Source organism: Silene latifolia, chromosome 7 (assembly GCF_048544455.1).
Source record: "Silene latifolia isolate original U9 population chromosome 7, ASM4854445v1, whole genome shotgun sequence".
Lineage (NCBI taxonomy): Eukaryota > Viridiplantae > Streptophyta > Magnoliopsida > Caryophyllales > Caryophyllaceae > Silene > Silene latifolia.
Window position 1 is genome coordinate 4,286,848 of NC_133532.1, and position 72,089 is coordinate 4,358,936.

At 41.5% G+C, this 72,089-nt stretch overlaps 3 protein-coding genes across 3 annotated transcripts; 1 reads left to right on the forward strand and 2 right to left on the reverse strand.

Annotated features, from left to right (window-relative positions):
* The first annotated feature begins 24,822 nt into the window (after positions 1-24,822).
* On the forward strand, positions 24,823-31,089 carry LOC141591434 (uncharacterized). Its single transcript, XM_074411750.1, has 11 exons — positions 24,823-25,057; positions 25,267-25,351; positions 26,725-26,921; positions 27,001-27,083; positions 29,337-29,382; positions 29,490-29,546; positions 29,669-29,723; positions 29,824-29,924; positions 30,013-30,076; positions 30,165-30,298; positions 30,587-31,089. Exons 1-11 carry the CDS (start codon positions 24,980-24,982, stop codon positions 30,770-30,772), a joined length of 1,086 nt encoding a protein of 361 aa, XP_074267851.1. The 5' UTR covers positions 24,823-24,979; the 3' UTR covers positions 30,773-31,089.
* A 296-nt stretch (positions 31,090-31,385) lies between these two features.
* On the reverse strand, positions 31,386-36,277 carry LOC141591433 (ACT domain-containing protein ACR9-like). Its single transcript, XM_074411749.1, has 6 exons — positions 35,840-36,277; positions 34,707-34,922; positions 34,510-34,615; positions 33,694-34,045; positions 32,186-32,470; positions 31,386-31,775 (listed from the first exon to the last, which is right to left on the reverse strand). Exons 1-6 carry the CDS (start codon positions 35,997-35,999, stop codon positions 31,629-31,631), a joined length of 1,266 nt encoding a protein of 421 aa, XP_074267850.1. The 5' UTR covers positions 36,000-36,277; the 3' UTR covers positions 31,386-31,628.
* A 6,249-nt stretch (positions 36,278-42,526) lies between these two features.
* On the reverse strand, positions 42,527-42,897 carry LOC141591435 (ATP synthase small subunit 6, mitochondrial-like). The gene is made up of 2 exons (XM_074411751.1): positions 42,701-42,897; positions 42,527-42,573 (listed from the first exon to the last, which is right to left on the reverse strand). Exons 1-2 carry the CDS (start codon positions 42,825-42,827, stop codon positions 42,527-42,529), a joined length of 174 nt encoding a protein of 57 aa, XP_074267852.1. The 5' UTR covers positions 42,828-42,897.
* Between the last annotated feature and the right edge of the window lie 29,192 nt (positions 42,898-72,089).

The following is a 72,089-nucleotide window of genomic DNA, read 5'->3' on the forward strand; positions in this document are numbered from 1 at the left end:
TTTCTCCTGTTTTTTCAAACACGCGTCCGAGCTCATTTTAGGAATTAAACCGTTCGATTTCAGCCTCAAATAACAAGCTTTAACACATTTTTCACGATAATCCGAGTTTCGGTGAATGCTGGTTTGTGGCACACCGGCACCCTCACATGTCTTCCGTTGGTGCTCAAATTTTGCGTGGCCGCTTTATCTGACCCGAGGAACTTTATATGTGATTTCCGGAGAATTTTGTTCCGGGACCCCGAAATCCCGAAAAACTGTGTATTTATACACTTCAATTCCAGCCGTTCGGAAGGTCGTACCGGACCCTGTTTCTTTTTCTCCTTGTTTTTCAATCACGCGTCCGAGCTCATTTAAAGAATCAACCTGTTCGATTTGAGACTCAAATAACGAGCTTTAACACATTTTTCACGATAATCCGAGTTTCGTCGAATGCTGGTTTGTGGCACACCGGCACCTCCAAATGTCTTCCGTTGGTGCTCAAACTTTGCGTGGCCGCTTTATCTGACCCGAGGAACTTTCTATGTGATTTCCGGAGAATTTTGTTCCGGGACCCCGGAATCCCGAAAAACCGTGTATTATACACTTCAATTCCAGCCGTTCGGAAGGTCGTACCGGACCCTGCTTCTTTTTCTCCCTAATTTTCAATCACGCGTCCGAGCTCATTTCTGGAATCAACCTGTTCGATTTCAGCCTCAAAAAACGAGCTTTAAAACATTTTTTCACGATAATCCGAGTTTCGGCGAATGCTTGTTTGTGGCACACCGGCACCCACAAATGTATTCCGTTGGTGCTCAAACTTTGCGTGGCCGCTTTATCTGACCCGATGAACTTTCTATGTGATTTCCGGAGAATTTTGTTCGGGACCTGATTCGAAAAACCGTGTATTATACACTTCAATTTCGGCCGTTCGGAAGGTCGGACCCTGTTTCTTTTTCTCCCTATTTTTCAATCACGCATCCGAGCTAATTTCAGAATCAACATTGTTCGATTTCAGGAATCAACCTGTTCGATTTCGGTCTCAAATAACGAGGTTTAACACATTTTTCACGATAATCCGAGTTTGGCGAATCTTTGGTTTTCAGGCACACCAGCACCCCCAAATGTCTTCCGTTGGTGCTCAAACTTTGCGTGGCCGCTTTATCTGACCCGAGGAACTTTTATGTGATTTCCGGAGAATTTTGTTCCGGGACCCCGGAATCCTGAAAAACCGTGTATTATACACTTCAATTCCAACCGTTCGGAAGGTCGTACCGGACCCTGTTTATTTTTCTCCCTGTTTTTCAATCACGCGTCCGAGCTCATTTCAGGAATCAACCTGTTCGATTTCAGCCTCAAATAACGAGCTTTAACACATTTTTCACGATAATCCGAGTTTGGCAAAATCGGTTTTGGCACACCGGCACCCTCACATGTCTTCCGTTGGTGCTCAAATTTTGCGTGGCCACTTTATCTGACCCGAGGAACTTTCTATGTGATTTCCGGAGAATTTTGTTCCGGGACCCCAGAATCCCGAAAAACCGTGTATTATACACTTCAATTTCAGCCGTTCGGAAGGTCCTACCGGACCCTGTTTCTTTTTCTCCCTGTTTTTCAATCACGCGTCCGAGCTCATTTAAGGAATCAACCTGTTCTATTTTAGGAATCAACCTGTTCGATTTCAGCCTTAAATAACGATCTTTAACACATTTTTCACGATAATCCCAGTTTCGGCGATTGCTGGTTTGTGGCACACCGGCACCCCAAATGTCTTCCGTTGGTCCTCAAACTTTGCGTGGCCGCTTTATCTGACCTGAGGAACTTTCTATGTGATTTATGGAGAATTTTGTTCCTGGACACGGAATCAAAACCGTGTCTTATACGATTCTATTTCGATCGTTCGGAAGGTAAATTTAGGACCTTTTTTTTTTTCCTTGTTTTTCAATCACGCGTCCGAGCTCATTTCAAGAATCATCCTGTTCGATTTCAGGAATCAACTTGTTCGATTTCAGCCTTTAATAACGAGCTTTAACACATTTTTCACGATAATCCGAGTTTCGACGTATGCTGGTTTGTGGCACACCAGCACCCCCAAATGTCTTCCGTTGGTGCTCAAACTTTGCGTGGCCGCTTTATCTGACCCGAGGAACTTTCTATGTGATTTCCGGAGAATTTTGTTCCGGAATCCCGAAAAACCGTGTATTATACACTTCAATTTCAGCCTTTCGAAAGGTCGGACCGGACCCTATTTCTTTTTCTCCCTGTTTTTCAATCACGCGTCGGAGCTCATTTAAAGAATCAACCTGTTCGATTTCAGACTCAAATAACGAGCTTTAACACATTTTTCACGATAATCCGAGTTTCGGCGAATGCTGGTTTGTGGCACTCCGGCACCTCCAAATGTCTTCCGTTGGTGCTCTAACATTGCGTGGCCGCTTTATCTGACCCGAGGAATTTTCTATGTGATTTCCAGAGAATTTTGTTCCGGGACCCCGGAATCCTGAAAAACCGTGTATTATACACTTCAATTCAAACCGTTCGGAAGGTCGTACCGGAACTGTTTATTTTTCTCCCTGTTTTTCAATCACGCGTCCGAGCTCATTTAAGGAATCAACCTGTTCGATTTCAGCCTCAAATAACGAGCTTTAACACATTTTTCACGATAATCCCGCCAAGCGATTCTTTGGTTTGTGGCACAAGCAACCCCAAATGTCTTCCGTTGGTGCTCAAACTTTGCGTGACCGCTTTATCTGACCCGCGGAACTTTCTATGTGATTTATTGAGAATTTTGTTCCGGGACCCCGGAATCCTGAAAAACCGTGTATTATACACTTCAATTCCAACCGTTCGGAAGGTCGTACCGGACCCTTTTTATTTTTCTCCCTGTTTTTCAAACACGCGTCCGAGCTCATTTCAGGAATTAACCTGTTCGATTTCAGCCTCAAATAACAAGCTTTAACACATTTTTCACGATAATCCGAGTTTCGGTTAATGCTGGTTTGTGGCACACGGGCACCCTCACATGTCTTCCGTTGGTGCTCAAATTTTGCGTGGCCGCTTTTTCTGACCCGAGGAACTTTATATGTGATTTCCGGAGAATTTTGTTCCGGGACCCCGGAATCCCGAAAACCCGTGTATTATACACTTAAATTCCAGCCGTTCGGAAGGTCGTACCGGACCCTGTTTATTTATCTCCCTGTTTTTCAATCACGCGTCCGAGCTCATTTCTGGAATCAACCTGTTCGATTTCAGCCTCAAATAACGAGGTTTAACACATTTTTCACGATAATCCGAGTTTCGGCGAATGCTGGTTTGTGGGACACCGGCACCCTCAAATGTCTTCCGTTGGTGCTCAAACTTTGCGTGGCCGCTTTATCTGACCCGAGGAACTTTCTATGTGATTTCCGGAGAATTTTGTTCCGGGACCCCGAAATGCCGAAGAACCGTGTATTATACACTTCAATTTCAGCCGTTCGGAAGGTCGTCTAGGACCGTTTCTTTTTCTCTGTTTTGTTTTTCAATCAAGCGTCCGAGCTCATTTAAGGAATCAACCTACTCGATTGCAGGAATCAACCTGTTCTATTTCAGCCTCAAATAACGAGCTTTAACACATTTTTCACGATAATCCGAGTTTCGGCGAATGCTGGTTTGTGGCACACCGGCACCTCCAAATGTCTTCCGTTGGTGCTCAAACTTTGCGTGGCCTCTTTATATGACCCTAGGAACTTTCTATGCATTTCCGGAGAATTTTGTTCCGGGACCCCGAAATGCCGAAAAACCGTGTATTATACACTTCAATTTCAGCCGCTCGGAAGGTCGTACCGGACCCTGTTTCTTTCTCTCCCTGTTTTTCAATCAAGCGTCCGAGCTCATTTAATGAATCAACCTGTTCGATTTCAGCCTCAAATAACGAGCTTTAACACATTTTTCACGATAATCCGAGTTTCGGCAAATGCTAGTTTGTGGCACACCGGCACCTCCAAATGTCTTCCGTTGGTGCTCAAACTTTGCGTGGCCGCTTTATCTGACCCGAGAAACTTTCTATGTGATTTCCGGAGAATTTTGTTTCGGGACCCTGTAATCCCGAAAATCCGTGTATTATACACTTCAATTTGAGCCGTTCGGGAGGTCGTACTTGACCCGGTTTCTTTTTCTCCCGGTTTTTCAATCACGCGTCCGAGGTCATTTCAGGAGTTAACCTATTCGATTCAGTCTCAAATAACGAGCATTAAACGAGCATTAATCCATTTTTCATGATTATCCGATGTTCGACGAATGCTGGTTTATGGCATACCGGCACCCTTAAATGTCTTCCGTTGCTACTCAAATTTTGCGTGGCCGCTTTATCTGACCCGAGGAACTCTCTATGTGATTTTCGGAGAATTTTGTTCCGGGACCCTGGAATCCCGAAAAACCGTGTATTATACACTTCAATTTGAGCCGTTCGGGAGGTCGTACTCGACCCGGTTTCTTTTTCTCCCTGTTTTTCAATCACGCGTCCGAGGTCATTTCAGGAGTTAACTTATTCGATTCAGCCTCAAATAACGAGCATTAATTGAGCATTAATCCATTTTTCACGATTATTCGAGGTGCGACGAATGCTGGTTTATGGCATACCAGCACCACCAAATGTCTTCCGTTGCTACACAAATTTTGCGTGGCCGCTTTATCTGACCCGAGGAACATTCTAAGTGATTTTCGGAGAATTTTGTTCCAGGACCCTCGAATCCCGAAAAACCATGTATTATACACTTCAATTCCAGCCGTTCGGAAGGTCGTACCGGACCATGTTTCTTTTTCTCCCTGTTTTTCAATCACGCGTCCGAGCTCATTTAAGGAATCAACCTATTCGATTTCAGGAATCAACATGTTCGATTTCAGCCTCAAATAACGAGCTTTAACACATTTTTCACGATAATCCGAGTTTCGGCGAATTCTGGTTTGTGGCACACCGGCACCCCCAAATGTCTTCCGTTGGTGCTCAAACTTTGCGTGGCCGCTTTATCTGACCCGATGAACTTTCTATGTGATTTACGGAGAATTTTGTTCCGGGACCCCGGAATCCCGAAAAACCGTGTATTATACACTTCAATTTCAGCCGTTCGAGAGGTCCTACCGGACCCTGTTTTTTTTTCACTGTTTTTCAATCACGCGTCCGAGCTCATTTAAGGAATCAACCTGTTCGATTTCAGCCTCAAATAACGAGCTTTAACACATTTTTCACGATAATCCAGTTTGGCGATTCTTTGGTTTGTAGGCACACCAAGCAACCCCAAATGTCTTCCGTTGGTGCTCAAACTTTGCGTGGCCGCTTTATCTGACCCGCGGAACTTTCTATGTGATTTATTGAGAATTTTGTTCCGGGACCCCGGAATCCTGAAAAACCGTGTATTATACACTTCAATTCCAACCGTTCGGAAGGTCGTACCGGACCCTTTTTATTTTTCTCCCTGTTTTTCAAACACGCGTCCGAGCTCATTTCAGGAATTAACCTGTTCGATTTCAGCCTCAAATAACAAGCTTTAACACATTTTTCACGATAATCCGAGTTTCGGTGAATGCTGGTTTGTGGCACACCGGCACCCTCACATGTCTTCTGTTGGTGCTCAAATTTTGCGTGGCCGCTTTATCTGACCCGAGGAACTTTATATGTGATTTCCGGAGAATTTTGTTCCGGGACCCCGGAATCCCGAAAACCCGTGTATTATACACTTAAATTCCAGCCGTTCGGAAGGTCGTATCGGACCCTGTTTATTTATCTCCCTGTTTTTCAATCACGCGTCCGAGCTCATTTCTGGAATCAACCTGTTCGATTTCAGGAATCAACCTGTTCGATTTCAGCCTCAAATAACGAGGTTTAACACATTTTTCACGATAATCCGAGTTTCGGCGAATGCTGGTTTGTGGCACACCGGCACCCCCAAATGTCTTCTGTTGGTGCTCAAACTTTGCGTGGCCGCTTTATCTGACCCGAGGTACTTTCTATGTGATTTCAGGAGAATTTTGTTCCGGGACCCCGAAATCCCGAAAAACTGTGTATTTATACACTTCAATTCCAGCCGTTCGGAAGGTCGTACCGGACCCTGTTTCTTTTTCTCCTTGTTTTTCAGTCACGCGTCCGAGCTCATTTAAAGAATCAACCTGTTCGATTTCAGACTCAAATAACGAGCTTTAACACATTTTTCACGATAATCCGAGTTTCGTCGAATGCTGGTTTGTGGCACACCGGCACCTCCAAATGTCTTCCGTTGGTGCTCAAACTTTGCGTGGCCGCTTTATCTGACCCGAGGAACTTTCTATGTGATTTCCGGAGAATTTTGTTCCGGGACCCCGGAATCCCGAAAAACCGTGTATTATACACTTCAATTCCACGTTCGGAAGCTCGTCAGGACCCCCGCTTCTTTTCTCCCTAATTTTCAATCACGCGTCCGAGCTCATTTTAGGATTCAACCTGTTCGATTTCGTGAATCAACCTGTTCGATTTGACCTCAAAAACGAGCTTTAAAACATTTTTCACGATAATCGAGTTTGGCGAATGCTTGTTTGTGGCACACCGGCACCCCCAAATGTATTCCGTTGGTGCTCAAACTTTGCGTGGCCGCTTTATCTGACCCGGTGAACTTTCTATGTGATTTCCGGAGAATTTTGTTCGGGACCGGTTCGAAAAACCGTGTATTATACACTTCAATTTCCGTTCGGGAGGTCGTACCGGACCCTGTTTCTTTTTCTCCCTATTTTTCAATCACGCATCCGAGCTAATTTGGGAATCAACTTTGTTCGATTTCAGGAATCAACCTGTTGGATTTCGGTCTCAAATAACGAGGTTTAACACATTTTTCACGATAATCAGGAGTTTGGCGAATCTTTGGTTTTTCAGGCACACCAAAGACCCCAAATGTCTTCCGTTGGTGCTCAAACTTTGCGTGGCCGCTTTATCTCGACCCGAGGAACTTTTATGTGATTTTAGGAGAATTTTGTTAAAGGGACCGGAATCTGAAAAACCGTGTATTATACACTTCAATTCCAACCGTTCGGAAGGTCGTGCGGACCTGTTTATTTTTCTCCTTTTTTTCAATCACGCGTCCGAGCTCATTTCAGGAATCAACTGTTCGATTTCAGCCTCAAATAACGAGCTTTAACACATTTTCACGATAATCCGAGTTTGGCAAATCTTTGGTTTGTGGCACACCGCACCCTCACATGTCTTCCGTTGGTGCTCAAATTTTGCGTGGCCGCTTTATCTGACCCGAGGAACTTTCTATGTGATTTCGGAGAATTTTGTTCCGGGACCCCAGAATCCCGAAAAACCGTGTATTATACACTTCAATTTTGTAGTTCGGAAGGTCCTACCGGACCCTGTTTTTTTCTCCTGTTTTTCAATCACGCGTCCGAGCTCATTTAAGGAATCAACCTGTTCTACTTTAGGAATCAACTTTGTTCGATTTCAAATTTTAAATAACGATCTTTAACACATTTTTCACGATAATCCCGGTTTCGGCGATTCTTTGGTTTGTGGCACACCAAGCACCCCAAATGTCTTCCGTTGGTGCTCAAACTTTGCGTGGCCGCTTTATCCGACTCGAGGAACTTTTTATGTGATTTATGGAGAATTTTGTTCTGGACATCGGAATCCCGAAAACCGTGTCTTATACGATTCTATTTGATCGTTCGGAAGGTAAATGCAGGACACTGTTTCTTTTTTCCCTTGTTTTTCAATCACGCGTCCGAGCTCATTTCAAGAATCATCCTGTTCGATTTCAGGAATCAACTTGTTCGATTTCAGCCTTTAATAACGAGCTTTAACACATTTTTCACGATAATCCGAGTTTCGACGTATGCTGGTTTGTGGCACACCAGCACCCCCAAATGTCTTCCGTTGGTGCTCAAACTTTGCGTGGCCGCTTTATCTGACCCGAGGAACTTTCTATGTGATTTCCGGAGAATTTTGTTCCGGAATCCCAAAAAACCGTGTATTATACACTTCAATTTCAGCCTTTCGAAAGGTCGTACCGGACCCTATTTCTTTTTCTCCCTGTTTTTCAATCACGCGTCGGAGCTCATTTAAAGAATCAACCTGTTCGATTTCAGACTCAAATAACGAGCTTTAACACATTTTTCACGATAATCCGAGTTTCGGCGAATGCTGGTTTGTGGCACTCCGGCACCTCCAAATGTCTTCCGTTGGTGCTCTAACATTGCGTGGCCGCTTTATCTGACCCGAGGAATTTTCTATGTGATTTCCAGTTTTGTTCCGGGACCCCGGAATCCTGAAAAACCGTGTATTATACACTTCAATTCAAACCGTTCGGAAGGTCGACGAGGAATCGTTTATTTTTCTCCCTGTTTTTCAATCACGCGTCCGAGCTCATTTAAGGAATCAACCTGTTCGATTTCAGCCTCAAATAACGAGCTTTAACACATTTTTCACGATAATCCCAGTTTCGGCGATTGCTGGTTTGTGGCACACCGGCAACCCCAAATGTCTTCCGTTGGTGCTCAAACTTTGCGTGGCCGCTTTATCTGACCCGCGGAACTTTCTATGTGATTTATTGAGAATTTTGTTCCGGGACCCCGGAATCCTGAAAAACCGTGTATTATACACTTCAAATCCAACCGTTCGGAAGGTCGTACCGGACCCTTTTTATTTTTCTCCCTGTTTTTCAAACACGCGTCCGAGCTCATTTCAGGAATTAACCTGTTCGATTTCAGCCTCAAATAACAAGCTTTAACACATTTTTCACGATAATCCGAGTTTCGGTGAATGCTTTGGTTTGTGGCACACCGCACCCTCACATGTCTTTGTTGGTGCTCAAATTTTGCGTGGCCGCTTTATCGACCCGAGGAACTTTATATGTGATTTAGGAGAATTTTGTTCGGACCGGAATCCCAAAACCCGTGTATTATACACTTAAATTCCGGCCGTTCGGAAGGTCGTATCGGACCCTGTTTATTTATCTCCTTTTTTTCAATCACGCGTCCGAGCTCATTTTCGGAATCAACTTTGTTCGATTTCAGGAATCAACCTGTTCGATTTCAGCCCAAATAACGAGGTTTAACACATTTTTCACGATAATCCGAGTTTGCGAATCTTGGTTTGTGGCACACCGGCACCCCCAAATGTCTTCTGTTGGTGCTCAAACTTTGCGTGGCCGCTTATATCGACCGAGGTACTTTCTATGTGATTTGGAGAATTTTGTTAGGGACCCGAAATCCCGAAAAACTGTGTATTTATACACTTCAATTCCAGCCGTTCGGAAGGTCGTACCGGACCCTGTTTCTTTTTCTCCTTGTTTTTCAATCACGCGTCCGAGCTCATTTAAAGAATCAACCTGTTCGATTTGAGACTCAAATAACGAGCTTTAACACATTTTTCACGATAATCCGAGTTTCGTCGAATGTTGGTTTGTGGCACACCTAAGCACCTCCAAATGTCTTCCGTTGGTGCTCAAACTTTGCGTGGCCGCTTTATCGGACCCGAAGAACTTTCTATGTGATTTAGGAGAATTTTGTTCGGGACCCGGAATCCGAAAAACCGTGTATTATACACTTCAATTCCAGCCGTTCGGAAGGTCGTACCGGACCCTGCTTCTTTTTCTCCCTAATTTTCAATCACGCGTCCGAGCTCATTTCTGGAATCAACCTGTTCGATTTCAGGAATCAACCTGTTCGATTTCAGCCTCAAAAAACGAGCTTTAAAACATTTTTCACGATAATCCGAGTTTCGGCGAATGCTTGTTTGTGGCACACCGGCACCCCCAAATGTATTCCGTTGGTGCTCAAACTTTGCGTGGCCGCTTTATCTGACCCGATGAACTTTCTATGTGATTTCCGGAGAATTTTGTTCCGGGACCCCGGATTCCCGAAAAACCGTGTATTATACACTTCAATTTCAGCCGTTCGGAAGGTCGTACCGGACCCTGTTTCTTTTTCTCCCTATTTTTCAATCACGCATCCGAGCTAATTTCAGGAATCAACCTGTTCGATTTCAGGAATCAACCTGTTCGATTTCGGTCTCAAATAACGAGGTTTAACACATTTTTCACGATAATCCGAGTTTCGGCGAATGCTGGTTTGTGGCACACCAGCACCCCCAAATGTCTTCCGTTGGTGCTCAAACTTTGCGTGGCCGCTTTATCTGACCCGAGGAACTTTTATGTGATTTCCGGAGAATTTTGTTCCGGGACCCCGGAATCCTGAAAAACCGTGTATTATACACTTCAATTCCAACCGTTCGGAAGGTCGTACCGGACCCTGTTTATTTTTCTCCCTGTTTTTCAATCACGCGTCCGAGCTCATTTCAGGAATCAACCTGTTCGATTTCAGCCTCAAATAACAAGCTTTAACACATTTTTCACGATAATCCGAGTTTCGGCAAATACTGGTTTGTGGCACACCGGCACCCTCACATGTCTTCCGTTGGTGCTCAAATTTTGCGTGGCCGCTTTATCTGACCCGAGGAACTTTCTATGTGATTTCCGGAGAATTTTGTTCCGGGACCCCAGAATCCCGAAAAACCGTGTATTATACACTTCAATTTCAGCCGTTCGGAAGGTCCTACCGGACCCTGTTTCTTTTTCTCCCTGTTTTTCAATCACGCGTCCGAGCTCATTTAAGGAATCAACCTGTTCTATTTTAGGAATCAACCTGTTCGATTTCAGCCTTAAATAACGATCTTTAACACATTTTTCACGATAATCCCAGTTTCGGCGATTGCTGGTTTGTGGCACACCGGCACCCCAAATGTCTTCCGTTGGTGCTCAAACTTTGCGTGGCCGCTTTATCTGACCTGAGGAACTTTCTATGTGATTTATGGAGAATTTTGTTCCTGGACATCGGAATCCCGAAAAACCGTGTCTTATACAGTTCTATTTCAGTCGTTCGGAAGGTCGTACCGGACACTGTTTCTTTTTTCCCTTGTTTTTCAATCACGCGTCCGAGCTCATTTCAAGAATCATCCTGTTCGATTTCAGGAATCAACTTGTTCGATTTCAGCCTTTAATAACGAGCTTTAACACATTTTTCACGATAATCCGAGTTTCGACGTATCTTTGGTTTTCAGGCACACCAGACACCCCAAATGTCTTCCGTTGGTGCTCAAACTTTGCGTGGCCGCTTTATCGACCCGAGGAACTTTCTATGTGATTTTCGGAGAATTTTGTTAGGAATCCCGAAAACCGTGTATTATACACTTCAATTTGACCTTTCGAAAGGTAAATCTAGGACCTATTTCTTTTTCTCCCCTGTTTTTCAATCACGCGTCGGAGCTCATTTAAAGAATCAACCTGTTCGATTTCAGACTCAAATAACGAGCTTTAACACATTTTCACGATAATCCGAGTTTGGCGAATCTTTGGTTTGTGGCACTCGGCACCTCCAAATGTCTTCCGTTGGTGCTCTAACATTGCGTGGCCGCTTTATCTGACCCGAGGAATTTTCTATGTGATTTCAGGAGAATTTTGTTAGGGACCGGAATCCTGAAAAACCGTGTATTATACACTTCAATTCAAACCGTTCGGAAGGTCGTACCGGACCCTGTTTATTTTTCTCCCTGTTTTTCAATCACGCGTCCGAGCTCATTTGAGGAATCAACATGTTCGATTTCAGCCTCAAATAACAAGCTTTAACACATTTTTCACGATAATCCGAGTTTCGGCGAATGCTGGTTTGTGGCACACCGGCACCCTCACATGTCTTCCGTTGGTGCTCAAATTTTGCGTGGCCGCTTTATCTGACCCGAGTAACTTTATATGTGATTTCCGGAGAATTTTATTCCGTGACCCCGGAATCCCGAAAAACCGTGTATTATACACTTAAATTCCAGCCGTTCGGAAGGTCGTACCGGACCCTGTTTATTTATCTTTATGTTTTTCAATCACGCGTCCGAGCTCATTTCTGCAATCAACCTGTTCGATTTCACGAATCAACCTGTTCGATTTCAGCCTCAAATAACGAGGTTTAACACATTTTTCACGATAATCCGAGTTTCGGCGAATGCTGGTTTGTGGCACACCGGCACCCCCAAATGTCTTCTGTTGGTGCTCAAACTTTGCGTGTACGCTTTATCCGACCGAGGTACTTTCTATGTGATTTCGGAGAATTTTGTTCCGGACCCCGAAATCCCGAAAAACCGTGTATTATACACTTCAATTTCGGCCGTTCGGAAGGTAAACAGGACCTGTTTCTTTTTCTCCTTGTTTTTCAATCACGCGTCCGAGCTCATTTAAAGAATCAACCTGTTCGATTTCAGACTCAAATAACGAGCTTTAACACATTTTTCACGATAATCCGAGTTTCGGCGAATGCTGGTTTGTGGCACACCGGCACCCCCAAATGTCTTCCGTTGCTACTCAAATTTTGCGTGGGCGCTTTATCTGACCCGAGGAACTTTCTATGTGATTTTCGGAGAATTTGGTTCTGGGACCCTGGAATCCCGAAAAAACGTGTATTATATACACTTCAATTTGAGCCGTTCGGGAGGTCGTACTGGACCCGGTTTCTTTTTCTCCCGGTTTTTCAATCACGCGTCCGAGGTCATTTCAGGAGTTAACCTATTCGATTCAGCCTCAAATAACGAGCATTAAACGAGCATTAATCAATTTTTCATGATTATCCGATGTTCGACAAATGCTGGTTTATGCCATAACGGCACTCCCAACTGTCTTCCGTTGCTACTCAAATTTTGTGTGGCCGCTTTATCTTACCCGAGGACCTTTCTATGTGATTTTCAGAGAATTTTATTCCGGGACCCTGGAATCCCGAAAAACCGTGTATTATACACTTCAATTTGAGCCGTTCGGGAGGTCGTACTCGACCCGGTTTCTTTTTCTCCCGGTTTTTCAATCACGCGTCCGAGGTCATTTCAGGAGTTAACCTATTCGATTCATCCTCAAATAACAAGCATTAAACGAGCCTTAATCCATTTTTCACGAATATCCGAGGTTCGACAAATGCTGGTTTATGACCGGCACCCCCAAATGTCTTCCGTTGCTACTGAAATTTTGCATGGCCGCTTTATCTGACCCGAGGAACTTTCTATGTGATTTCCGGAGAATTTTGTTCCGGGGCCCTGGAATCCCGAAAAACCGTGTATTATATACACTTCAATTTGAGCCGTGCGGGAGGTCGTATCGGACCCGGTTTCTTTTTCTCCCGGTTTTTCAATCTCGCGTCCGAGGTCATTTCAGGATTTAACCTATTCGATTCAGCCTCAAATAACGAACATTAAACGAGCATTAATCCATTTTTCACAATTATCCGAGGTTCGACGAATGCTGGTTTATTGCATACCGGCACCCCCAAATGTCTTCCGTTGCTCCTCAAATTTTGCGTAGCCGCTTTATCTGACCCGAGGAACTTTCAATGTGATTTCCGGAGAATTTTGTTCCGGGACCCTAGAATCCCGAAAAACCGTGTATTATACACTTCTATTTCAGCCGTTCGGAAGGTCGTACCGGATCCTGTTTCTTTTTCTCCCTGTTTTTCAATCACGCGTCTGAGCTTATTTAAGGAATCAACCTATTCGATTTCAGAAATCAACCTGTTCGATTTGAGCCTCAAATAACGAGCTTTAACACATTTTTCACGATAATCCGAGTTTCGGCGAATTCTGGTTTGTGGCACACCGGCACCCCCAAATTTCTTCCGTTGGTGCTCAAACTTTGCGTGGCCTCTTTATCTAATCCTCGGAACTTTCTATGTGATTTACGGAGAATTTTGTTCCGGGACCCCAGAATCCCGAAAAACCGTGTATTATACACTTCAATTTCACCCGTTCGGAAGGTCCTACCGGACCCTGTTTCTTTTACTCCCTGTTTTTCAATCACGGGTCCGAGCTCATTTAAGGAATCAACCTATTCGATTTCAAGAATCAACTTGTTCGATTTCAGCCTCAAATAACGAGCTTTAACACATTTTTCACGATAATCCGAGTTTCGGCGAATGCTGGTTTGTGGCACACCGGCACCCCCAAATGTCTTCTGTTGGTGCTCAAACTTTGCGTGGCCGCTTTATCTGACCTGAGGAACTTTCTATGTGATTTATGGAGAATTTTGTTCCTGGCATCGGAATCCCGAAAAACCGTGTATTATACAGTTCTATTTCAGCCGTTCGGAAGGTCGTACCGGACACTGTTTCTTTTTTCCCTTGTTTTTCAATCACGCGTCCGAGCTAATTTCAGGAATCAACCTGTTCGATTTCAGGAATCAACTTGTTCGAATTCAGCCTCAAAAAACGAGCTTTAACACATTTTTCACGATAATCCGAGTTTTGCAGTATCTTTGGTTTGTCAGGCACACCAAGCACTCCCAAATGTCTTCCGTTGGTGCTCAAACTTTGCGTGGCCGCTTTATCTGACCCGAGGAACTTTCTATGTCATTTCTGGAGAATTTTGTTCGGGGACCCCGGAATCCCGAAAAACCGTGTATTATACACTTCAACTTCAGCCGTTCGGAAGGTCGTACCGGACCCTGTTTCTTTTTATCCCTGTTTTTCAATCGCGCATCCGATCTCATTTCAGGAATCAACCTGTTCGATTTCAGGAATCAACCTGTTCGATTTCAGCCTCAAATAACGAGCTTTAACACATTTTTCACGATAATCCGACTTTCGGCGAATTCTGGTTTGTGGCACACCGGCACACCCAAATGTCTTCCGTTGGTGCTCAAACTTTGCGTGGCCGCTTTATCTGACCCGAGGAACATTCTATGTGATTTTCGGAGAATTTTGTTCCGGGACCCTCGAATCCCGAAAAACCGTGTATTATACACTTCAATTTCAGCCGTTCGGAAGGTCGTACCGGATCCTGTTTCTTTTTGTCCCTGTTTTTCAATCACGCGTCCGAGCTCATTTAAGGAATCAACCTATTCGATTTCAAGAAATCAACCTGTTCGATTTCAGCCTCAAATAACGAGATTTAACACATTTTTCACGATAATCCGAGTTTCGGCGAATTCTGGTTTGTGGCACACCGGCACCCCCAAATGTCTTCCGTTGGTGCTCAAACTTTGCGTGGCCTCTTTATCGGACCCAATGAACTTTCTATGTGATTTACGGAGAATTTTGTTCCGGGACCCCGGAATCCAGAAAAACCGTGTATTATATATACACTTCAATTTCAGCCGTTCGGAAGGTCCTACCGGACCCTATTTCTTTTTCTCCCTGTTTTTCAATCACGCGTCTGAGCTTATTTAAGGAATCAACCTGTTCGATTTCAGGAATCAACCTGTTCCATTTCAGCCTCAAATAATGAGTTTTAACACATTTTTCACGATAATCCGAGTTTCGACGAATGCTGTTTTGTGGCACACTGACACCCCAAAATGTCTTCCGTTGGTGCTCAAACTTTGCGTGGCAGCTTTATCTGACCCGAGGAACATTCTATGTGATTTTCGGAAAATTTTGTTCTGGGACCCTCGAATCCCGAAAAACCGTGTATTATACACTTCAATTTCAGTCGTTTGGAAGGTCGTACCGGATCCTGTTTCTTTTTCTCCCTGTTTTTCAATCACGCGTCCGAGCTCATTTCAGGAATCAACCTGTTCAATTTCAGGAATAAACTTGTTCGGTTTCAGTCTTTAATAACGAGCTTTAACACATTTTTCACGATAATCCGAGTTTCGACGTATATCTTTGGTTTTCAGGCACACCAAAGACCCCCAAATGTCTTCCGTTGGTGCTCAAACTTTGCGTGGCCGCTTTATCTGACCCGATGAACTTTTATGTGATTTCCGGAGAATTTTGTTCCGGAATTCCGAAAAACCGTGTATTATACACTTCAATTTCAGCCTTTCGAAAAGTCGTACCGGACCCTATTTCTTTTTCTCCCTGTTTTTCAATCACGCGTCCGAGCTCATTTAAAGAATCAACCTGTTAGATTTCAGAATCAAATAACGAGCTTTAACACATTTTTCACGATAATCCGAGTTTCGGCGAATGATGGTTTGTGGCACTCCGGCACCTCCAAATGTCTTCCGTTGGTGCTCAAACTTTGCGTGGCCGCTATATCTGACCCGAAGAATTTTCTATGTGATTTCCGGAGAATTTTGTTCAGGGACCCCGGAATCCTGAAAAACCGTGTATTATACACTTCAATTTCAACCGTTCGGAAGGTCGTCTTAGGACCGTTTATTTTCTCCCTGTTTTTCAATCACGCGTCCGAGCTCATTTCAGGAATCAACCTGTTCGATTTCAGCCTCAAATAACAAGCTTTAACACATTTTTCAGGATAATCCGAGTTTCGGCGAATGCTGGTTTTTGGCACACCGGCACCCTCACATGTCTTCCGTTGGTGCTCAAATTTTGCGTGGCCACTTTATCTGACCCGAGGAACTTTATATGTGATTTCCGGAGAATTTTGTTCCGGAACCCAGGAATCCCGAAAAACCGTGTATTATACACTTAAATTCCAGTGTTCGGAAGGTCGGACGGACTGTTTATTTATCTCCTGTTTTTCAATCACGCGTCCGAGCACATTTCTGGAATCAACCTGTTCGATTTCAGGAATCAACTGCGTTTCGATTTCAAACCTCAAATAACGAGGTTTAACACATTTTTCACGATAATCCGAGTTTCGCGAATCTTTGGTTTCAGGCACACCGGCACCCCCAAATGTTTTCTGTTGGTGCTCAAACTTTGCGTGGCCGCTTTATCTGACCCGAGGTACTTTCTATGTGATTTCAGGAGAATTTTGTTCCGGGACCCCGAAATTCCGAAAAACCTTGTATTATACACTTCAATTTCAGCCGTTCGGAAGGTCGTACCGGACCCTGTTTCTTTTTCTCCTTGTTTTACAATCACGCGTCCGAGCTCATTTAAAGAATCAACCTGTTCGATTTCAGACTCAAATAACGAGCTTTAACACATTTTTCACGATAATCCGAGTTTTTGCGAATCTTTGGTTTGTGGCACACCTAAGCACCCCAAATGTCTTCCTTTGCTACTCAAATTTTGCGTGGGCGCTTTATCTGACCCGAGAAACTTTCTATGTGATTTTCGGAGAATTTTGTTCCGGGACCCTGGAATCCCGAAAAACCGTGTATTATATACACTTCAATTTGAGCCGTTCGGGAGGTCGTACCGGACCCGGTTTCTTTTTCTCCCGGTTTTTCAATCACGCGTCCGAGGTCATTTCAAGAGTTAACCTATTCGATTCAGCCTCAAATAACGAGCATTAAACGAGCATTAATCATTTTTTCATGATTATCCGATGTTCGACAAATGCTGGTTTATGCCATAACGGCACTCTCAACTGTCTTCCGTTGCTACTCAAATTTTGCGTGGCCGCTTTATCTGACCCGAGGAACTTTCTATGTGATTTTCGGAGAATTTTATTCCGGGACCCTGGAATCCCGAAAAACCGTGTATTATACACTTCAATTTGAGCCGTTCGGGAGGTCGTACTCGACCCAGTTTCTTTTTCTCCCGGTTTTTCAATCACGCGTCCGAGGTCATTTCAGGAGTTAACCTATTCGATTCATCCTCAATTAACAAGCATTAAACGAGCCTTAATCCATTTTTCACGAATATCCGAGGATCGACAAATGCTGGTTTATGACCGGCACCCCCAAATGTCTTCTGTTGCTACAGAAATTTTGCATATCCGCTTTATCTGACCCGAGGAACTTTCTATGTGATTTCCGGAGAATTTTGTTCCGGGACCCCGGAATCCCGAAAAACCGTGTATTATATATACACTTCAATTTGAGCCGTACGGGAGGTCGTATCGGACCCGGTTTCTTTTTCTCCCGGTTTTTCAATCTCGCGTCCGAGGTCATTTCAGGAGTTAACCTATTCGATTCAGCCTCAAATAACGAGCATTAAACGAGCATTAATCCATTTTTCACAATTATCCGAGGTTCGACGAATGCTGGTTTATTGCATACCGGCTCCCCCAAATGTCTTCCGTTGCTACTCAAATTTTGCGTAGCCGCTTTATCTGGCCCGAGGAACTTTCACTGTGATTTTTGGAGAATTTTGTTCCGGGACCCTCGAATCCCGAAAAACCGTGTATTATACACTTCAATTTCAGCCGTTTGGAAGGTCGAACCGGATCCTGTTTCTTTTTCTCCCTAATTTCAATCACGCGTCCGAGCTCATTTAAGGAATCAACCTATTCGATTTCAGGAATCAACCTATTCGATTTCAGCCTCAAATAACGAGCTTTAACACATTTTTCACGATAATCCGAGTTTCGGCGAATTCTGGTTTGTGGCACACCGGCACCCCCAAATGTCTTCCGTTGGTGCTCAAACTTTGCGTGGCCGCTTTATCGGACCCGATGAACTTTCTATGTCATTTACGGAGAATTTTTTTCGGGGACCCCGGAATCCAGAAAAACCGTGTATTATACACTTCAATTTTTAGTTGGAAGGTCCTACCAGGACCCGTTTCTTTTTCTCCTCGTTTTTCAATCACGCGTCCGAGCTCATTTCAGGAATCAACCTGTTCGATTTCGTGAATCAACTGTTCCATTTCAAACCTCAAATAATGAGTTTTAACACATTTTTCACGATAATCCGAGTTTCGACGAATGCTGGTTTGTGGCACACTGACACCCCCAAATGTCTTCCGTTGGTGCTCAAACTTTGCGTGGCAGCTTTATCTGACCCGAGGAACATTCTATGTTATTTTCGGAAAATTTTGTTCCGGGACCCTCGAATCCCGAAAAACCGTGTATTATACACTTCAATTTCAGCCGTTTGGAAGGTCGAACCGGATCCTGTTTCTTTTTCTCGCTGTTTTTCAAACACGCTTCCGAGCTCATTTAAGGAATCAACCTATTCGATTTCATGAATCAACATGTTCGATTTCAGCCTGAAATAACGAGCTTTAACACATTTTTCACGATAATCCGAGTTTCGGCGAATACTGGTTTGTGGCACACCGGCACCTCCAAATGTCTTCCGTTGGTACTCAAACTTTGCGTGGCCGCTTTATCTGAACCGAGGAACATTCTATGTGATTTTCGGAGAATTTTGTTCCGGGACCCTCGAATCCCGAAAAGCCGTGTATTGTACACTTCAATTTCAGCCGTTCGGACGGTCCTACCGGACCCTGTTTCTTTTTCTCCCTGTTTTTCAATCACGTGTCCGAGCTTATTTAAGGAATCAATCTGTTCGATTTTAGGAATCAACCTGTTCGATTTCAGCCTCAAATAACGATCTTTCACACATTTTTCACGATAATTCCAGTTTTGGCGATTGCTGGTTTGTGGCACACCGGCACCCCCAAATGTCTTCCGTTGGTGCTCAAACTTTGCGTGGCCGCTTTATCTGACCTGGGGAACTTTCTATGTTATTTATGGAGAATTTTATTCCGGGACCCCGGAATCCCGAAAAACCGTGTATTATACACTTCAATTTGTGCCTGTTAAGGTCGTAAATCGATAGGATTGTTTCTTTTTCTCCTTGTTTTTCAATCACGCATCCGAGCTCATTTCAGGAATCAACCTGTTCGATTTCAGGAATTAACCCGTTCGATTTCAGGAATCAATCTGTTCGATTTCAGCCTCAAATAACGAGCTTTAACACATTTTTCACGATAATCTGAGTTTCGGCGGATGCTGGTTTGTGGCACACTGGCACTCCCAAATGTCTTCCGTTGGTGCTCAAACTTTGCGTGGCCGCTTTATTTGACCCGAGGAACTTTCTATGTCATTTCTGGAGAATTTTGTTCGGGGACCCCGGAATCCCGAAAAACCGTGTATTTACACTTCAATTTCAGCCGTTCGGAAGGTCGTACCGTACCCTGTTTCTTTTTATCCCTGTTTTTCAATCGCGCGTCCGTGCTCATTTCAGGAATCAACCTGTTCAATTTCAGGAATCAACCTGTTCGATTTCAGCCTCAAATAACGAGCTTTAACACATTTTTCACGATAATCCGAGTTTTGGCGAATCTTTGGTTTGTCAGGGCACACCGGCACCCCCAAATGTCTTCCGTTGGTGCTCAAACTTTGCGTGGCGCTTTATCGACTCGAGGAACTTTCTATGTGATTTACGGAGTATTTTGTTCCGGGAGCACGGAATCCTAAAAACCGTGTATTATACACTTCAATTTGACCGTTCGGAAGGTAAATGCAGGACCTCATTTCTTTTTCTCCCTGTTTTTCAATCACGTGGCCGAGCTCATTACAGGAATCAACCTATTCGATTTTAGGAATCAACATGTTCGATTTTAGCCTAAAATAACGAGCTTTAACACATTTTTCACGATAATCCGAGTTTCGCGAATCTTTGGTTCAGGCACACCGGCACCCCCAAATGTCTTCTGTTGGTGCTCAAACTTTGCATGGCCGCTTTATCTGACCCGAGGAACTTTCTATGTGATTTACGGAGAATTTTGTTCCGGGACCCCGGAATATCGAAAAACCGTGTATATAACATTTCAATTTCAGCTGTTCGGAATGTCGTACCGGACCCTGTTTCTTTTTCTCCCTGTTTTTAAATCACGCGTCCGAGCTCATTTCAGGAGTTAACCTATTCCATTCAGGCTCAAATAACGAGAATTAAACGAGCATTAATCCATTTTTCACAATTATCCGAGGTTCGACGAATGCTGGTTTATTGCATACCGGTACCCCCAAATGTCTTCCGTTGCTATTTAAATTTAGCATGGCCGCTTTATCTGACCCGAGGAACTCTCTATGTGATTTTCAGAGAATTTTGTTCCGGGACCCTGAAATCCCAAAAAACCGTGTATTATACACTTCAATTTGAGTCGTTCAGGAGGTCGTACTCGACTCGGTTTCTTTTTCTCCCGATTTCCCAATCACCCGTCCGAGGTCATTTCAGGAGTTAACCTATTCGATTCATCCTCAAATAACAAGCATTAAACGAGCTTTAATCTATTTTTCACGATTATCCGAGGTTCGACAAATGCTGGTTTATGGCATACCGACACCCCCAAATGTCTTTCGTTGCTACTGAAATTTTGCATGGCCGCATTATCTGACCCGAGGAACCCTGGAATCCCGCAAAACCGTGTATTATACACTTCAATTTGAGTTGTTCGGGAGGTCGTATCGGACCCGATTTCTTTTTTCCCGGTTTTTCATTCTCGCGTCCGAGGTCATTTCAGGAGTTAACCTATTCGATTCAGCCTCAAATAAGGAGCATTAAACGAGCATTAATCCATTTTTCACGATTATCCGAGGTTCGACGAATGCTGGTTTTTGGCATACCGGCACCCCCAAATGTCTTCCGTTGCTACTCAAATTTTGCGTAGTCGCTTTATCTGACCCGAGACACTTTCTATGTGATTTCCGGAGAATTTTGTTCCGGGACCCTGGAATCCCGAGAAACCGTGTATTATACACTTCAATTTGAGCCGTTCGGGAGGTCGTACCGGACCCGATTTTTTTTTCACCCGGTTTTTCAATCACGCGTCCGAGGTCATTTCAGGAGTTAACCTATTCGATTCTGCCTCAAATAACGAGCATTAAACGAGCATTAATCCATTTTTCACAATTATCCGAGGTTCGACGTATGCTGGTTTATTGCATACCGGCACCCCCAAATGTCTTCCGTTGCTATTCAAATTTAGCATGGCCGCTTTATCTGACCCGAGGAACTTTCTACGTGTTTTCTGGAGAATTTTGTTCCGGGACCCTGGAATCCCGAAAAACTGTGTATTATACACTTCAATTTGAGCCGTTCGGGAGGTCGTACCGGACCCGGTTTCTTTTTCTCCCGATTTTTCAATCACGCGTCCGAGGTCATTTCAGGAGTTAATCTATTCGATTAAGCCTCAAATATTGAGCATTAAACAAGCATTAATCCATTTTTCACGATTATCCGAGGTTCGACGAATGCTGGTTTATGGCATTCCGGCACCCCCAAATGTCTTCCGTTGCTACTCACATTTTGCGTGGCAGCTTTATCTGACCCGAGAAACTCTCTATGTGATTTTCGGAGAATTTTGTTCCGGGACCCTTAAATCCCAAAAAACCGTGTATTATACACTTCAATTTGAGCCGTTCGGGAGGTCATACTCGACCCGGTTTCTTTTTCTCCCGGTTTCCCAATCACGCGTCCGAGGTCATTTCAGGAGTTAACCTATTCGATTCATCCTCAAATAACAAGCATTAAACGAGCCTTAATCTATTTTTCACGATTATCCGAGGTTCGACAAATGCTGATTTATGGTATACCAGCACCCCCAAATGTCTTCCGTTGCTACGGAAATTTTGCATGGCCGCTTTATCTGACCCGAGGAACTTTCTATGTGATTTCCGGAGAATTTTGTTCCGGGACCCTAGAATCCCGAAAAACCGTGTATTATACACTTCAATTTGAGCCGTTCGGGAGGTCGTCCCGGACCCGGTTTCTTTTTCTCCCGGTTTTCAATCACGCGTCCAAGGTCATTTCAGGAGTTAATCAATTCGATTCAGCCTCAAATAACAAGCATTAAATGAGCAGTAATCCATTTTTTACGATTATCCGAGGTTCGACAAATGCTGGTTTATCGCATACCGGCACCCCCAAATGTCTTCCTTTTCTTCTCAATTTGTTTTGCCGCTTTATTTGAACCAAGGAACTTTCTGTGTGATTTATAGAGAATTTTGTTCGAGACCACGGAATCCGAAAGCAAGTGTATTATACACTTGATTTGTAGCGTTCGGAGGTCGTTCGGACCGGTTTCTTTTTCTCCCGGTTTTTCAATCACGCATCCGAGGTCATTTCAGGAGTTAACCTATTCGATTGACCTCAAATAACGGCATTAACGAGCATTAATCCATTTTCACGATTATCAAGTTCGACGAATTTGGTTAATGGCATCAAGACTTAAACACTCCCAAACGTCTTCCGTTGCTACTCAAATTTTGCGTAGCCGCTTTATCTAACCCGAGGAACTTTCTATGTGATTTTCGGAGAATATTGTTCCGGGACCCTGGAATCCCGAGAAACCGTGTATTATACACTTCAATTTGAGCCGTTCGGGAGGTCGTACCGGACCCGGTTTCTTTTTCCCCCGGTTTTTCAATCACGCGTCCGAGGTCATTTCAGGAGTTAACCTATTCGATTCAGCCTCAAATAACGAGCATTAAACGAGCATTAATCCATATTTCACGATTATCGGAGGTGCGACGACTGCTCGTTTATGGCATACTGCCACCCCCAAATGTCTTCTGTTGCTACTCAAATTTTGCGTAGCCGCTTTATAATACACGGTTTTTCGGGATTCCAGGGTCTTGGAACACAATTCTCCAAAAATCACACAGAAAATTCCTCGGGTAAGATAAAGCGGCCACACAAAATTTGAGGAGAAATGAAGCACATTTGGGGGTGCCGGTAGGCGATAAACCAGCGTTCGTCGAACCTCAGATAATTGTGAAAAATGGATAAATACTCGTTATTTGAGGCCGTAATCCAATAGGTTAAATCCTGAAATGACCTCGGACACGTTATAGAATAACGGGGAGAAAAAAGAAATATGGTCCGGTACGAGCTCCTGGAACAGCTCAATATGTAGTGTATAATACACGGTTTTTCGGGATTCCGGGGTCTTGAAAAAAAAAATCTCCAAAAATCACACAGAGAGTTCCTCGGGTAAGATAAAGCGACCACACAAAATTTGAGGAGAAACGGAGGACATTTGGGGCTGTCGGTAGGCGATAAACCAGCATTCGTCGAAACTCGGATAATCGTGAAAAATGTATAAATACTCGTTATTTGAGGCTGTAATCCAATAGGTTAAATCCTGAAATGACCTCGGACACGTTATAGAATAACAGGGAGAAAAAAAAACATGGTCCGGTACGACCTCCCGAACGGCTTAATTTGAAGTGTAATACACGGTTTTTCGGGATTCAAGGGTCTCGGAACAAAATTCTTTAGAAATCACACAGAAAGTTCTCGGGTAAGATAAAGCGGCCACACAAAATTTGAGGCGAAACGGAGGACATTTGGGGGTGCCGGTATGCGATAAACCAGCATTCGTCGAACCTCCGATAATCGTGAAAAATGGATTAATACTCGTTATTTGAGGCTGAAAATCGAATAAGTTAATTCCTGAAATGACTTCGGAAACTTGATAGAAAAACCTGGAGAAAAACAAATAGGGTCCGTTACGACCTCCCGAACGGCTTAATTTGAAGTGTATAATACACGGTTTTTCGGGATTCCAGGGTCTCGGAACAAAATTCTCTATAAATCACACAGAAAGTTCCTTGGTTCAAATAAAGCGGCAAAACAAATTGAGAAGAAAAGGAAGACATTTGGGGGTGCCGGTATGCGATAAACCAGCATTTGTCGAACCTCGGATAATCGTAAAAAATGGATTAATACTCGTTATTTGAGGCTGTAATCCAATAGGTTAAATCCTGAAATGACCTCGGACACGTTATAGAATAAGAGGGAGAAAAAGAAACATAATCTTTTTATCTTCATCATCATCAATTAATTTACTTCTAAAGTTGGTCGGTGTAAGTGTTAACTGTTAAAGGCCCTCTTCTCTAAAACAAATAGTTCGTGGTTCAATTCATAACTCTTGCTAATGAAAAGGTCAAACTTTATTGGGGGATCACAAAAAAAATCATTAATTTGCTTCCTTGTTACGCCATAAGTCATCATTTGGTGATGCCCTATCATTATCTTTTTATTTAATTATCTTACTGAATATCATCATTTTATAATTGCAACAAACAAATCCTAATTTATCGCATAAACTAATGTTATTAATTAGTTATGACAATTTTTCTAACGTAGGCTTTAGATGCACACATTAATGTTAATACACAAATTTTCATTTGTGACGATTAATTGTTATAAGCTTATGACGGTTCAAATAAAATTACATGGAAGATGGATCTTCTTAGGCAATTTATTTTTGTCCTATCTACCGATTACCCACAGCCCATATGCTGATACTTCACAAACTTGTACGGAATAGTATTAATCTGGAAATATCAACATTTTTCTGCAATTATTGTGCATAATTATTGCGTATAATCTCGATCATACATTCATACAATTCAAATTATTGTAATTCGAATGATTTATGATTAGAAATGGACCAGAATTCTGAATCTCGAAGGATTGCTTATCTCACCGCTCTCTCTCAAGAAATTCACAAGAAGCTTCTTCGAGTTAGTTTTGATTTTTCTTCATTAATTTTGATTTTACTGAATAATTTTGATTTTTTTTTCATTTTTTTTGTGGATTATGTTGTGCATGAATTACTGCGAAGTAACTTGACAGTAATTACTGTTTTTAAGCATTTGATCCTTGTTAATTGCGTGATTAAGTAACTAATTATTGATATTAATTGATAATTGTATGCTATGATTATGGCCAGGCAGAATCTTCTCCGTCTCAGTTGCGTAATTTGTTGCAAGAATTATTCGCGGATGTTGCTTTGGAGGTTGATGATCGCGCGAAAGGTACGGTTTTCGCTCGGTTCGATTTCGGATGCATTTTCTAGCAGTTCAGTAATTTTTGGCTATGATTGAGTTAGATTATTGTAAAAGAGATAACGTTGATGTTAATTGTGTTGCTATCTGATGATTCGCTTGAATGATGATGGTGAACGTTTGTTTCGGTATTGGATACTTTTATGGAATCGACATTTTATATCGTCAACCAAAATTAAGCCAATGGTTGGAGTCCATGATTGGGTTTATATTCTAACAAACTGTGCACAATCTGCTAGGTTATGGTGGTGTGAAATTAGGTAATGGTGTAAATTGTAGTTAAGCTAGTTTCGCATGTAACTCATATGCTCATGTTTAGGTAATGGTGGTATAATTTCGGATGCATTCAAGTATTCAACAACCGACGACATTACCCCAGTGCCTCAAGGGTTGCGTCAAATTGTGGGCTAGGAGGGCCGGGGATGTACACAACCTTACCCTAGTGTTAGTAACACAAAGAGGCTGTTACGAATGACCCGGAAGGAAAATTGCTTTGATAAAGATATCAAATGACTATCACTCCACGATAAAAATAAGAGTAGCCACTAGCCAGTTTAGTAAACCATTTTGCTATATACCATCAAATCCAAAAACTAAAGAATGATGAGTCTATGGCTCCATTGGAAATTTCAGATGCATTCTTTAATGGAAAATTATTATAGTTGCGTCATTTGAATAAAGTGGTAGGAGTAGTTAGAATTGAGAACTTGGTAGTTGTGAGTTGCTTTGACATTCTATCCACCATGCAACAACTGATATGAAAACTAGAGAGATGAGGCACATAAGATTTTTGAAAACTGAATACACCTAGAGGTTTCAAACCGCAAACCACTTTATACGAACTATTGGGATGGTGGAAGCTTAGAGACATAAATATTGTAAATTACGCCTTTTTCGCATATCTGCTTTGTCCATTTACTTTTTCTACTCGGTGTGGCTATTTTTTCACTCTTGGGTATCTGGTTGATTCTATGTGTTCTAGTGAAATCTGGTTTTTGACTTTTGTCATGTAGAGGCTGGTGTAACTTGAATTTCAGTGATAAGTTCTCGGTAGGATTAAGACTAATGAAGTAATGTATCAGATAATGTGTCTATTTTGCTGCCTTAGCTTGCTCAATTGTGGTTTAGACTTTTAGTATCTCAACTATATTTCTACTGTCAACTTTTGACAAGTTTTTGTATTCATTTGCATGTTTTGTTTGAGCCTGTTATATGTATATTGGACTACATGAGTGTGAAACCTTTAGTCAGAGCCAGATGTTAAGAGTTTCATATATGTTCCCTCGATGATGTATAGTTTACAGTTCTACATTCTAATTTTTTTATATTGGAACTGAAAACAGATGTGATTCTCAGCAGGGTTTCTGATGCAATATCTCCCGTAGAAAAGGGACGAGAAAATCGCCTATGCTTCTACGATGTACTCTCAGAACATTTTATCCAGGTGCCAGAAGATGGTCAACCCATTCTTGATCTGATTGTGAAACTGTGGAGCCAGTCATTTGCGGTTCACATATTTGCGTTGTTGTTCCACAAATGGGTATGTGAATTTGTTGGTGGTGCTTTTCGTTTCTGTAAACCCATCAATTGTTAAGCATCATCTATGTTTGATTCTGTAGATGTTCGAAGTAAAAGTTGAAGACTCTGAGAAGCTTCTTCGTTATTGTTCTGCTTTTGTCCGGGGTTCTGCAAATGTTTTTTGGTATGCGATCTTCCATGACCTAACTTACAGAAACAGATCAATAAAATGTAGCATAAATCTGAATTTTAGCTTAGCAAAGTTTCAAGATACACCAGGTGCACCACGTACACCCTAACCTTAACTAGATGCAGCTGTATATGCAGCTTGAAAATGTTGTATGTGTAAATGTACACCTGGTGGTTTGCAACACTTTTCAGCTGCATAGCATTCTACACCTTCACTGCATACTATCATTGGCTTTTGAGCTGTACTTTTACACTCCCTGATCTCTAGATGCCACATAAGAAAGTTGAATGATTCCATTAGCTACTTTCTCTGTGATAAAATGGCAATCAATCTCGATGTGTCTTGTCCTTGCATGTGGCACAGAATTAGCTGCTATGGTATAACAGCCTGATTATCACATTTTAGAGTTGTTGAAGCAAGTTTTGTGAACCATGATCCTCAAGTACAGACACAAGCTAGGGTATCTCAGAAGTCACAGGAGAGTGAACTAGGAGCACACAGAACCCAGTGGTAGACCTCCTTGAATAAGGACCGGAAACCCAATCCGAATCACAATAGGCTGTTAGCCTTGCTTTGGAGTCATTAGCAAATAGGATGCCTCCTGCTGCACCCTTGAGGTACCACCCTTTTAGCTGTTTGTAGATGATCAGATGTAAGTGCCTGCATGAATTGGCTTAGAAGCTGGATAAAAAATGATATATCTGCCTTGTTATTGTGGGGTATATTAACTTCCCAATCAACCTTTTGTATACATTTAGATTAGGTAAGCTTGGCCCTTTGTTAGTATCTAGCTTGCAGTGAATGTCCAAAGGTAATTTGAGACGTCTGTTTATTAATTTGAATGCTTTCAACATGTCAACACTATATTTTCTTTGGGATACAACCACCCCTTGTCTGTCTTTGTCACCTCAATCCCCAAGAAGTAGGACACCTCCCCCAAGTCTTTCATGTGGTACAAAGAGTTGAGCATAGCATTCAACTTCTCTATTTCTGTCATGCTATTCACAGCTATTTCTGTGTGACTTGAATGTTTTCTTGTTGTGCTTCCTCTTGCACCATGATTAACATAGCATCATCCACTGTTGGTAGTGGTAACATGAGGAGGATGAAACTTCTCTGGGGTCCAAAGGTCGAGTCCAGTCCACCAATTAAGTCTTGCTTCTTCTTTGTATTTCTGCATGGTCTCCATAAAGCTTACAAACTCTAGTCGTTGATTATTTCAACTCGTCCCAGTCCTGAGTTGGGTGTAGTAGTCAGTAACAGATTTTCTGTTTTGCTTAAGTTCATAAGTTTCCTTGTCGAGTTTGTATATTCTTGCTCCATTATTCACAAGGTACCTGCTTCTCAAGATCCTCCAAATATCCTTTGCACATGGAGTATACATTATGGCCATCTTAATAGGTTCATTCACATTCTGAACTATTCAGGAAATCACCAAGTTAATAGCAGTCTCCATGCTTCTATTTTGACTTGATTTGTTTTGGGTCTTTCCACTACAGTACTACACCCGTCGTGAACCTACTTTTCTCCTTGTAGAGAGCCAGTTCCATTTCGAATTTGATAGCATGAACATTGTATGAAAAGTTGCAGTAAATAGGATGCTTTTATTTAGGTGAATATTGTTGCTCATTGGCGGCTGCCATCTTTCTCGATAATTGTGTATTGGCTTTTACATTGGTCTCTTTATATATAGTCGGTCACCACGGTTACCCTAGATGAGTTGTACTGAGGACAACGTACATTTATACAGATACAACATTTTCCAGCTGCATATTGCCATATACACACAGCATAATTCCAATTACCCTTGGTCCATTTCTTTCACTCTGCTGCCAACTTTCTGATTTGCTGAGCAGGATGTTACAGCTCCTTGCACAGCATTCTGCATCTTCACTGCATCTTGGGCTTGTCCTTCTTTACTATCATTGGCTTTTGGGCTGTTTTTCTTCTCATTGGTTTGGGTCATTGGGTGTATGATGACGTGGTAGACCTGGTGTACCTAAGAATTTCTCAATAACTTATTAGTCTTCTGGGGTATTGGCTGGGCCAGTGCCAGCTAACTTTTCAAGTCATCATTTGTGTCAGCCAGATACTAGCGGTGATAAGAGGAACTTTGAAGATGATGGTGTTCAATCACTTAAGATATCAACAAATAAAAATTGAATTTTTCCTTTTCTCGTTTGTAAAGAGATTACCCAATATGATGATTTGCTTATCCATAACGGTGAAATGAATTTTGATATCCAGGATTGATGTGCAGACCAACACAAAACAGTTTCAGTCCATATTTTACGTAAGTTCCTATCTTTGGTCGTAGTAGTTTTGTTGTTGTAACTTATCCATGGACTCCAGGCAGCCTCGGGAATCCTAACAAATTCCTTATATTCCTTGCACATTCAGTATCTTCTTGAGAATGTTGCATTGGACCAGTCACGCTTGACAAAACTTAATATACAGGTGGGATGATGACATACTTTGTTTTTTGTTTTTCTGGTATACTTTCTATTGACTAATTTCTGTCGACAGTTTGGATGGTTAAATTACGGACTTCTTGATTATTATCTTTCCTGCAATTTCAGGCTCAGCGGGACCTGTTTCTTCTATTGTCAAGATTTATGTTCTTTTACAATGCAGGTACTTTTTTAACTGATGATGCTCCTTTGCTCTTTTTTTCCCCTTCCTCTGTAAGGCTCATCAGCTTGGCTATTGATGTTTTGATGTTTCCTCCTCACAGTTGACCAGCTTGAAGGTTTCCTTAACCATTTCCCGGCTTTTCCAACTTCTTTCTTGGTTGGTGGCCCAGCGGATATCTTTGTGACCGAGCTCGCCGATCAGGTAGGTTGAGAAAATGATCATGTTTTTTGAGCTTGAAACTCGCTGAATTCTAAAATCGGTTGCACTTACCAGTTTTTTGTTTGCTCAGCTTCAAAAATTGAAGGTGGAGCCTGTTCTGCTGCACTATTTGTCTCAAATCAAGATTCTCCAAGGTGCATTACCTATTTACCTCGATGTCTTAACACTCGATGCGATTTTTAAAGCGTTAGGGAAGGCTGAGTTTACTGTGCTTTAATGTAGGTCTGGAGCTTAGGATGACTACTAGTACTCGGCTAAAGAGTTGCTTGTACAGCTTTACTCCTCCCGGAGGTCCAATGTATCCTACCAGGACTGTTCGCCATGCAGCTTGGGATGCTTTGGATTCACTCTTCCCGGTAAGTAATTAGGCTTCCCTTAGTTTAAACTGCGAACTACATTAGTTATCTGGAGCAACTTGGTTCCTTAACTCTTCTAAAGTAAAACAAAATAACGGTCGAGTACATAGAACATAAATACGACTGTGACAATAGGAAGCATTTGGTTTTAGGAACTTCCTGTCGCTCATGTTGCCGTTTCGAGTTTGGGAAGTTTGTTACTGTCTGTCATTGTGCTCGTTTGGAGCATTGCCGTCTCAAGTCTATTTAACCTTTCTGAGTTTCTGTATAATTATTTTTGGTCTACAGATTGGGCAGTACCCTCGGCATTTCATTAGTCTATTCTTTCGACTGTTATATCCATGGTACTGGCCATCTTCCTGTTGGCATTTTCTAGTCTCGTGCATAAAAGCCATGTTTTACTCCCTGGTGGGATTGATCGTCTCAAGTTGGGAGAAGCTCAGAAGACCCAGGATGTCTGAGAAAGATCTGTAGTCTTTTGTAAGGATTGTGAGGAACTATTGAGTTTGTCTTCTCCAATAACCGTAAATTTTGTATAAGACAGTTTCACGTGTGAGGTCCTAAACTCAAAACATTTGTATTCGTCCTGAGCGATAATGAGTTAGTCTCATGGGTTAAACTGTTTCGTGTAAGTTCTTGCTCTCCGATTGTATCAGAATTTTGTCATGTGTATTAAATTAAATAGCTGTATAATGTGGTTCTCGAAATCCAAGTCCTCCCTTTTGTATGTATCGAATCTTGTAATGAAATTGAAGCAGAGTTAATTATCAATGCATAGAAATTTAATGAAACTGAAACAAGTTTATACATGCTCTGAAATTCTGTTCTAAAGCATACTGGCCTAATTGGCAAGGTTTTGGCAAGATTACTGAATTAGCCCGAACCAGGAGTCCCGTCACAATTGACTCAGAAGGTGTATCCGTGTATATAAAGAGCTTCCGAGACCTAGCCTAAAGTTAAACCACTCACGAGTCCCAACACAGATGTCAGTTAGCTTATTTATAACCCGAGTTCCTAGCCAATCGCTATCACAATATGCCATTACGGCTCCTTTTACCCCGGGGGGGAAGGAAACGGAAAAAAGAAATGGCAGCCAAAGAATAACACACTAATATAAGCAAATATTACACACATGGACCAAGGCCAGACAGCTTACGCTGCGACCTGGAACTCCGGAAAGAATCCTAGCTACTCTACTCGGAATTGAAAATAGATTGCTTATACAACTAAACCAATGTACTGTACATCAGAATCAACCTGGAATGTCGATAGAATGCTGAACCCGTCTTCAGTTCCAGAACGACTATCTCGAAAATGAATAGGCTTACAGTTACCAACCCATCAACATTCTCCTTACTCTGTCTACAATCTGACTTCTAACTTCAATTTTATGAAGTTGGTACTCACATTTTTCATCTAGAAGAAACCGGTAGACCTCCCATTCTCGGTCTGACGCTGAGTACCGCCCTATTTCAGCCTGCATACATTATAATGACAAGTTTAGTTCAGCTTTCGAGAGACACATAATTCAACCAATTCATATTGTTCCCATTTGACTTTAGCTGTCCAGCAATATCTAACTATTACTTTCTCATTCTATATACTAGCTACAACTTCTTAAAAACGAAGATAAGTGTAATTTACTTTGAATCTTTAATATAATGGATAGAGTCCAAAATTAATGAGAACAATGTTACTCCGACTCAGCATATTATCTCATTACCCGTAGGGCACTTCATTTTAAGCAAAAAAACATGTGAATTTTATATAGCCGACTCTTAACACTTTATAGTAGGTTGTGTCGGATACTTCTAAACAAGTTTAAGTAAAACATAGGATGGATGAGAACAATACAAAAGCCAAAGTAGCATATAATCATATAATTACCGAGAAAACACAAATGCCGAGCTTCTTAAGAGCAAGAGTGCAATCATAGAATACTCGAGGTCTTCCTCGTCCGGATAACTCAACTGGATTAGCTACCAATAGTTCAGTATCTGGTCCACGGTTAGCTATAAGTACACGCAATGGATGAAGCATCTCCATTTTCAGACAGGAACATATCGAGTATTCTTTTTCAGGATCCACGATCTTTTTCCCATCCTTCTGCTGGATAAATAGGTCTAGGTCACGATGCCCTTTTGTAACCAGAGAAAATCGACCATAAGAAATCTGGATGCAGGATAACAAACCCATAAAAGTGTGAGACATTTGTTACAAGAATCAGATTAGCTGAAAGGGGAATTAAACAGCAACAGCTATTCAGCAATCAAATTAGCATCTAGGCATGGAAGCATAACTCAAGGCACGGCTTTGGAGAGAGAACCTTACAGGTGCCGATAATTTTAAATATATTCAACTCACTACCAGTTAACACAGTAACATTCTTTGCCAGGGTTATGCTGAAATTTTCCAAGTCCTCATTATATGAAAGCTATAGATTTTGAATACTTTTAAACACTAAATTTGGACAAAATGCAGAAAAAAATAATTAAAAAAAATCAGTTTACACATCTCAGGATCCCATTTCAATGTAGAAGGATCCGCCCTTGCATTTTGCAATATTGTGGTTAAGCAGAACCCCCTTGATAGGCCAGACTAAAGTAGTAAACTGTGACCAACAAAATACCCTCCCGAATCTACACCCATAACCTTGCCTAGTCAGTGTTTGACCAGGCACGTCAGTACGTCACACACACGAACAAGGACACGTAAAAAACAGGAAGCCATGCGGGTAAGGTTGATTTAGAAAGGAACCAAATTTCAAGCCATGAGATTCTTTTAAAAAGAATGTGACTCGACTCTTACAGCCCAAGACTATCCTTAGCTCCTACAAAGCTACAAGTAAGAATTTCCAATTTAAGGCTAAATTTAACATCTGTGATGGCCGATGAGTATCACTCATAACTACAGATTTAAAGGGGGCGACAAAAAAATCAATTCCTTAACGCCAAAAAAAGAAAACCAAGTTTAAGTAGGAGAAGTCACAAATATCACTAACCAGCAAACAATAGTTCACACAAATCGGCTAGCGTAATAGTTGTATTAAGTATTTAAAGAGAGGTAAAAATGATCTTAAATTTTCATTCAACAAAAAATGCGTGACGGACAAGATCACATTGCATGTATTTTTGTCTCTAATCTCTTCTATATTAGCTAGAGTAAATGAGAGACCATATGTAAGGGTTAAGAGTGGAGAAAAAAATAAACAACTACTCCGTATATAAACGTTAGAAAAGACTGAAAGGAATTTTGAATCAATAAGACATCTGATCCCTTTCAACATCTCAACTGAGAAACAACTATATAATTGTCAGAAAGGACTAAAAGGAATTTTAATCACTCATTGATCAATAATGGTTGTGCTCTGCAGATAAAAGATAAGAAGGCGATACCTTTACATCATGATCATTTACAGTTCTCATAATATCGTAGAGAAGACCTTTGTGGTCAAGGCAATGTATCTGAAGCAGGGTATGACTTGGACTCAACGAGTTGTCCACGTTGACAACAGCCTTTTTCAATTTTGTCAATTCTGGGCTCAGAGCTTGCATATGACTCTCTTTCTTTGAGTATTCGGATGCAAACAATTCTTGAGCAACAGCTGGAGATATAGACGAGGTACCCTGACGAGTTTCATAGTGGGAGTCTGCCATCTGAATTTCACAGCTTATACACGATTCGCCTAAAACACTACGTAGTTGTTCATAAGTTTCTCCATGTCTTTGCTTTGTGTGGAGAAGATTCCTAGCACGACAAGAACAAAAAATATTCAGAACAATCCCATAGTGAGAGATCCATATCATGACACTCATGCCTTGCAGACGAAAGACATGTGCAGTCCTAGAAGTCCCAATGTACCACGCATGCTATAATACGATACGATGCAACGCAAATGAGTACTATAGTTCCTTCATATCTAGAGCTGAAAAAGTTTTCTTGAACCAATAACTAGATAGAAGAAAACAAAAAACATCGACTCCATAAAGCACGAAAGACAAAGGAAACATGTTCAAACTTATCAGTTACCATTCCTTAACTATCAAAACAGATGACAAAAGCCATGCACTATAACTCTGTAAGAGAACAATATGCTTAAAATGACGAGATGAAAAGTTTCCAGCCTCGATAAAAGCATGAACTAAATAAATGACTCATGGAATATGCTCAATGGGATCATTTACCCTAAAATCAACGGAATAGGCACTCACAGGTTATCTGTAATGAAGAAAAGGTCCAGAACCCTGCCATCTGGAGTCGTCGTCACTTTCACCCTCTCAATTGTGAGCTCGAGCTCAGAAAGAACCTGGGTAACATCTGAATAGAAGAAAGTACAGCTGCATCATTATTGTGAATTGAAAAATCCAATCTAAAAACAAGGACCATAATGTATATGAATTATCATTACCATGTAATAACCCTCGTCTATCAAGACAGTCAAACTTCAGCAAGTAGAGAGGGGAGGACTTGCGAGGTGCAGGTGGAGCATAGTAATATGACAATGAGCATGACGGACAGAATGAGACAAGACGTTCTTTCAAATTCACCCATAAAACTGTGCGAGTACTGGAATGAGGAACCACCCACAACACTATGTAACACCATTTCCCATCAGTCGACACATCTGTAACAAAAGTAATTGTCGACCTCAGATATTTACACATTGCCTTGTATAATTAATCGCACTAGCTAAAAAACCTAATAAACAATTAAGACATTCCTCAACAACAACAACATCAGAGCCTTAATCCCAAAATGATTTGGGGTCGGCTGACATGAATATCCTTTAGACATTCCTCAAAGCCAAACAAATATACCCAATTAACATGATCAGCCAATTATACTCCAAATTACTAAAATGGGACGAGGATTACTCATTTACTTACTTCATAATCCGTAACCATAAGTACACCATTGTCAAAGAACTACTACCCATGCGTACCGCGAGCTTAAGTTATCGAATGGCTACTCCATTACCTATAACTAACAGCTACAAATCATCTTCCGGTACCCAAGTGCTCAACAAACTAATAATTAACACTAATCAATCAATGACTCTTTTGTTAAAACTATGAATCCTCCATTGTTATGAGGTAACTCACATCTTTAATTACGTAAAGCTAGCTCATTAACAATGTTTACAAGTTCCATTAAAGCTAGTTTCTAAAACATTCCAAACAAAAGCCATAAAATAGCCAAATTACAGAATAAAACCGTCCTAAGGCATTAGACGGTGCTTTTATTGGTTAAATACTATAAGACGGTCTTACACAATAATTATCGCATAATTCTTTGATCAAGTGACTTCATATAATTCGCGAACAACCTAAACCACCCAATAAAATACAATTTGAAACAACAAAATAAATCCAGATCTCTCTAGACACATACAACATTACCCCGGTGCCTCAAGGACTCCCGCGAATTGGGAGGCAAGGAGAGTCTCAAAGTCAAAGATACCTCGTATTAGCAACACAAAGAGGCTGTTTCCGTAACAAACAAAATTCAAACAAAAATCACAAATTGTAAAAAAATTACTACCTCCTTTAGAAATATAGAGACCAAAGTCAAGAATAGTCCGACAAATATCAACACCAAGACCAACTTTATCAGGACAATTAACGGTAATAACCCGCGGTTCACCTTCTTTTTTCCCTTTCTCAATCAAAACGGCGTCGTCTCCGTCATTCGGCACGCCCATCTTTTACCTTACCGGTGAATTATTACCGGTATTCAGGTAAAATTAATTACTGCCGGGAAAAAATGAGGAGAGAGAATATTTGGAGGGATAATTAAACGAGGTAAAAAAAGAGGTTGGGTTTATTTGGTTTTTGTAGGGTAAATCCACGTCAGCGGGAGGTTGCTACGTGGCGGTTGATGGTTGATGGTTGGTGATTGGGTTTGGTGTTGTTATTTAGAGAGGGAGAAGGGATATGCGTGCATCTGATGTGAGAGGGATCTGACTCATTTAGTGTTGGGAAGTTGGATCTTTCCTGTCTTTTTACTTAAAATCTCGAGAGAATTCGACCAGATATTCTTGGATACAAATTTGGTGGTCTCTCAGGATATCTACTGATTTATGACGTCTTACAACCAATTTATGGTATTAGAAAGAAGAGGGGTTATAAAACATTACAAGATTATTAGGCCCTGATTTTTTTGGACTTAACATTACTGAACTTTTCTGAATTAAACTTAAAATCTGAATTTTTCTAAACTGGACTTATAAAATCTGAACTGAACTTATAGATACTTAACTTTTTTAAACTGAACTTATAAGAGCTGAATTTTTCTAAATTGAACTCAAGCTGAGCTTCTAGAAAATTGGGTATGAATTGCTTAACTTTTCTGAACTGAATTAAAGATCTGAACTGAACTTATAGGATCTTAACTGAATTTAAAGATTCTGAACTTTTCTAAACTAAACTTATAAGATCTGAACTGAACTTAAAGAGAGTGACTCTAAGTCCAAAAAAATAGGGCATTACTATCACAACTTCACAAGCAAGACATGCTGATTTCGGATAGATCTCCCTTGAGACGGTCGCACGTAAGACGAGAAAATGGCAATATTTTTTAGTCGAAAGTAACCATTTAATAATAAAATATTGTAACTAAAATTGTTACTTTTAAACATATAAAATTGATGGTAATATTTTATCAGAAAATATTTACATAAAATTGTCACAATTTTATCCATCTTATTTCAAACGAAAAAGGTTCAAACTGAATTAATTAATTTGCGAAAGCTTTGAATCCCTCCCACATTTCTCTCTACAATTTTGACTGCTTTTCAAAAAAATACTCCCTCTATTCCGGTCAATAGTTTACACTTTTCATTTATGAATGTCTCTAGTTTAGATTTCTAGTTTGGGTATGTTACTCTCTACTTTATCTTTTAATAATATTAAAAATAGTACCCTCTTTTTATACCTTGATCTTTGTGTATAAAGCATATGTAAACAATAGACAATGGAATATTCCTGAGTTACCTACATACATACATTGACAGTTGACACTACAAAAGTTTTGAAAAACAGATGGACAAAGAGTAATGCATACTCCTTGATCCTTATCTATATAATGGAAGTGGAAGTGGCATGGAGAAACCGAATGCATATAATTCTTACCAAATCAACAAATGAACAAGAATTATTGCATAGCATTATGACAATCCTAGTCATCTCTCTTAAATTAATTTAAAACTTAGTTCACATTTCGTAATTGACGATATCTTGATTCTTGATAGGTATACAACTATACACTATCTGCACAACGACTAAAAAAATAGGAAACAAAGAAAAAATCCACAGTTAATGAATGATTCCCGCAAATATGTTCTCGTAAACAAAGAAAAAATCCACAGTTAATGAATGATTCCCGCAAATATGTTCTCGTACATCTGACAAAACAAAAAAAATTGTGTAAAACGGATCCAAATCATAAGAAAATCACATCCATGTGACGATGTTACTTACTATGTTAGTGTAGTCGTCAAAAACATGTTTATTTCCCAAAATTTATTAAAATAAAATCGAAGAGGAATCCGAAACAGGATTAAATACCCATCATATTCTCAAGATTACAAGAATACACCACAAAGGGGAATAAAATCAGATCCAATATTCTGAAAAGAAGACATTGACTAGAGGAGTTAATGTCACAAGAGCATATACGCTAACCCGGAACAAAGTTATTTGGTGTACGCCTGTACGGCTGTAATGTTCATTCCTAAAAAAGTGGTTAAAAGTTCGATTTCTGAACTATACCCCATATGGCCATATACAAGACTGTACAACATATACAAGACTGTACAAGCTGTTGATATGGGAAATGGAATATTCTTGATGAACTCCAAAGGACATGGAAAAAAAACGTATTTATAGGTAAACGGTCTTAATCAAACTTCAACAATATCACAATACAAGACAACAAAAACAATGACATTACATGAAGCCATGAACAAGCAAAACTGGACCCTAGACAATGATGTCTACTAACTCAAAAAAGATAGGCACGGACAATTATCGGCCAAGAGCAAGTGATAGTAAATGAGTAGAGCGTAAAATGCCCACGTTGCGTAGTACTTTAGCAGGTCAATAAGCCTAGATCATACTTAATCAAGTGGGTACAAATGACGGAACTCAGCAACATTACCCCAATCCCGCCATCAATCTATCAACTGATAATTTCCATAGCAGTGGCTTGGCTCAATTGGTTGAGCCATGGAATAACAATTCACAAAACTGGAGTCTAGATACTAAAAACAGTGACCAACTATATGTAAATGACTTGTGAACTACTCCGTATAATATACTCACAGGCTTCACAAGTGTTATCCAGAAACCGCCCTAAGTGGCCTTAACCCTTAGTTCGGATACAAAAAGATGAGAGGGATGGGAAATCCAATTTATTAACCAAACAAGAGAATTTATCCACTCCCTTTCATTCCTCTCCCTTTATCCAAATAAAGAGTACGAGTTTGCCGCTCAAAAAAAAAAAACACACATTGTATCATACTCCAATTACTCCCTCTCGGCTAAACATAAATAAACGCCTTAATAAATACTCTAATTGGCATCATGTAAGCTACAGATTCCAACCATTATCCTAAAAAAATGCCCTTCCGAAACATACGTCCAGATAATTGGTGCATCCTACAATGTCTCTTTCTTGGCCAAAAGTGAACCTATACCTTGACAAAACATTGGTTTACGTATTTAATGGTAACCCAGTATTCAAAATAGGGAGAAGATGCTTTATAACTAGCATAGCAAAACTATGTTGAGAATTGAGTTGCGCCAAACACACAATTGGGATTAAGATGTCCGTAGAGAAAACCGGAAGAGAGTAAACCATGGTCTAACACTAGACCTAATAGCAATCAAGAGAGTACAGGCCATCTTAGTTGCCATTATTTACAAATTTGCAAATAATTTGATTTCAGAATGCATTAACACAGGCATTAACACAACACTGGTGCATACAATGATACAATCAAGAAGTCACCAAAGCATTAAAACTTGGAAGCGTAAGTCAAACTGAGTAGACAAACCACGGTATTTCATGAGCAAAAGAACACAAAACCTATGCTCTTTTAAGTTCTGAAGGTAAATCTGTAAGTATCATCGGTTTTTGTTATTCATCAGCTTAAAAGTAATGTCTTGCATCGAACCGCAAAACAGGTCAGGACCTCTACACCTCTAATGCCTGAACACCAATAAAAAAATGTTTAAATGTAATGACGATATAGTTTAATCGAAAAATGAATAGTAAAATATTAAACGAACAGAGCACGAAGAATATGTTTAAAAGAAGGGAAGAGGCGTGTACGAAGTATGATTCGGAGTCGGACACTTGATGCTAATACGAGTATCAAACACAATGAAAGGAAAAGAATTGAACGAAAGCCTTCAAATGAAGTGTCCATAAGTATGGACCGTACGGTAGAACAAAAAAACCAACTAAAAGACATTGTTGGTCAAGACTATGCTTTGAAAAAAAAAAAATTCTCTGATATGACACGCTGAAGGACTTCAGATCAAGCAAAACCACATTCCAGGAAAGTGTTGCTACATATACAACTAATTACAGATTTCTCAAACAATTAACAAAAAGAAGAAAAAAAAACAGATGATAATCCCCATCATACTAAAAGAATAAGAGATCTCCCACATTTTCCCGCCTAAATGAATTTGGCTATAATTGGACTTTCATTATATCACATCTGTAATTGGTCTTTTATTATATCATATCTGTAATTAGGCTTTCATTATATTATATCTACAACTGGATTATGTTGGACTTTCCCTTTTCCACCGATTAATGCAAAACGTTACAACAACAACAACATCAGAGCCTTAATCCCAAAATGATTTGGGGTCGGTTGACATGAATCATCCTTTAGAACCATTCATAGGTGAACGCACACCTCAAAAAGCGAATAGAAAAGGGAAAATGAAAAACAAAAGGGGAAGCGAAAATGTAATGGAAAGTCAGGTGAAACTTACGAGTTTTAAAATCGAATTTGATTTCTTTTATAAAACTTAAAATTTAAATCGAGAGAAAAGATTAAAACGATCTTGAAAACCGAAATAGAATTAAGGAAATGCAAAACGTTAATAATAATAAATTTTACAATTAAATTTCAAATTGAGTTAAATATTAGTTGTATAATTGTTATTTTCTTTAATATTCCTATCTAAATAATGCGCGAATGCGCTGGATCTATACTAGTATACAACTAATTACGGATTTCTCAAACAATTAACAAAAAGAAGAGGAAAAACAGATGATAATACAAATAGTCTACACCTCGATAGTTATTTGCACAGATTTGATCCCTCTCAAGAACATGAATACAAGTTACCCTGATCTTATTTTTGGATGAAGGGGTCAAACTCAAAGTGTAGACTAAAGGAAAGGGTGGAGGACTGGGGGAATCCTCCCTTGTTCGATTAGCAAATTGGGTTAGGGGGATTCGGAGGGATATGAAAATGGAGGGAACAATTCCCTTTTCCAAGCCATATTGAAGTACTTCCAAGTTCCAAACAAAGGACTAATGACAGTCATTTGTTAAAGATTTGATGAAAATGGCCCCTACCCTACACCCTCTTCCTCCCTCCTCAATGTATATCCAGAGTTCCAGACAAAGGACAAGCTCCAGTCGTTTGTCAAAGTTGGTTCGGTTCGTCTTCAGTTTACACAGCGAAACGTTTTGGCTATTAGGTGTCAAACCCACAGCGAGACGTCTCGCTTTGGCTAGTGCCTCACCGAGCCTTACGCAAAGAGCGCTGAGGCGCAATTTTCAAACAACGGGTGCCATTTAGTCACCTAGGTAATGTTGTACTCCCTCAGTCACTCAATCCAAACACCTCAATCCCACCATTTTTTATGAGACATTTTGAAAATATCGGGTTTTTGAATTTGAAAGGAAAGGCTGAAAGCGTAGTTGGGGTAAGCTAAACATGTTGATTTGTTGAAAAAGACGAACAAACTATTTCAAATCCTACAAGGCATTATCATCTTTCATTGAACAACTAACTCTTTCATTAGCTTGAAGTGGCAAGGATAAAAACAGTTCTCATCACCCATCAACTTGATACATGGATTAATAATTACATTAACTGCCATTTTAGCCTTCATAATGTATGCAACCAGGTCCAAATAGTCATAAACAACAAACATGAAACATTGGCGAGGAAGTAATACACCCAACTGTGGAGAGAAACAACTATAAAGTGACTAGTGTGACAGCCAGTTGAAGCACACCCTTTTAGACAACGATTATGATTTGTTTTATACTGTACATCTGGTAGGAGAAAATGAACCACCATCAAATAAAAAGGTACGAATGCCCTAACACTACAGACACAGTTTCTCATTGCTGATTACAAATACACCGCCACAAGAAATACAACTAAATCTCAACTTTCTTAACAGTTACCACAGCATTAAAATTTGTCTACCCTAACACTATAGACGCCTAAACGGTACTCTGATTCATATTTTTCCCTTGAAGCTGCCCAAGCCTGAAAACACCAACAATTTGTGCAGGCAGTGACAAATTTCTCACGGATGCCATTTCCCCTCCTACCATTTCTAATCATTGAATTCTAGTATACTTCCAGTTTTCGCTCTTCTGGACTATACCCAGCCCTTTACCCCGTTGCAGGTGAGTAGAAGACACATCCACATGCACAGTAAAATTTATCGAACGGAAGAGCAATAAATGTCTAGTCAGCACAGAACGTCCAGCAACAAAAACAAATCCCCTAGCAGCCGCATTCACAAAACTAACCATTTACACTCCCAAATCATGTGCACAATCATAAACAACTATTCAACCAACGCTAAACCAGCTTGTTTATTACTCTCCCCATTCCAATCAATTCTATACCAACAAACAAAATCTTACACCTCCGGTATCCAATCATCTAATCCATTTGAATTGATAAACAATTTTTTATAAATTCAGTAAACTGAAAACACATTCTCCAAAAAGAAAAGAAATCACTCCAAGTGAAATCAAATCTTTGTAATTCCTATCATCATACATACAATATACATCAATAATGAACACTAATTCTCATGCGTGACGGTCTCACAATATCACTACATTCGACAATCTCACACAAGACTTACTCGACAATCAAAATACAATCCGTATAATCAACAGTAAACGATCAAAATAAAAATCTAGGGTTTACATTAACAAATTAACAGAAATTACCTTTTATGCCTCTGTGCAAACGGCGAATTCTTCTCATCCTCCTCTATTAAACAAAATCATCACAAAAATTAATATCTTCATCGTTATCGTAATCGTAAAATTAGCATAAAATTAAACAATCAGCGAAATTTAAGGAAATGGTGATTAATAATGGATTAATAAGTAATTACCAGTTAAACCGAGGGATAATTTGGTGATGATGGTGCCAGTAATGGCGAAACCAACAAGGAAAGGCCAATTACGATTCCACTCTCTCTTGAAGAACACCGGCCATGGATCGAACTTTCTCCACCCCATTTTTGTTTTTCTTTCTCTCTTCTTTTTGTTTTACGAGTATTTGTTTCAGTTTATCGGTCCTGGCCTTGTGGGAGTTGGAAGTAGTTGAGTTTATTGGATAGTCGATCGAGTCGGTGGTTAAAATTTGGATGAATGTTTGAGAGAGTTAAATTCGGGTTTGGTTAATACTACTGATAAGTGCTGCACATGTTGGGTTATCCGGTCAAAAGCAGACGAGGCGAATAAGTAGCATTTTGTGTGGAAACGGGTTGAGAGTTGATGGTGAGTGATGCACAGTTGTTCATTGGGAATGACAACAATTATGAAAAAAATTATTAAATAATTCTCCCTTCCCAATACTAATTTTGTCCACATATTTTGAAAATCAACCCTAAACCTCATTATTTTTTTTATTCGGTCACAATTATTCCCTTCATCTTCTCTCTTCTTCTTCTTCTCTTCCTGTTGCACACAACAAAAACGCCTAACCTATTCACGATTCAACCAAAGGTCAAAACATTATCATAATAATGCCAAATTCTCCTCAAACTCTCCTGCTTTTCTCACTAGTTCATCTTCTCTCTCTCTCAAATTCTCCTTCTTCATACAAATCATCCAAAATAAAAAAAAATATAAACATAAATGTTCTTATTTTTATACAAATCAACCAAGATGGTGGGGAAGAAAATAATAGCAAAAAGGCAACTACCTAAGAAGAATACTAGAAGGACAAATCTAGACGGTGATGTCGGAGGAGGTATTCTCATTTTCATAGATTTTTTTTTCATTTTCTTTTGTTATGGTAATCGTTTTTTGTTTAATAATGGACACATGCAAGTGATCCATGTGGGTATATAATGGACACATGCTAGTAATCCATGATGGTTTCATTTTGTTTGTTTGTTTGTTTTTGTTTTGTTGGATTAGAATTGGTTTATTTATGTGGGAGTAGGTATTTTCATTTTTCATTTGATTTTAGATCTTCTACTTTAGCCTGAGACATTGAGAATGATTTTTTATTTGAAGGTACAAATTTTTGGTTCATCCTTTTTGGATTTGGTGTTTTATTCTTTATGAATGTTAATGATTTTATCAATTTTTGAACATATTTTAAAATGGTGACATTTCATTGATAGTATGGTAACATATGTCCATCTCGTATGTGAGCAAAATGGTAACATGGTAATATGTGTATAAAATGATAACATAGCATGATACAAATGGTGACATATCTGCAACATACTACGAAAATATCATATAATATAATGGTGAAATGTGAGAGTGTGTATATAATTGATGGGGCATATTACGCACCGTGACCAAGTCAACATCCGAGCAAGGTCGAGAGACATCCACAAGTAGTGTCAACGACTCCGGGCGGCTAGCCGATGATCAATCGGCTTTGTCACATCGGGTCTCGATGACAACTTTGCCGGGGCGGGACACCTATCCAGCGTACTCATATCCAAGACCCTCGGCGGTGAGTCAACTTTGTCCGCCACGGCCGGTCCCTCGGCCGGTAGGGTAGTCGGTCTTTCCACTGCTAGCCACTTGGCCACTGGCCGCTCGTGACAAAAGGTGAAAGTCTGCATAAATACTCCTCAACCTTCAGGTGAGGAAAGGATCCAATAACTAAAACCTAAATACACTATTCATCCGTAATATCTCCCTTATCTCTCTACAATACATATATCTAGCCAAGTAAACGAGCAATCCTTTAAGTTTCGAACCCGATTTGAGCGTCGGAGTGAGTACGGCTTGGCACACGGCCAAGCCTCCGCTAGTTCGTTCATTGTTGCGAGGAGAGGCGAGAGGGACGATAGAAGCAAGAAGGATTCAACTCGAGACATTATTCTACAAGCCGCAGGTGGTAACAAATATCCGCTTCGGAATTACACCGGAACAATTGGCGCCGTGTAGGAAAAGACACTAGAAGCTAGTCACATTCATTCCCAAACACAAAAAAAAAACAAAAACCCACCCAAAAAGCTAAAAATGTCAAAGCAATGGAAGACGCAAATGGGTGGCCAAGCGAAACCGCGTTCTACCAAGATGACGCTTTCAACAGTGAGGTCGTGCGACCCTCACCGAGTAACTTGAGGGCCAGAGTTCGGGATGCCGTAATACGGACACGCCGCTGCCCCAACCAGGAGTCATAATCACGGGCACGTGGTTGACGTAGCGAGATTAAAATGCTCCGACCTAACCGCAGTACGCCCGCTCACACTCGTCACAGACAAGAGCGGCGGAAACCGTCCCAGGAAACCGGGTACCCAAAACGTGACTCAAGAAATTTGAACGGAGCACTTTAGGAGAAGCAGACCACGAGACGCGGGGAGCCAAGTGGGCGCGGTAGACCTAAGTCCTTCCGCTCCGCTGGGAGGTGCCAGCGTCCCCTCGCCGCACGAACGAGGCATACCCCAAAGGAGCAGAGGAGTCCGACTCGTTAGAGTTGGAGAAGAAGTCATAGTCGAAGAAGGAGCCCCTCTCACACGGGGAGAGATAGAGGACGAGGAGCCGTCGCCACGTATCGTTCGACACGTGGTCGCTGACGCCCTCAACGCCACGTCCCAGAAGTCCGGTCAACTAAGCTCAAGGTGCCACCTCTACGTCATGGGACAAAGGAGACGGTGATCCGGCCGACCACGCCCGAGGCTTTCGAGTCTTACGTGTCGGTATGGGAGCAGCCTGACGAGGTCCAGTGCCGAATCTTCCAACAACTTTGCATGGGATGGCTCAAAAGGCGGATCAAAGGCTTCCCTGACGGCTCGGTGTACTATTACGCCGACCTAAGGGACGCCTTCCTAGCCCGATACTCTTAATAAGAGGAGGGCCGTGGAGACATCGGACCTCCTAACTATCAAGCAGGAGGGGGCGAGTCTCTACGAAGCTATGTGAAGAGGTTCGACGGAAAGGTCCGACAAATTCGAGAGATCAATCCGAACTAGCAGCCTTCGCGCTGATGAAGGGCCTCCCCGAGGAGATTTAAAAATGAGCTCGTGAAGTGCGGAGGACTAGGGTCGGGCCGCCGCGGGGAAGTTGGGCCGAGGAGCCGTGAGGTGGAAGATTACCAGCGACAGGAAGGCCCCGGAGGCGAGCACTCGGAAAAGAAGAGCGCCGGAGAATAACCGGACGGGAATGACGCCATGACAACAACGGGTCACGGTCCCGATGAGAAGACGCAAGTGAATAATAGGTCACGGAAGGGGTCAAGTCCGACAGAAACAAAGCTCACAGCTAGGAGCACGGGAGGAGCTCGAACGTGCTACAAGAAACGGTACGATGATCACACCCCCCTAGTCGTGTCGGCGGCTGAGGTCTTCGCGTTGAGCAAGAACGAGGCGAGAAATGGGAAAGACCCAGGCCGAGGAGTTGCGGTGACACGAGCGATCTTGTAAGTACCACGGCCACCGGACACTTAACCAGCGATTGCCCGACACCTAAAGGATGCCTATGAAGAGCTAACGGATGGGGAGCCTCGGCAAATATGTTGCCGAGGCTAAAACTGACAGCGGCGGGACCAATACAAGACGCCTACGGCGGGTAGGGGTAGTGATGTCGTCATCGGGGGACAACGAGCGAAACGGTCCGCTACGAGCACTTTCGCCTGACCGGGATGAACTTTATCCGTGCATCGACTTTGTGCCCAACACAAGAATCCCGCTTCCCAAAGATCCCCCATACATGACCATGGACAAAGGGACTACGATGGGGTCGTGGCTCTTCATAAATACCTACTTGGTCAAACCGCTGAACATGCCTAACCACCAGTGAAGGGGTGCACGATTGACACGGCGCCTACACGAATGTTATGAACAGAGAATGCTTTCGGCCTCGTCCGAGGATTGAAGATTTGAGCCTGACCAACCCGTTAATACGACTTTTTTCAGAGGCCTACTGGTACCGTCGGTCGGTTCCAAGTGAGGTTCGTAGGGAGATGCGACGAGAATGTTATGTATAAGGGTCATAGTCATCGACGGCACGCCGACTACGATGTACTCGTATAGGCCGGATCACTTTGGGCGAAATCGACGCCGTAATATCCATCCTGGCACGATATCGATATATGTCTCTGACTGGGGGAAGCATATAAGCTCGTCTCGAAAGAAGGAGGAAGACCGGTTTATGGGAGGTTTACGCTAATGGCCCTCCACACGAATAGCTCAAGGCCGACGCGTCGTTATCATCGGCCCAAACGGGACGTATTCGGAAGGCACGCCAAGCTACCTCGTTTTGTTTCCAGTAAAGACTCCAAATACGAGCGGTGATCCGAATCGAGCTAGCTAAAACCGCCGGAGCGCGCGTATCATGGTAAAGACAGATTCAAGCTCCCGTGACCAACCAGGTTAGAGGAGAGTGCGAAGCCTTCAGGACTACGAGACAATAAGGTATCTAATAAGGGCGAGAGCTGCCGTCGTAGCTAGGAATCGTTCGGAGCACAAAGACACCCTGTATCCTGAGCGACCGACCATCAAGATGGTCGGCGAGCGAGACCTAGGAGGTAGAGATTGATCCGGGGCCGCACCGTGAATCTTTCGGTAAGGTCAACTCGAACCAGGATTCGCAGCCGGCTCCTCGGACTGAGGAAGAACAAAGATAAGCGCCGCATACTCACGCAATGTAGATGCCAGCGTGAATCGAGGTGATTGTTCACAAGTCAACGCACCCCACCGCCGCCTACCAAGGTAGAATGAGAACTCCTCGGTCGAGAAGCACGAGGCCATCAAAGCCGAAGTAGATAAATTACTAGCTACAGTTTTATCATGCTCAGTACTTACCCCCGAGTGGTTGCCAATGTTGTAATGGTGAAGAAATCATCGGGCATGGAGAATGTGTAGACTTTACCCGACCTTAATAAAGCATGCCCTAAAGATTGTTATCCCTTGCCTCGAATAGATAGCTTAATCGACGCCACGGCGAGGCTACGCCCATGCGAGCTTGTTGGACCGCCTTACGGTATCACCAAGTGTTTATGGCGGAAGACGTGCAAATGCGCATTTATCACGCGACGGCACGTACATGTACAAAATGATGCCGTTTGGTTTGAAGAACGTCGAACAACGTACACGGGTGAGTGGACAAAGTGTTTCAACATCAAAAGGACGAAACATTGAGGCATACGTCGACGATGCTATTGTAAAAGCAAGTCAGATAATGAAGCATCGCCGATTTACACGAGACATTTTGGTACTAAGGAAATACGAGATGAAGCTCGACGATGAAATGCAACCGGTGTCGGCGGGAAAATTCTAGGAGTACTTGTCGGGCGCGGAAATCTTGATGCCAATCCGGACAAAGTCGAGCAATCTGAACCCTGCGGGAACCGAGAATCGGAAAGAGGTTATGATGGCAGCCAGGGAGAATGGCTCTCGCCGTTTAAATCTCTCGGTCGGCGATAACGCACCCCATTCTTGAAAGTGTTTGAAAGGAAATAAAGACTTGTGGGGGAGGAACCGAGCACGGCTTTGAAAGTGACTAAAAGCTCACCTTCGGACTCTCCCAACTTTGTCCCGGCCGATCGGGGAGACGCTATACCTATCATGTGGTTACCTCGGCCACGGTCGGTGCGTGATCATCGGGGAAGAAAGGCAACAACACCCCGATCTACTTTGTCGGCCATTTGCGTTGCCGTGAGAGAAATTGTCACTAATCGAAAAGCGACCTTCGCCGTCAGTCGTCGCCACAAGGAAATTAAAGCCTTACTTCGACGCACACCCCGTGACGGTCCTAACCGATCAGCCATTGGAGAAATCCTTGAAAAAATTCGAACAATCCGCGAGGCTCATCAAATGGGCGGTGGAACTCTCCGGTTTCGGCATTCAAGTACAAACCAAGGCCTTCGATAAAGGGCAGGCGCTCGCAGATTTCCTGGCCGAATGCACGTATCAGGAAGAGCCAAACCCTGGCATATGGGAGGTCTACACCGACGGCTCCTCCACGACGAATAGCTCCGGAGCCGGCATCCTTATCATCGACCCAAACGGGACGAGTTTTGAGTACGCCTTGAAATTCACCTTCTCGGCCTCGAACAATGAGTCCGAATACGAGGCGGTGATAACCGGAGTCGAGCTAGCTAGAGGTCGCTGGAGCAGAACACATTGTGTTAAAAGCGACTCGCTATTGGTTACCAACCAAATCGAGAGGAGTATGAGGCTCGGGACGACGGAATGGTAAGGTACCTGAGAGGGTAAAGCCGCGTAGCAAAATTGAAATCCTTCCAAATCCAGTGCGTTCAGAGATCGAGAATAGCAAGACGCTCTCTCGCGCTTGGCCCTACGACCATCAGAATGTCGGCGAGGAGCCGTCTTGGTAGACATCGAGCGCGAAAAGCATCGAGACCGTCGGCATGGTGGGTAACATAGAGACCGAGACAACGTGGATGACTCAGGTGTGGGATACGAACACGGTGTGAATTACGGAGGGCGCAACCCCTCGACGAAATAAAAAGGATCGCCGCCGGAGTACACAGTCGAAGAGGTATGCAGAGGTCAGTAATAAGACCACTCTTGAAGTGTGTCGGCCGTAGGCAGGTGATCCCAGCCAGTGCGCGAAGGCATGTGGACATCGCATGGGCGAGAACACTGGCCCACAAAGCTCTCGGCGAGAGTATGACCGACCATGCTTCAAGATTCCGAGACGAAGACCAAGAAGTGCACGAATCGTCGGATGCATGCCCGGTGATACACGCTCCCTCCAGAGACCTACAACCGGTGCTTAGTCCCCTCCCCTTCGCACAATGGGGGATGGACATGCTAGGGCCATTCCCAACGGCCTCCGGAGGAAGGAAGTTCTTAATCGTCGCCGTTGACTACTTCACCAAATGGGTTGAGGCCGTAGCAGTACCAGCGAAGACCACAACAGCCGTCAGAAAGGTAATCTGGGAAAACGTTATAACTCGCTTCGGATTACCCCAAGTCATGGTATTCGACCACGGCCGAGAGTTTTGGAGCGACCTGATAATGAACTGGTTAGAAGAGCTTGGCATCAAGTTTGCGTACTCCTCCGTCTGCCACCCACAGAGCAACGGTCAGGCGGAGGCAGCTAACAAAACAATCCTCAACGGTTTGAAGAAGACAGTTGAAGACCTTAAGGGAAGGTGGGCCGACGAACTACCCGGCGTCCTGTGGTCCCTTCGAACCACGGAGAAAGAAGCAACGGGATACACCCCCTTCCACCTAGTCTACGGCTCCGAAGCGGTCTTGCCGATCGAAGCGACGGTGCCGACATTCAGAACGGCCACTTTCGACCCAGTTGAAAACGAGGAGGGCTTAAGAGCTTCCCTAGACCTGGTCGAAGAGAGCCGAGACACGGCACGCCTCAACTTGTCCGTATATCAGAACCGGATGAAGAGAGCCTACAACCGAAGAGTCCACAAAAGGGACTTAAAAATAGGAGACCTAGTCCTAAGGAAGTCCGCTGCCACCAACAAAGGAAATATTCATGGCAAACTGACGGCCAACTGGGAGGGTCCCTACAAAGTGGTCGAAGAGATGAGGCCGGGTACATACCGGCTGACAAACATGGGAGGTGTGCCTTTGATGAGCCATTGGAACACCGATAACTTGAGAAAATACTTTGTATAGCGGCGGAGGTGTCCAAACACATTGTGGACACCCCAACGCACGATCATAACAAACAAATGAATCGCCCAAGTTCTCCATCAAAGTGTCCGCCCCCTCCACAACTTGCCACTAGACGGAAACTCGAAGGGAAGAAACGCTATCGAAGCCGCAACCCCGATTACCTCGGCCAAAACCGAGAGCGACGGGGAACACGTCGGCCGATACGCTAAAAAGAAACGTATACTCAGTGCAATTGAGACGCTAATCTAGCGGTCAATATGCCTACACAGATTCTTAACGCTATCGGCCGCAACCCCGATTACCTCGGCCAAAACCGAGAGCGACGGGGAACACGTCGGCCGATACGCTAAAAAAAAAACGTATACTCGGTGCAATTGAGACGCCAATCTAGCGGTCAATATGCCTACACGATTCTTAACGCTATCGGCCGCAACCCCGATTACCTCGGCAAAACCGAGAGCGACGGGGAACACGTCGGCCGATACGCTAAAAAGAAACGATACTCGGTGCAATTGAGACGCCAATCTAGCGGTCAATATGCTTACATTAGCTATTTAACGCTATCGGCCGCAACCCCGATTACCTCGGCCAAAACCGAGAGCGACGGGAACACGTCGGCCGATACGCTAAAAAGAAACGATACTCGGTGCAATTGAGACGCCAATCTAGCGGTCAATATGCCTACACGATTCTATTTAACGCTATCGGCCGCAACCCCGGTTACCTCGGCCAAAACCGAGAGCGACGGGGAACACGTCGGCCGATACGCTAAAAAGAAACGTATACTCAGTGCAATTGAGACGCCAATCTAGCGGTCAATATGCCTACACAGTTACGAACGCTATCGAAGCCGCAACCCCGATTACCTCGGCCAAAACCGAGAGCGACGGGGAACACGTCGGCCGATACGCTAAAAAGAAACGTATACTCAGTGCAATTGAGACGCCAATCTAGCGGTCAGTATGCCTACACAGTTACGAATGTAAAAACGAAGACACTTAGTTGATGACACAAGGAGACAAGTAAAGGATCATGATCAGAGTCCCGGCCAAGCCGAGGACCGAATAGATAAAAACTTTATTAACAATGATTGCAAGGAGAGTACAAACGACGGCCGTCCCCATAAGGATAGCCTACTCTACCTACCAGAGCTTTACAAAAAAGCAAGGAAACAGAAAAACAAAAGGGTACAGACTTGGAATTTGAAGCGCCAAAAGGATGGCAGGGAGAGAAGGCTCAATAATTGGCCCCCGAACAGCTAAAGCTATCCGAGACGCCGGGTGAGTCCGGTGACGACCGCCCGTCTCCCTATGCCGGATGCCCCCCGCCGTCAGTAGCGACAGCACCCTCGGTGACCGGCTTTGGGGAAGGCTGAGCATCTTCAAGCAACTTCAGCCTCTCATCCTCCTTCACTTTCGCATCATAGGCCGCCTTGGCCTCGCCCACCCGAGCCGCTTCACGCCTCGCCTTCTCTGTAGCCGCTGCCTCCTCAGCATCAGCCATTTCGTCCAAAAGGGTATCAAATTTATCCCACGGGAAAGAGCCCTCGGGGACGAGCCTCCTTATCGCCTCCCTGACCGCCTTCTCGGCCTGGTCCCGGAACTGGACGCACATTTTAGGGAGGAGATCATCTTGAAGCATTTCAACATCCTTCTCTTTCTGAGCAAGGATAGCCTGCGTGTCCCTGAGCACCTCCGCTTGCTTCTGGAACCGATCCTCCCACTCGTCCCTCTTGGCAACCACAGCGTCGTAGGCACCCTTGTACCTGTCCCGTTCCTCCATCAACTTGGCCGTGGCGCCATCAGCATCCTCAACTTTGGCCCTCTCGGCCCTCAGCAGCTTCTCAGCTTCCTCCGCACGCTTCTCAGCAGCATGAAGATCCAGCTTAGCCTTCCCGGCTTCCCCCCTCGCAGCAGAAAGATCAAGCTTGAGCTTTGCAATCAGCGGCCCAGATTGGGCCGTAGCTTTTTCTTGCTCTATGATGAGGGAGGCGGCTAGACGGCTCCATCTCCCCAACCTCTTGTATATTTTCTCACCCTCCGCCACGAGCTCGGCAGGAGTAACCTTCTGGGGTGAGGAGTCCACGATGACATTTTGGTCACCCGCTTTCTCAATCGCCTTCTCAGGCTGCTTCCCTGCTTGCCGTTCAGTAAGGACGGCGGCTTCCGACGACGGAACTGCAAAACAATTACAGAGAGCATCCATGTCACCTTGCATTGACACGTCAGAAAGCCTGTCATCAGGAATGCCCAACGAGCCGGCTAAATCCGAACCACAAGTTAAATCCGTACCAGTTCGAACCCTCTTAGTTGGAGGGCTGTGGAAGCAGGCTCCTCCACGGCAGCGGTGGAAGCAGACGGTGGGTCTTTCCTCTTCTTCGGAGAAGGGACCTTAGCAACGGTCACCTCCCCCTCAGAAATGTTGATCACCTCCACACGATCCTTTTCGACCACTGGGGTCGAAGAGGGAGTTGCCATTGATACAGCCGCCGACTTGGGCGCCGCCTTCTTTGATCTTCTCGGCACGTTGCCGAGAACCCGTGCTTGAGCCGTCTCTTGATCCAACGCCCTCGTCTGTTTTTCCATGACTTCGTTAGGAGACAGTCGGCGATCACGCACTTCAGCCGTAGGATGACGGATGAGAACCTTCCCGTCCTTATCAAGCCCCAGCCTCTCCAAGTCCTTCTCTGACAGATCCTGACCAAACCGATCTGCAAGGAATCAAACAAGAGTTACATGAAAGAAGTAAGAAAACTCCAAACAGGAACATAACAAGCAGAGGTGGGTCTCACACCGACCCTACTCACCACGGCTGAGGGCCGGTATGAGGCCGACGCGGCAGAGCATCTCGTCCTGAAGAATAATCTGAGTCGGGGGCAGCCATCCCTCCTCAGCGTCAAATAGCTGCATTGCCCGCTTCTCATCCGCAGTAAGGGGGACAAAAGAAGCGTCCATCTTAACCTTGCTACCCCGGGAGACGTGTTTCTCATACTCTTCCCGGGTCTCACACCGTAAGTGAACGGGGCTCTGAAAAGACCGAGGCAGTGGGTAGTCCTCCGGCACTTGGACGTACACCCACCGCTCCTGCCAGTCTTTGCAGGAAGTAAGCTTGTTTATGGAGACATATCCTGGCTCCGTCTGCACGCTGTACCACCCCACCTTTCGGGCGAATGACGGCCGAAGACTATGAAGTCGGCGGAATAAATTGACAGTAGGGACCTCCCCTTTAAAGAGACAGAGCCACACAAAGCCGATTATCGTCCTCATGGCCAACGGATGCAGTTGGGCCACGGCAAGATTCATAGCTTTGATGATGGCCACAACGTGTTCGTTCAAGGGAAACCGGAGCCCGTACTCCAAATGCCTGATGTACACACCGATATGACCCGGGGGAGGACATCAGACCGCCTGACCCTCCCCAGGGAAAACAATTTTATACCCCTCACCAAGGAAGAAGTGATCTCCGAAAAGAGTCTCTCCGGAGCTGCTTGCGAATTTATTTGTCCAGACACGGTCGAGGCCAGTCGTGCAGGCCTCACCATGATCCGGAATAATCATCCTCCCACCATCGACGGGAGCCCCCTTACCATGATCCGGAGTAGTAGTCCTCCCACCATCACCGGGAGCCCCCTCATCATCATCAGCATCATCCTCATCCTCCAACTCCTCCAGGAGGGGCAGATCAGCTACGGGAGAAGGAGACCTAGGGCCACCAAACCTTAGCGGGATGGCCTCTAGTATCCCCTCCTCGTCAGGACGCGACGGGGAACCCCCCGGCGCAGAAGTGCTAGTCCCGGCATCAGCAGCAGACATGTTCACAACAAATTACTAACAAGATAAGAGAAGAGTTCGTTTGTTTACCTTAAAAGAAAAAACACTCGCCGGATCAAAGATTCTGAAGATTGGAAGAAAAGGAAGCCCTTGAAAGTTTAGAAAGATGAAGATTTGAGGAAAAATTTGAGAAAATGAAATTAGTGACCAAAATCACGGAAAAACTGCCCTATTTATAGGGAAAAGCCCATAAAGAAGGGCCAATCAGAGCACAGCCCATGAAGCGACAGCCAATCAGCGAGCAGACACGTGTCGAGCATGCAACCACGGAATGTCAATCGTCGCAACAGTTAAACGTCAATCAACGCAACAGTGACCAAGCGTCTTCAACACGCCCATTCACATCTCCTCGACTATTCATCTTCCTCAACAAATTCCTAGGTATCTAGTCTCCGCCGGCCACCTGATCAACCAAGCTAGGAAGCACCGGCCGGGGGCAATCAAAATCAACCGGCACTCTCAGCCTTGGTCTCGGCCAGCGTCATGTTCTTTTCCACATCGGATGCCCTTTACGCATCCATATGGAGGGGGGATATGGCATACGGTACGGCCTAACAAGAGCCACGCCGATGCACAAGAAGAAGCCGATACAGAAAATTTGTTAAAATTACTTGCACAGAATATACGCTCAAAAGTACATCGGAGCCCATACCACGGCATAGACTACGCTGGGGGCAAATTGATGGGGCATATTCTGCACCATTGACCAAGTCAACATACTGAGCAAGGTCAGAGACATCCACAGCAGGTCAACGACTCAGACGGCCTAGCCGATTCAATCCATCGGCCTGTCACCCGGGTCTCGGCATGACAACCTGCCAGCCGGGACACCTATCCGCGTACTCATATCCAAGACCCCTCGGCGGTGAGTCAACTTTGTCCGCCGGCCGGCCATAGGTCCCTCGGCCGAGGGGTAGATCAGTCTTTCCACCTGCTAGCCACTTGGCCACTTGGCCAGTACGTGACAAAAGGTGAAAGTCTATAAATACTTCTCAACCTTCATTGAGGAAAGGATCCAACAACTAAAACCTAAATACACTATTCATCTGGTAATATCTCCCTTATCTCTCTACAATACATATCTAGCCAAGTAACACAGCTTAATCCTTTAAGTTTACTGACTTGAGCGTCGGAGTGAGTACGCTTGGCACACAGCCAAGCCCTCAGTTCGTTCATTGTTGCAGGAGAGGCCGAGAGGGACGATAGAAGCAAGAAGGGTTCAACTCGAGACATTATTCTACAAGCCACGGGTGGTAACAAATATCTGCTCTGGAATTACACCCGGAACAACAATGTTACCATTGTAGTTAGAATTTGTTACTGTTTTACAATATGAATTACAATAGGTAACCATATTAGTCAAAGTGTAACCATATAAGGCGATTAATGTAATGATTTTAGATATGTTTTGATTAGATTTGATTAAAATAGTATATTTATTGTTTTGATTTTTTCGATTTTATTGTTTATTGTTTTGATTTTTGTTTTATTAATTGTATATTTAATTGTTTATTCTTTGGATTCTGGATGGTTTTTTGACACAAAATGGTTTGACCATTTGATTGTTTATTTTTTTTATTTTTGTTGTTTCCAATATAATGGTACATGCAACTGATAGTGTTTTTTTTTTTTTTTTTTTTTTTTTTTAATGTAGTTTTTTGGTTATTGGTTTAATAATTGTATATTTATTCTTGTATAATTGAAATGGTCACAAGTTTTGTCAAAATAGGCACAACTTATGTATTAGGCAAATGTGTTATTTGTAACCAGTTTAGGATTCAAAGTTGTTCACAGATTAGTCGGTAATGTTTATGACTTAAGTAAATATGTGAGCATCTGATTTAACATATGATATTTCGTATAGATCCGGGTCCGAAATTGGATGACAACAAGAAGGAATCTTTCGGTGGTTGCCCATATGCATAGAAGCCTGACATGGGAGTTAAAAGGCCATCAAGAGGGTTATGTTGAGCCTCTGTCAAGTGAGATGACAAGTGTTGCGGGTTAACTAATTGGGCTTATTGGAAAATTACTTTTGGACAATTGTTCTCAATATTTGACATTATGTATCATTTTATGGAATGGTGACATTTTGTTGAAGAATGTCAACTAATTGGGCATTCGTAATAGTATTCGAATTTGTATGCATGATGACGTATTGAAAACTAATTCTATATGGTAACATATTTTTCAAGAATGACAACATGACTTATAAATTTTAATGTTATAAGAAATGGAAAGAATGTTAGTTGTCTTCGGAATGTCACAAGAAATGGAAAGAATGATCTATAAAGTTCAACATGACTGATTTGCTTACATAAAATGGAAACATGTCAGTTGTTTACATATTGATCTATTATGTTACGTATTTTGAAATTAACATATATTAAGCAAAAATGAAGACAATAGAATTAGATATGAAAACATGTTAACCAAATTGTATATGGTATCATATTGTGCAAGAATGAAGATATTATTTAATCTTATATAATGCAACCTGTAATTCCCCTTTGTATAATAGAAAACTGCAATGCCAGTTGACATGTTTATCCATTATGTTACCATTTAAGATATGCTAACAAATTGTACAATAATGGTTGTTTACATTTATAAATATGGTAACATATTATTCAAAAATGTGAACATAGTGGACATTTATATTGGTAATTACAAATATAGTGTTATCACGTTGAAAAAAATTTACATATTCATTTCTTAGCAGAAATGTTGTGCACATTTTTATCAATAATGTTTACGTGTTTGAAAAGATTTTACATGTTTGAAAAAAGTTCACATTTTTATTAATAATGTTACCAAATTGTAAATGCTAACATATTATTCAAGAATGACAACATTTCCATTGTTCACATATTCAATTCATTTATTATGTTAGCAAACCATATGTTCATGATATAAAAAAAACATGTCTATCTTAATAAATCATATGTTACCAAACAAAGGACTGTAACATTCTGAATATAGATGTGAACATAAATCGAAAACAGCTGTGAATGTTATTACACACTAGTATAAACTGTAAACATAATTCACATAATTGTAAACATAACATGTTCACCTAACTAAATGCATTATACTAACTTAAATTGTTCCACAAGCTCTACTTACACCTTACATATCCCACAAATATAGACATTCGTTATATTCAAACATATATACTACTGTGAAAGACATATACACAAAAAATCAAGTTAACAATAATCAAACTTTGTACTACATGAGATGACAACAAAATATTCGCTCATTACCAACATCAATAACTAAAATCTTATTATTTTTTACAAAGTATTTTAATATATAAACAAGTGAACTCGATAGGGTGACATTGTCTTCATTCTGTTCTTTAATCAAAATTTCATAACAACTAAAAATGGGAACAATCTTTGAATAGGATAAAAAAAATCGATACAAAGTTTAACAAAAAATAACAAAAATAGGAAAGAAAAATGAACCAAAAATTGTAACAATCAAAGTAATATTGGTAACAATTACCAAAAAAGTTTTAACAGTACCCATAAAATATGAATTTACCGAAATTATAAAGGGAAAAATGAACTAAAATTCGTTATATCAAACTAAAAATGTAAAAAATATCATTAACAATCACCAAAAAAGATTCAACAATAACAATGAAAAGTGAATTAATGAAATTAAAGATGATTTATATTAGATTAAAAAATGAAAAATAGATCATAAACAAAAAAAAAACCGAATAACAAGAGCGTCTTCATGGATAAATTACGGTATAAAATTTGACATAAATACCATTGTTGTTAGGAGGTTTTTGGATGCTTAATTTTTTTTTTCTTTAAAAAATTTTGAAGGGAGATGAAGGTTGATGGATTGATGAGTTCAAAAGAGAAGAAATGATGGTAAATGATAATGGTTTAAGAAAGAAATTTGGAGAAGGAAAAAGAAATCTGGAAAAAGAAAAAGAAAGTATAGATGTGGAGGAAAGAGGAGAAAGAAAGTACAATTGGCAATAGAATAATCCTTTGCAGTACACAAGTCATGCATCGCCAAACAGTGAAGCTGTCCCCTATTGATGTCTTTGTCGCAGGTTCCATGCAAACGGGTACCATATTGAGTTAAATGGTATGTATTTGGCCTGTCTCTTATTTGTGACGGATATCTCCGTCACAAATAAGAATTTGTGTAATACTTAATATTATGGTCATGTTTTTTTGGATTTGATTCAGCTTATTTCAATTCAGTTTACCAGAATATTAACTCTGATTTACTTAGACACTACTTGGCAAAACTTATGAGAAGGTAGTTAAAACCTGAAGCTGAAAACTGAAAATCTAATCGATAAAGTAGCTGAAAATTATGAGCTGATAAGGTAACTGATTATATGAAAATGTGTTTGGCAAACAAGCTGAAAAGGTAACTGATTTTGGTAAAATGACGTAAAATGATATGATAATTAATTAATACTCCCTCATATTCTAAATATATGTCCCATTGTGGATGGCACGAGAATTAAGGAGATGAGGTAAATAATACTCCCTCCTATTCATTTTAACTCTCCCCTTTCAAAAGGGCACGCAAATTAAGGGGAGAATTATTTTATTGTAAAGTATTGTGGTGGTGTAAGGTAATTGGAGAGAGGGAAGGTATTATTGTGGGGGTAAGATGATTAAAATAAGGGGGCGTTTGGTTTGGGGAAATAAGGAAAGAGAAAGAGAATAAAAATGGTTGATTCCTGTTGTTGTTGTTTGTTTGACACAAAGAAAGGGTAAACCATACTCCCCATTACCCCCAAAACCATTCTCATCCTTACCCCTCCCCTCCTAGGGTAAGCCCATAACCCCATAATCCCTTCTTCCTCCTACTCCCTATTTCCACCACTCCCACCAACACCCACCACACCCTCTCACACCGTCAACCACTGCCACCTACACCCTACACCCTACACCCACCACACCGACACAACCACCACCAGGGACGCCGACACAACCACCACCAGCGACGCCGCTTGTCCACGCTACCCCATATCCTCAACCACTAAACACCACACCACACCAACACCTTCAGTAACTCTCCCACCCCACCAACCACCACCAACACCTTCCTCGGCCACACCACTGCAACCGCCCGACACCGGCCACACCAGATCTGGTGTTTTAAGGGGTGGGGGAGGGGTTTTCGAAGGGTTGTGGTGAATTTTTTTTAGAATGAATAAGGTGTTTGGGGTCGGGATTGTGGTGTTTGTTGAGGGCGTGAGGCGCGGTGATTAGGTTCGCCGTGGGGTACCGTGAGGAAGATCGTCAGCGCCGCTACTTGTGGTGTTGTCGGTGTAGATAATGGTGGCAAATGGTGGGTAATGGTGGTGGAGGTGGTGGATGTTGGCTTTTAATTCCTTTTTCCTCTAATTGTCAACCAAACACCCAAGTATAATATGGGTGATCCCATTCATTTCCCTCTCTTACCCTTTTTTGATTTCATTCTCTTACCCTTTCCCGTACCAAACGCCCCCTAAGTATTGTTGTGGGGTAAGGTGATTAAAATAAGATAAAGTATGAGTATTGTGGGGTATTGTTGTGGGGTAAGGTGATTAAAATAAAATAAAGTATGAGTATTGTGGGGTATTGTTGTGGGGTAAGGTGATTAAAATAAGTATAAAACTTTACTAAATAAGGAAATGGGGAGAGTTATATGAATAGATGAAAAAGGAAAGGGAGAGAGTTAAAATGAATAGGAGGGAGTATAAAGTATTGTGGTGGGGTGAAGTAACTGGAGAGTGTGAAGGTATTATGGAGTATTATTGTGAGTGGAGTGATTAAAATAAGTATTGTTGTGGAGTGAGGTGATTAAAATAAGTATAAAAGTTTATCAAAAATAGACAATGGGACATTTATTGTCAATAGACAGAAATGGATAATAAGAAAGTTATGTAGAATAGGAGGGAGTATTATAGATTAAAAGGGTAAAAAATAGAAAATAAGCCATCTCAGGTGATGTTTGGCCAAGTTTTAGAAGTGTTTTTGTACCCGAAAAAGGAGTAGTTAGGCCAAACACCCTAAATTATGGAGTTTTTAAACAACTTTTAAAAAGTGAGATTATGATTATTGACCCCTGGTACGTGCATTTTATATAGTCTTTACAAGCCTTTTATACACGTATTTCTATGCGGCTCTTGTAGTTTTAGGCTACGAAATGCCCCGAATAGTTTACTTTGGTTTGTTTGGCTTTAATTGCATGAATGGACAAGGAAGTAGCAGAATTGAGCCTTTTACTGTCCCTTTAGCTTGCATTTGGGAGATGAGTGGATTTGGAGCGGAAATGTTGCTGCCTTGGGATGCGTGAAGTCGCTTTGGAAGCAATTCAACGTTTAAATGAGTTGGCTAAGTGACGGATGACTCGATCAAAGGTTCTCAATGTTCGATCGGGTAGTTTTGATTAGATAAGACCTCGATCGAATGGATTCTTTATTCGATCGAGAGGAGCTATTTAGGAGTTCCTCGATCGAGTAGTATTTTCACTCCATCGAGTGGTTTTTGCTGGATGTGGTTTTAGCTTAATTTTGTGTTTTAGGTTTAATAATTGTCTCTTCTATAAATAGGAGAGACGTGATTAGGTTTAGGAATCAGCTATTTTCACCAGAAAAACTCTTTATTGTTCATCGTTATTTTGTTCCTCTGCTTTCTGGATCTCGCTTATGTAATCTTTTTCTTACTCTCTTTTTATTTAATCTTTCCCCTCTTTTGTTTACATCTTTCATTATTTTTGTTCTTACTTCATCCTTCTCTTTTGCTTTATCCATTATTATGCGTAGCTAATCTCCTAATGCGTGGATTAGAGGAACCATTGTAGTATAGCGATGATGCGATAGTTGGTTTAGTAGGTATATTGTGAGAATTGTTTCATTAGCAATATAACTGTTATCGTTAAATTGAATGCATGTAATTGAACCAATTAATCCAGTTAAATTCAAACCTATATCGAGAGATTGAAATGAATAGACCTGCTATGAACAATAGACTACACTAGTGAGGGTGAAAGCTAAGCTAATAGTACTTTAGGGCGGATAGCGGACCGAAATGACCTTTCCTTTACCCTTTTCACATCAGACCGACTGACTTAACTTTAGCTGACTTGTGCATCTATCATGGTGAACCGACATCCTGGCATATTTCTCTCTATTTGACTTCTTTCTTATTCCAACCCTTGTCTTTATTAGTTTAGTTTATTCAACTCAACCCCCCCGTTTTGTGACCTTAGACAGGTCGAATAACGAGTAGATAGTGACCGCCTTCCTGTGGATATGATACCCGACTTACCTCTGCTACATTAGTAGAGCCAGCTGATTTTATTTTTGATAGGATTGCGACAACCGTGTCAAATTTTGGCGCCGTTGTCGGAGAGGCAACTCTTTTATTTACTTGTTTTATTTTTGTCTGTATTTCGCCTCAAGGAATTTATTCCTTGAGGCAGTTTTTATCTTTTTCCTTTGGTGTTGTTTTGATAGGTCCTACATGTCCTACCTAGACAGGATTCAAGGAGAAAGATCATCAAAGGGAAGGCTTGAGTACCTTTGATTCTTCTACCAAGATGTCTAACGTCTCCAAAATAATAGCACAATTTGAAACTCAGAATGCAAGATCTGACAAGCTGGAGAGTAGACAATTTTGGGGTAGTCCACCTCAGTTCTGTACTGTGGCGCAACAAGTGGTCTATTGTGAGAGATGTGGTGCTGCGGGGCACACTGCTGTTATTCGCACCTACCAAATCATCCGCTTTTTTGCACAAATCTCCGCCACAATTTCACTCTGATGGCTATGTTCTTTTCGGTTGAAAAATCTAAACTTGACTATAAACTTAATAAAGCTGAAATGAACTAGAATAAAGTAAGAGTTAATTTGTAAAGAGATTAGCTCTAGAACTTCATGAAACTGAATAGAATTAGGCTCTGTTTGGCACGACACTTCAGGTAGTTTATTTGACCAAAATTTCATCTACCTGCTTTTTTTTTGCAAGTGTTTGACAAATAGCTTACTTAGTCAAATAAGTTACCTGAAATTAAATGTTATCTCAGGTAGCATTTGAAAAATCAGGTATCTGAGATGTTGTTTCGCCTTGTTTGTGTAAAATTACTTTTCCTTTTTAGAAGTAGTTTATTCATTTTAGGTTCTCACTTCTCTCTATAAAATTGAAACCCCAAAATTAAAAACCTAGCTTTTTACCTACAGCATTTTTTCAATCCTTAGCAAAGGATTTGATATTCTTCTATGATACTCAGTATCTCTAGCATCTTACTATCATTTTATGAAAAGTTTGTATGTTAATCTCTTACTCTTCTTCTGCCTAGGAAGTTAAAAATTGCTTTTATGGTTGAGTGTTTTTTTAGTTGTTTTTTGCTCTTTTCCTTCTAGTTAAGATCAATTTTTTCCAGCAATGTAATACCCCGTATTTTTATATAATATAATTAATTAAACGGATATTATTTTATATTAATTATTATACATTTTATATCACAATTATGTCGGGAAAATAGTTGAGTCGATAATTAGTTAAACTATCGCAAGTTAATAAAGACGGGTTTAAAAGGAATTCGAAAGGTGAGCTAAACAATTAAACAGTGACCCATTTGAGATGGCCCAATACACGTCCAGCCCATTTAACCCAAACCCTAATAACCCTAAGCCCAACTAAACCTAATTAACCCTAAACCTAATAGTACCCCTAATCACTCAACCAGCCTCCCTCAACCCGCCTCCCTCTTTTCTTCAGATCCAATCTCGGTATGCACACAATTCGAGGGAGAGAGAGAGAGCGTGGGTATCGTCAGTGCAGCAAGGAGGAGCTAGGGACTATTGTCGACGGTCGTGGGTGGTCGTGGTGGCTGTGGTGGTGGCGACAAGGTAAGCATTCAACACCCCTTTTCTGTTTTCATTGTTTATGTCGTGGGTTTTGGGTGTTGTTCGTGTCTTAGGGTGGGGATGATGGTGGTTGGTGTCTGGGTATAGGTAATGGGTGGTAAGAGGCGAGTGTATTGGTGGTGTTTAGGGTGGTTGTTGGTGGTGATAATGGCGGAAAAAGGCAGCAGCGACATGGGTGGTAGAAACGGGTTATTACACGGGTTTTTAGGGGAGTTTAGACAGGTGGGTTTTGAGTGGCACCACCGTGGACTAGGGGGAGGTCGAGACGGTGGTGCTGTGATGTCGGTGTTCGTGGGATGACGGAGAGCAAGGTCGTGGTGGTTGGCAGGGGTAAGGTTGTTGGCTGCGGTGGTGGTCAGGAGAGAAAAAAAGGTGTTTGGGAGGCACTACCGTGAACCAGGCCAAAAAGACGGTCGTGGTTCACCTCGCCGACGAGGGTCGACCCGTGGGGGTGTTCTTTGGCGGGCCGGGTCGAGTGGGTGTCGAGTCCGGTGGTTGTCGTGGTGGTCTAGGTGGTGCGTGAGGGTGTGTGAGTGTGTGAAGGGACGGTGGTGCGTGAGGGGTTATTCGAGTTGTTTGAATCGGGTTTTCATAGTTTAATCGATATAAATTGTTAATGGGCCGTACTCTTAATTAATTAATGTGATTCCCGTGTCATTAAATAATGTAGTTAATTTAATTCCCGAATTTTTTAATATAATTAGAGACGGGTTTGAGTCGGGATTGTTTGAGCTGTTAAGGATTGATTCGGGTATTTATAAATCGTATAACTCGTTTAATCTTTATTTATCATATTAGTTATTTAAATTAAATCCCGAGTCATTTAAATAAATTATTCCCGAGACACTTAATAATTCAAGTCGGGTGTTGAGTGGTTCAAATGTTAATGCGGGTTTTCTTAAAAGTATAATTCGTTAATCCTTTAATTACCATTTTGGGTTTTAGTTCCGAGTTGCTTAAAATAAAATAATAATTAATCATAATTAATTATCTTGAGTCGGGTTTGCTAAAAAAAAGAAAAGTTACTATACCGGGAAAGCTTCTATTTTGGGAGATGTCTATATTTAGTAGTTAGTAATTATAAATATTATAATTGTGCTAGGTGACGGATTCGTGAAGGATCGATAATCAAATTCATTGCTTTACTTTTCTGGATCGCTTAATCGCTTAATGGGAATTGCTGGCACTTGAGGTAGGGAAATACACTTACTCTATTAACGTTGTTGAATTGTGTTGATCGGATTCTGGTTGTTGATTTACGTTATCATTTATATTCGGAAAGGTGATTGACTGATTTGATCGTATTGAGTATGATATCACAACATCGGGTAACTGGCATGACTTTATGATTTATCAGTTCAGTGATTTATATACATATTGCATTGCATTAATTACTGTTGAGCATTTCATATGCATTGGAGTTGGAGGAGGATGTGGTGGTGACGATGTTGAGATACGATGTGATGTTGTGATAAGGCCCAGGCGGGTTCTGCAGGACTTGCCCTGGTGTCCTCGGTATTGGTGGCAGATCGACCGGTCGATATTTATAGTCTACCGGGGATCGGTATGGTGGGCGTTCGGGGTATGAGATGTGTGTGATGAGTTGAGATGGAGATGGAGGTGACGGAGTATCATGCATATCATATTTTATTGTTTTATTGTTTTCCCTACTCAACCTCGTGGTTGACCCTGTGTATTCGTGAACACCTGTGATGAACCGTTTTATGGGGAACAGACTTGACAGGTTTAAGAGATAGGACGGGAGCTGGATGGGCGTGAGACACGGATCGACGACTTAGTAACTAGATCATCATCTAGAAGACTTCACTTTTATTTATGTCAGTTCTTGTAATTTAATTTGAAAAGAGAATTTGTAATAATTAAGTTAAAATATTATATAAATTGCCTTGGAGTTTAATTTGTTATTCACTACCTCGGGAAACCGAGATGGTAACAGTCCGTTTTATTCAGGAATGTCTTGACGAGGACTTCTTTTATAAACCGGGGTGTTACAAAGTGGTATCGTAGAGAACGATCCTCGAGGCCTAAACCAATGAGCCCAATGAACATAGGATGTGTCTAATTAAAATGAACCCGGGATAGAATCGTTAGGAGCACACGAAGGTAAGGTATGAGTTAGGGGCCCCCTCACACCGAACCAGTGGTCCTCTCGATTGAACCGAAACCATGAGTGTATACGAGAGAAAGGGTAGAATAATTGCTTGAGGTTGAACAGAAAATTCAAATATCGTTGCCTAAGTGTTAAATGATTGATACATTGATTATTGCAGGACAACGCTACGGTAAGTAAATTGTATGAATGATGTGTTGATAGCACTACTATGACTAAGTAATATGCGGTTATGTGATCCCAAAGCCATGCTAGTATAGTATTGTGATAGTAATTAGAAACACCATTGAATTGCATGTTTATAGTCATAACAATCGTGATTTAGATATACGGAATAGATCGAGATGCGAAGGGATTCTATGGGGTAGATGTTACGAATGGTATAGTGTGAGATTTAAGTTAGGATGAATTAGTATCGATAGTATAGTGTAAGAATTGGGACATAGAAAATGAATGACTTGGTGATAAAACTCGTTCTGGTTGGTGTTACCCTTTTGTTGACCTTCTTGCCATTTCTTTTTCGTTATTTGCCTATGGATGAAAAATTTATGGGAGATAGCCTCGTGAGTTAGTGTTCTTTTGGCGTTTGTTTCATGCTTATATGATATACAGATTAGGAGTAATAAATACTTTAGTGAACGGTGGTTAGGAAGTTCCGTGCGGTGATGTTTGACCAATGATTTTATAAAATCCTCATTTAAATTGTATTAATAATTTTCGCATAATTCCAACTCCATCGATCATAAAATTCGCTTATGTTTTCAAATTGATAAGCCACGAAAAATCTTGATGTTTCAATATTAAATAATAAATTTTGCAAACTGACCCAAGTTTTGAACCAATAGCTGTCACATGTTTGTTTGGACCAAGTGAGTTGTAAAAAAAAAAAAAATTCTTTAAAAATGAAATTCTTGTGCTGTAGACCTAATTATTTTTCCCCTGCGTTTTTAACTCTCGGTGTTTTATAAAAATAATATGAATCAAGTTTTAATCGAACGGTTATTTATTCGTGATCTCCGAAAGTTACAACGTGAAACATGACTTGTAAAATGTGTGATCTAGGTTGAGTTTTCAGATAGTTGTTTGAGTAATTCATGAGCCTTAGTAATGTGAATTTATAATGTTTTATATGACGATAGTAGCACGCATGTCCAATAGTTATGTATCTTAACAAGCGATAAAATTTAAGGTTTAGTTGATAACATTGTTGGCATGATAGTGTGAGTAAGATTGAATAGCTTAAATTGATTCTTAATCAATGGTGAAATATTTTAAACGAGTCCGATTGTTTTCATATTTTATATATGTTTGGCATCTTTGAAATATCTCTGGTACGTTAATCATATTTGCATAGTGGTCGGATATATATATATAAATATAAAACCATATTGTCATATCTTTGTAGGTTGATGGCGTTAAATATTAATTTAATTGTGCTAATATACTCACATGAATAATTATAATAATTATGTTAAATGTTTACACATGGATGGTAGTAATGATCGTGTCTAAATGTCCACCCACGTAGGATGTCAACTGAGTTTTAAAGACTTTCATGTGAGTTGTGTGCCTATAATTATACTTATAACTTTCGTTTCATTAAATTATTTCAGTTAAACCTAAAACCTATAACATGATAATAAACCGTGTCGTTATTCCTTATTAAATATGTTCGTTATCATATTGTCATAAAATGCTAAAATGATTTTTGCAATAGTAGCACGACATTTGACATATCTATACTCTCGAGTCGTTATTATCAATTATATTCTAATAGAGATTGTTATGATAATTATATTAGCAATTATAATGGGATAACCCTTTTATGATTCACATGATATGCGTTGGTTTAAATGATAGTCGTTATAGTTACGTTTAATTGAGCCGCGAATATAACTAAATAAAGAAGTGCAACTAAAATCCTGATGATTGAGGTAATAGTCGTTATTAATAAAGATAAGACTGAAATGAACAAGATGAAACTGTAAATTACGATATATGAGTCGACACCTACGCTCGTTTTGTTTAAAGCAATTGAATTAAGTTTATCTGATTTTGAGTTCGTAGTAAGCTGTAAATAGATTCTATGGACGGCTCTGTTATAGGATTATGTTAAGAAAATTATTCACCAAAAAGAAGAAAGTAAAAGTTTTTGAAAATAAAGTTAAATTTTGGTCATATGAGTATAAATTCGGAATGAGATTTCAATCGATTGTCCGGTTGTATGTGTCCATGATAATTGCTAGTCTGGAGGAATGAAACTAGAACGGAGTCATAAGTAGCGGGATAATTTAGTCACGTTGTTCGTTCATATAGCGACTTGGTGGGTGTGGTTAATTACGAATGTCCAAACGAGAAATGAATGTGATGATTTAAGTGAGTTGTGTGTCAACATGGTACGTTAATATTAGCATGACAGGTAACTAATATTGTAAAATTGGTGTAGTTAAATACATTAATCTCGTATGTCATTGTGTTGGTGCAGTTTAAATATATTCAATACCAATAACGAAATTTTATGCATGATAGTCTTGTATGTTAACTTTCCAATATCGTTGTTTACTCGCTTGTTTGAATCGACCAATAAGTTTGTAAAAATTACCAATCAAGGTGCTTTCGTCATTCATGAATAAATACCAAACCCTTTTGTTGTGGGGATTAAAATATTTCGAAGATGATAAGTACTACGAAGCTAGTTGTCTTCGTTTTATTGATGATTCTGTGTCTTAACCTAAACATGTACAATTATATAAAGGAAAGTCAGACTGGACCTATTAGGTTATAAATTTTCATAAAGCGATTTATTAAGTTTTGAGCCTAATTCTTTTCTTAGGTTGAGTGATTCCCTATGTTCTAAGGTATGAGATTACAATGATGAGAGAAATGAATAATTACTAATGATTTTTCTGGTAAACGGTAGCTTCCTTGGGAGAACTTGCATATTGATTGTCTTTGGTAGGGATTAGTTAACTTAAGCGAAAAGTTGAGAATCTTTTATCCTCTTTCAGTTGTTAGCAGTAGTTTGAGAACCTTGTTATAATAATGAAGGTTACGAGGACGTAACCATGTTTTTAGTTGGGTAGGATTGTAAAATCTTGATACTTAATTTGCACTTGTTTATAGATTGTAGTTTTGACCGAGTTGATGTTTCGTCGTGAGGTTACCTATGAAAGTAAGTCCTATATGTTTTGTTCCTACTTCTGTTAGTTGGTTGAGGTGAAAAAGGGGAGTATAGTTAAACTACTGGTATTGAGTTTGAATTGTGGGGCCTTTGCGCCGAGTTACGTTTACGGTCCAGTGCGACCATGGGTATTGAGTTACTTGAGTTTGAGATCGGAATTTAGATGGAAGATGACGGTGTTCTCAGATGATTATATAGTTGTTATACATTGTGTTCGCAGGTAGTTATTAGTTGTAGTTAATTGGGTTAAGTAAAGACGAGCTAAACTTCGGGACGAAGTTTATTTTTAGGAGGGCAGAATGTAACATTTCGTATTTGTATAATTAATTGATGTGTCAAAAGTGTGTGTTAACCGTGTTAGAAATGCGTGACGTCCGTAAGTACGATATGCAATACCCTTCTGAGGTTTGGGTACGGGGGCGAACTTCGGGACGAAGTTCATTTTAAGGGGGGAAGACTGTAATACCCCGTATTTTTATATAATATAATTAATTAAACGGATATTATTTTATATTAATTATTATACATTTTATATCACAATTATGTCGGGAAAATAGTTGAGTCGATAATTAGTTAAACTATCGCAAGTTAATAAAGACGGGTTTAAAAGGAATTCGAAAGGTGAGCTAAACAATTAAACAGTGACCCATTTGAGCTGGCCCAATACACGTCCAGCCCATTTAACCCAAACCCTAATAACCCTAAGCCCAACTAAACCTAATTAACCCTAAACCTAATAGTACCACTAATCACTCAACTGACCTCCCTCAACCCGCCTCCCTCTTTTCTTCAGATCCAATCTCGGTATGCACACAATTCGAGGGAGAGAGAGAGAGCGTGGGTATCGTCAGTGCAGCAAGGAGGAGCTAGGGACTATTGTCGACGGTCGTGGGTGGTCGTGGTGGCTGTGGTGGTGGCGACAAGGTAAGCATTCAACACCCCTTTTCTGTTTTCATTGTTTATGTCGTGGGTTTTGGGTGTTGTTCGTGTCTTAGGGTGGGGATGATGGTGGTTGGTGTCTGGGTATAGGTAGTGGGTGGTAAGGGGCGAGTGTATTGGTGGTGTTTAGGGTGGTTGTTGGTGGTGATAATGGCGGAAAAAGGCAGCAGCGACATGGGTGGTAGAAACGGGTTATTACACGGGTTTTCAGGGGAGTTTAGACAGGTGGGTTTTGAGTGGCACCACCGTGGACTAGGGGGAGGTCGAGACGGTGGTGCTGTGATGTCGGTGTTCGTGGGATGACGGAGAGCAAGGTCGTGGTGGTTGGCAGGGGTAAGGTTGTTGGCTGCGGTGGTCGTCCGAGAGAAAAAGAGGTGTTTGGGGAGGCACGCATGGAACCAGGCCAAAAGACGGCCGTGGTTCACCTCGCCGGCGAGGGTCGACCCCAGTGGGGGTGTTTGCTGGCGGCTGGGTCAGAGTGGGTGTCAGGTCTGGTGGTTGTCGTGGTGGTCTAGGTGGTGCGTGAGGGGTGTGTGAGTGTGTGAAGGGACGGTGGTGCGTGAGGGGTTATTCGAGTTGTTTGAATCGGGTTTTCATAGTTTAATCGATATAAATTGTTAATGGGCCGTACTCTTAATTAATTAATGTGATTCCCGTGTCATTAAATAATGTAGTTAATTTAATTCCCGAATTTTTTAATATAATTAGAGACGGGTTTGAGTCGGGATTGTTTGAGCTGTTAAGGATTGATTCGGGTATTTATAAATCGTATAACTCGTTTAATCTTTATTTATCATATTAGTTATTTAAATTAAATCCCGAGTCATTTAAATAAATTATTCCCGAGACACTTAATAATTCAAGTCGGGTGTTGAGTGGTTCAAATGTTAATGCGGGTTTTCTTAAAAGTATAATTCGTTAATCCTTTAATTACCATTTTGGGTTTTAGTTCCGAGTTGCTTAAAATAAAATAATAATTAATCATAATTAATTAGAGTCGGGTTTGCTAAAAAAAGAAAAGTTACTATACCGGGAAAGCTTCTATTTTGGGAGATGTCTATATTTAGTAGTTAGTAATTATAAATATTATAATTGTGCTAGGTGACGGATTCGTGAAGGATCGATAATCAAATTCATTGCTTTACTTTTCTGGATCGCTTAATCGCTTAATGGGAATTTGCGGCACTTGAGGTAGGGAAATACACTTACTCTATTAACGTTGTTGAATTGTGTTGACTGGATTCCTGGTTGTTGATTTACGTTATCATTTATATTCGGAAAGGTGATTGACCGATTTGATCGTATTGAGTATGATATCACAACATCGGGTAAGCGGCATGACTTTATGATTTATCGTTCGATGATTTATATACATATTGCATTGCATTAATTATCGTTGAGCATTTCATATGCATTGGAGTTGGAGGAGGATGTGGTGGTGACGATGTTGAGATACGATGTGATGTTGTGATAAGGCCCATGCGGGTTCTCGCAGACTTGCCCTGGTGTCCTCTCATTGTTGAGTGGCGATCGACTTCAATCGATATTTATAGTCTACCGGGGATCGGTATGGCTGGGCGTTCCGGGGTATGAGATGTGTGTGATGAGTTGAGATGGAGATGGAGGTGACGGAGTATCATGCATATCATATTTTATTGTTTTATTGTTTTCCCTACTCAACCTCGTGGTTGACCCTGTGTATTCGTGAACACCTGTGATGAACCGTTTTATGGGGAGCAGACTTGACAGGTTTAAGAGATAGGACGGGAGCTGGATGGGCGTGAGACACTGGATCAGACGACTTAGTAACTAGATCATCATCTAGAAAACTTCACTTTTATTTATGTCAGTTCTTGTAATTTAATTTGAAAAGAGAATTTGTAATAATTAAGTTAAAATATTATATAAATTGTCTTGGCGTTTAATTTGTTATTCACTACCTCGGGAAACCGAGATGGTAACAGTCCGTTTTATTCAGGAATGTCTTGACGAGGACTTCTTTTATAAACCGGGGTGTTACAAGCAATAAATCCTAATCTTTTCCTTCTTTGTGACTAGACTGCTTTTTGTTCTTCGTCTTAGCCTAGAAGAGCAATCTGTAGTCACATGTCTTGCTCTAAAGAAGGTTTGGATCAAGGGTTTAAAACAGAAATCTGTCTCAGCTTGTATTCGATGGATCTTTTTGAGTCTTTATTTTGCTAGACCGAGTTTCGATCGAGTTTCTTCGATCAAATATGTTTGCCGGATTTGTTATATTGGGAGTATACTTGTTAGTTATTTTTTTGATATTTCCGAGTATTTTTATGAGTTTTATTTTGTTTCTTTCTTTAATGGTATTCTTGTATTGACTTTCATTAAGCCACTCTTACGTACATAGCATGATTGTGTTCTTTTGTGGGCCGTAAGTGCTTGGCTTTCGGTCACTCTCGCATCCAGGAGGATGTTATAGGTTGATCTTGATCAACCCAGTTTCTTTACCTTATAAAAAAAGGGAGTTTAACCAATGTGCACAAGGTAAATGGTTGGCACTATTGCGAAATTTTTCAACATGAAAATGGTTGTTATCTATATAGATGAGATAAAAGTGGATTATTGACTGAATCCATATGCCTTGGCAAATTTATATGATTCGCAACTTTAATCGGTGGTTGTATACTTTTTGTTGTTGTATGTGTGGCGAAACTATGCTATTTACCACTCATAGTACCTAGGTACGCGA

Coding starts and splice junctions, on each gene's coding strand:
- LOC141591433 (XM_074411749.1), bottom strand. CDS start 35,999: ATGGGCGTGCCGAATGACGGAGACGACGCCGTTTTGATTGAGAAAGGG. Junction 34,923..35,839: donor TCTCTATATTTCTAAAGGAG/GTAGTAATTTTT, acceptor CTTTTGTTACAG/ATGTGTCGACTGATGGGAAA. Junction 31,776..32,185: donor TCGGCATTTGTGTTTTCTCG/GTAATTATATGA, acceptor TAATGTATGCAG/GCTGAAATAGGGCGGTACTC.
- LOC141591434 (XM_074411750.1), top strand. CDS start 24,980: ATGGACCAGAATTCTGAATCTCGAAGGATTGCTTATCTCACCGCTCTC. Junction 25,058..25,266: donor TTCACAAGAAGCTTCTTCGA/GTTAGTTTTGAT, acceptor GATTATGGCCAG/GCAGAATCTTCTCCGTCTCA. Junction 29,547..29,668: donor TGACAAAACTTAATATACAG/GTGGGATGATGA, acceptor CTGCAATTTCAG/GCTCAGCGGGACCTGTTTCT.
- LOC141591435 (XM_074411751.1), bottom strand. CDS start 42,827: ATGGGGTGGAGAAAGTTCGATCCATGGCCGGTGTTCTTCAAGAGAGAG. Junction 42,574..42,700: donor ATTATCCCTCGGTTTAACTG/GTAATTACTTAT, acceptor TTTGTTTAATAG/AGGAGGATGAGAAGAATTCG.